Below are 72,089 nucleotides of genomic sequence, written 5' to 3'. Positions count from 1 at the left end.
ATCATGAACCTGAGAGGAATCAATGAGAGGTGCCCGTCATGAAGCTGAGAAGAATCAATGAGAGGTGCCCATCGTGGAGCTGAGAGGAATCAATGAGAGGTGCTCATCATGAACCTGAGAGGAATCAATGAGAGGTGCCTGCCATGAAGCTGAGAGGAATCAATGAGAGATGCCTGTCATGAACCTGAGAGGAATCAATGAGTGGTCCCTATCATGAGGCTGAGAGGAGTCAATGAGACGTCCCGTCACGAAGCTGAAAGGAATCAATGAGAGGTGCCCGTCATGAAGCTGAGAGGAATCAATGAGAGATGCCCGTCATGAGGCTGAGAGGAATCAATGAGAATTGCCTGTCATGACCCTGAGAGGAATCAAAGGGAGGTGCTTGTCATGAAGCTGAGAGGAACCAATGAGAGGTGATTATCATGAAGCTGAGAGGAATCAATAAGAGGTGCCCGTCATGAAGCTGAGAGGAATCAATAAGAGGTGTATGTCATGAACCTGAGAGGAATCAATAAGAGGTGCCCGTCATGAAGGCGAAAGGAATCAATAAGAGCTGTCTGTCATGAACCTGAGAGGAATCAATGAGAGGTGCCCGTCATGAAGCTGAGAAGAAGCAATGAGAGGTGCCCATTCTGGAGCTGAGAAGAATCAATGAGGGGTGCCCATCATGAACCTGAGTTTAATCCATGAGAGGTGCCTATCATGAAGCTGAGAGGAATCCATAAGAGGTGCCTATCATGAAGATGAGAAAAATCAATAATAGGTGCCGATCATGAAGCTGAGAGGAATCAATATGAGGTGCCCATCATGAACCTGAGAGGAATCAATGAGAGGTGCCTGTCATGAAGCTGAAAAGAATCAATAAGAGGTGCCTATCATGAACCTGAGAGGAATCAATAAGAGGTTCCCGTAATGAAGCTGAAAGGAATCAATAAGAGGTGTCTGTCATGAACCTGAGAGGAATCAATGAGAGGTGCCCGTCATGAAGTTGAGAAGAATTAATGAGAGGTGCCCATCGTGGAGCTGAGAGGAATCAATGAGGGTTGCCCATCATGAACCTGAGGCGAATCCATGAGAGGTGCCCATCATGAAGCTGAGAGGAATCCATAAGAGGTGCCTATCATGAAGCTGAGAAAAATCAATAAGAGGTGCCCATCATGAAGCTGAGAAGAATCAATGAGAGGTGCCCGTCATGAACCTGAGAGGAATCAATGAGAGTTGCCTGTCATGAAGCTGAGAAGAATCAATGAGAGGTGCCTGTCATGAACCAGAGAAGAATCAATGAGAGGTGCCTGTCATGAAGTTGAAAGGAATCAATAAGAGGTGCCTGTCATGAAGCTGAGAGGAATCAATGAAAGGTGCTTATCATGATGAGAGGAATCAATGAGAGGTGCCTGTCAGGAAGCTGAGAGGAATCAATGAGGTGTTTGTCATGTTGAGAGGAATCAATGAGAGGTGCCCGTTATGAAGCCTAGAGGAATCAACGAGAGGTGACTGTCATGAACTTAAATGGAATCAATGAGAGGTGCCTGTCGTGAAGCTGAGAGGAATCAATGAGAGGTGCCCATCATGAACCTGAGAGGAATCAATGGGAGTTGCCTGTCATTAACCTGAGAGGGATCGATGAGAGTTGCCTGTCATGAACCTGAGAGGAATCAAAGAGAGGTGCTTGTCATGAAGCTGAGAGGAACCAATGAGAGGTGCCTATCATGAAGCGAGAGGAATCAATAAGAGGTGCCTGTCATGAAGCTCAGAGGAATCAATAAGAGTTGCTTGTCATGAACCTGACAGGAATCAATGAGAGGTGCCTGTCATGAAGCTGAGAAGAATCAATGAGAGGTGCACGTCATGGGGCTGAGAGGAATCAATGAGAGATGCCTGTCATGAACCTGAGAGGAATCAATGAGAGGTGCCTATCATGAAGCTGAGAGGAATCAATGAGACGTCCCGTCATGAAGCTGAAAGGAATCAATGAGAGGTGCCCGTCATGAAGCTGAGCGGAATCAATGAGAGATGCCCGTCATGAGGCTGAGAGGAATCAATGAGAGTTGCCTGTCATGAACCTGAGAGGAATCAAAGAGAGGTGCTTGTCATGAAGCTGAGAGGAACCAATGAGAGGTGACTATCATGAAGCTGAGAGGAATCAATAAGAGGTGCCCATTGTGGAGCTGAGAGGAATCAATGAGAGGTGCTCATCATGAACCTGAGAGGAATCAATGAGACGTGCCTATCATGAAGCTGAGAGGAATCAATAAGAGTTGCCTGTCATGAACCTGACAGGAATCAATGAGAGGTGCCTGTCATGAAGCTGAGAAGAATCAATCAGAGGTGCACGTCATGGGGCTGAGAGGAATCAATGAGAGATGCCTGTCATGAACCTGAGAGGAATCAATGAGAGGTGCCTATAATGAAGCTGAGAGGAATCAATGAGACGTCCCGTCATGAAGCTGAAAGGAATTAATGAGAGGTGCCCGTCATGAAGCTGAGCGGAATCAATGAGAGATGCCCGTCATGAGGCTGAGAGGAATCAATGAGAGTTGCCTGTCATGAACCTGAGAGGAATCAAAGAGAGGTGCTTGTCATGAAGCTGAGAGGAACCAATGAGAGGTGACTATCATGAAGCTGAGAGGAATCAATAAGAGGTGCTCGTCATGAAGCTGAGAGGAGTCAATGAGAGGTGTCTGCCATGAACCTGAGAGGAATCAATAAGAGGTGCCCGTCATGAAGGTGAAAGGAATCAATAAGAGGTGTCTGTCATAAACCTGAGAGGAATCAATGAGAGGTGCCCGTCATGAAGCTGAGAAAAAGCAATGAGAGGTGCTCATCGTGGAGCTGAGAGGAATCAATGAGGGGGGCCCATCATGAACCTGAGATGAATCCATGGAAGGTGCCTATCATGAAGCTGAGAGGAATCCATAAGAGGTGCCTATCATGAAGATGAGAAAAATCAATAAGAGGTGCCGATCATGAAGCTGAGGGAAATCAATATGAGCTGCCCATCAAGAACCTGAGATGAATCAATGAGAGGTGCCTATCATGAACCTGACAAAAATCAATGAGAGGTTCCTGTCATGAAGGTGAGAGGAATCAATAAGAGGTGCATGTCATGAAGCTGAGATGAATCAATGAGAGGTGCTTATCATGATGAGAGGAATCAATGAGAGGGGTCTGTCATGAAGCTGAGAGGAATCAATGAGAGGTGCTTGTCATGTTGAGAGGAATCAATGAGAGGTGCCCGTTATGAAGCCTAGAGGAATCAATGAGAGGTGTCAGTAATGCACTTGAGAGGAATCAATGAGAGGTGCCTGTCATGAAGCTGAGAGGAATCAATGAGAGGTGCTTGTCATGTTGAGAAGAATCAATGAGAGGTGCCCGTTATGAAGCCTAGAGGAATAAATGAGAGGTGCCTGTCATGAACTTGAGAGGAATCAATGAGAGGTCCCTGTCATGAAGCTGAGAGGAATCAATGAGAGGTGCCCGTCATGAAGCTGAGAGGAATCAATGAGAGGTGCCCGTCATGAAGCTGAGAGGAATCAATGAAAGGTGCCTGTCATGAAGCTGAAAGGAATCAATGAGAGATGCCCGTCATGAACCTGAGAGGGATCAATGAGAGTTGCCTTTCATGAACCTGAGAGGAATCAAAGAGAGGTGCTTGTCATGAAGCTGAGAGGAACCAATGAGTGGTGCCTATCATGAAACTCAGAGGAATCAATGAGAGTTGCCTGTCATGAACCTGAGAGGAATCAAAGAGAGGTGCTTGTCATGAAGCTGAGAGGAATCCATAAGAGGTGCCTATCATGAAGCTGAGAAAAATCAATAAGAGGTGCCCATCATGAAGCTGAGAAGAATCAATGAGAGGTGCCCGTCATGAACCTGAGAGGAATCAATGATAGGTCCCGGTCATGAAGCTGAGAGGAATCAATGAGAGGTGCCAGTCATGTAGCTGAGAGGAATCAATAAGAGATGGCTGTCATGAACCTGAGAGGAATCAATGAGAGGTGCCCGTCATGAAGCTGAGAAGAATCAATGAGAGGCGCCCATCGTGGAGCTGAGAGGAATCAATGAGAAGTGCTCATCATGAACCTAAGAGGAATCAATGAGAGGTGCCTATCAGGAAGCTGAGAGGAATCAATAAGAGTTGCCTGTCATGAACCTGAGAGGAATCAATGAGAGGTGCCTGTCATGAAGCTGAGAAGAATCAATGAGAGGTGCACGTCATGGGTCTGAGAGGAATCAATAAGAGGTGCCCGTCATGAAGCTGAGAGGTATCAATAAGAGGTGTCTGTCATGAACCTGAGAGGAATCAATAAGAGGTGCCCGTCATGAAGGTGAAAGGAATCAATAAAAGGTGTCTGTTATGAACCTGAGAGGAATCAATGAGAGGTGCCCGTCATGAAGCTGAGAAGAATCAATGAGAGGTGCCCATCGTGGAGCTGAGAGGAATCAATGAGGGGTGCCCATCATGAACCTGAGATGAATCCATGAGAGGTGCCTATCATGAAGCTGCGAGAAATCAATAAGAGGTGCCGATCATGAAGCTGAGAGGAATCAATATGAGGTGCCCATCATGAACCTGAGAGGAATCAATGAGAGGTGCCTGTCATGAAGCTGAGAAGAATCAATGAGAGGTGCCTGTCATGAACCTGAGAAGTATCAATGAGAGGTGCTTATCATGATGAGAGGAATCAATGAGAGGGGCCTGTCATGAAGCTGAGAGGAACCAATGAGAGGTGCTTGTCATGTTGAGAGGAATCAATGAGAGGTGCCAGTTATGAAGCCTAGAGGAATCAATGAGAGGTACCTGTAATGAACTTGAGAGGAATCAATGAGAGGTGCCTGTCATGAAGCTCATCATCATGAGAGGAATCAATGAGAGGTGCCTGTCATGAAGCTGAGAGGAACCAATGAGAGGTGCTTGTCATGTTGAGAGGAATCAATGAGAGGTGCCCGTTATGAAGCCGAGAGGAATAAATGAGAGGTGCCTGTCATGAACTTGAGAGGAATCAATGAGAGGTGCCTGTCATGAAACTGAGAGGAATCAATGAGAGGTGCCTGTCATGAAGCTGAGAGGAATCAATGAGAGGTGCCCGTCATGAAGCTGAGAGTAATAAATGAGAGGTGCCTGTCATGAAGCTGAAAGTAATCAATGAGAGATGCCCGTCATGAACCTGAGAGGGATCAATGAGAGTTGCCTGTCATGAACCTGAGAGGAATCAATGAGAGGTGCTCATCATGAACCTGAGGGGAATCAATGAGAGGTGCCTATCATGAAGCTGAGAGGAATCAATAAGAGTTGCCTGTCATGAACCTGACAGGAATCAATGAGAGGTGCATGTCATGGAGCTGAGAAGAATCAATGAGAGGTGCACATCATGGGGCTGAGAGGAATCAATGAGAGATGCCTGTCATGAACCTGAGAGGAATCAATGAGAGGTGCCTATCATGAAGCTGAGAGGAATCAATGAGACGTCCCGTCATGAAGCTGAAAGGAATCAATGAGAGGTGCCCGTCATGAAGCTGAGCGGAATCAATGAGAGATGCCCGTCATGAGGCTGAGAGGAATCAATGAGAGTTGCCTGTCGTGAACCTGAGAGGAATCAAAGAGAGGTGCTTGTCATGAAGCTGAGAGGAACCAATGAGAGGTGACTATCATGAAGCTGAGAGGAATCAATAAGAGGTGCCCGTCATGAAGCTGAGAGGAGTCAATGAGAGGTGTCTGTCATGAACCTGAGAGGAATCAATAAGAGGTGCCCGTCATGAAGGTGAAAGGAATCAATAAGAGGTGTCTGTCATGAACCTGAGAGGAATCAATGAGAGGTGCCCGTCATGAAGCTGAGAAAAAGCAATGAGGGGTGCTCATCGTGGAGCTGAGAGGAATCAATGAGGGGTGCCCATCATGAACCTGAGATGAATCCATGGGAGGTGCCTATCATGAAGCTGAGAGGAATCAATAAGAGGTGCCGATCATGAAGCTCAGGGAAATCAATAAGAGGTGCCGATCATGAAGCTGAGGGAAATCAATATGAGCTGCCCATCAAGAACCTGAGATGAATCAGTGAGAGGTGCCTATCATGAACCTGACAAAAATCAATGAGAGGTTCCTGTCATGAAGGTGAGAGGAATCAATAAGAGGTGCATGTCATGAAGCTGAGATGAATCAATGAGAGGTGCTTATCATGATAAGAGTAATCAATGAGAGGGGTCTGTCATGAAGCTGAGAGGAATCAATGAGAGGTGCTTGTCATGTTGAGAGGAATCAATGAGAGGTGCCCGTTATGAAGCCTAGAGGAATCAATGAGAGGTGTCAGTAATGCACTTGAGAGGAATCAATGAAAGGTGCCTGTCATGAAGCTGAGAGCAATCAATGAGAGGTGCTTGTCATGTTGAGAAGAATCAATGAGAGGTGCCCGTTATGAAGCCTAGAGGAATAAATGAGAGGTGCCTGTCATGAACTTGAGAGGAATCAATGAGAGGTCCCTGTCATGAAGCTGAGAGGAATCAATGAGAGGTGCCCGTCATGAAGATGAGAGGAATCAATGAGAGGTGCCCGTCATGAAGCTGAGAGGAATCAATGAGAGGTGCCTGTCATGAAGCTGAAAGGAATCAATGAGAGATGCCCGTCATGAACCTGAGAGGGATCAATGAGAGTTGCCTTTCATGAACCTGAGAGGAATCAAAGAGAGGTGCTTGTCATGAAGCTGAGAGGAACCAATGAGTGGTGCCTATCATGAAACTCAGAGGAATCAATGAGAGTTGCCTGTCATGAACCTGAGAGGAATCAAAGAGAGGTGCTTGCCATGAAGCTGAGAGGAATCCATAAGAGGTGCCTATCATGAAGCTGAGAAAAATCAATAAGAGGTGCCCATCATGAAGCTGAGAAGAATCATTGAGAGGTGCCCGTCATGAACCTGAGAGGAATCAATGAGAGGTCCCGGTCATGAAGCTGAGAGGAATCAATAAGAGGTGCCCATCATGAAGCTGAGAAGAATCAATGAGAGATGCCCGTCATGAGGCTGAGAGGAATCAAAGAGAGGTGCTTGTAATGAAGCTGAGAGGAACCAATGAGAGGTGACTATCATGAAGCTGAGAGGAATCAATAAGAGGTGCCCGTCATGAAGCTGAGAGGAGTCAATGAGAGGTGTCTGCCATGAACCTGAGAGGAATCAATAAGAGGTGCCCGTCATGAAGGTGAAAGGAATCAATAAGAGGTGTCTGTCATGAACCTGAGAGGAATCAATGAGAGGTGCCCGTCATGAAGCTGAGAAAAAGCAATGAGAGGTGCTCATCGTGGAGCTGAGAGGAATCAATGAGGGGTGCCCATCATGAACCTGAGATGAATCCATGGGAGGTGCCTATCATGAAGCTGAGAGGAATCCATAAGAGGTGCCTATCATGAAGATGAGAAAAATCAATAAGAGGTGCCGATCATGAAGCTGAGGGAAATCAATATGAGCTGCCCATCAAGAACCTGAGATGAATCAATGAGAGGTGCCTATCATGAACCTGACAAAAATCAATGAGAGGTTCCTGTCATGAAGGTAAGAGGAATCAATAAGAGGTGCATGTCATGAAGCTGAGATAAATCAATGAGAGGTGCTTATCATGATGAGAGGAATCAATGAGAGGGGTCTGTCATGAAGCTGAGAGGAATCAATGAGAGGTGCTTGTCATGTTGAGAGGAATCAATTAGAGGTGCCAGTTATGAAGCCTAGAGGAATCAATGAGAGGTGTCAGTAATGCACTTGAGAGGAATCAATGAGAGGTGCCTGTTATGAAGCTGAGAGGAATCAATGAGAGGTGCTTGTCATGTTGAGAAGAATCAATGAGAGGTGCCCGTTATGAAGCCTAGAGGAATAAATGAGAGGTGCTTGTCATGAACTCGAGAGGAATCAATGAGAGGTCCCTGTCATGAAGCTGAGAGGAATCAATGAGAGGTGCCCGTCATGAAGCTGAGAGGAATCAATGAGAGGTGCCCGTCATGAAGCTGAGAGGAATCAATGAGAGGTGCCTGTCATGAAGCTGAAAGGAATCAATGAGAGATGCCTGTCATGAACCTGAGAGGGATCAATGAGAGTTGCCTTTCATGAACCTGAGAGGAATCAAAGAGAGGTGCTTGTCATGAAGCTGAGAGGAACCAATGAGTGGTGCCTATCATGAAACTCAGAGGAATCAATGAGAGTTGCCTGTCATGAACCTGAGAGGAATCAAAGAGAGGTGCTTGCCATGAAGCTGAGAGGAATCCATAAGAGGTGCCTATCATGAAGCTGAGAAAAATCAATAAGAGGTGCCCATCATGAAGCTGAGAAGAATCATTGAGAGGTGCCCGTCATGAACCTGAGAGGAATCAATGAGAGGTCCCGGTCATGAAGCTGAGAGGAATCAATGAGAGGTGCCAGTCATGTAGCTGAGAGGAATCAATAAGAGATGGCTGTCATGAACCTGAGAGGAATCAATGAGAGGTGCCCGTCATGAAGCTGAGAAGAATCAATGAGAGGCGCCCATCGTGGAGCTGAGAGGAATCAATGAGCGGTGCTCATCATGAACCTAAGAGGAATCAATGAGAGGTGCCTATCATGAAGCTGAGAGGAATCAATAAGAGTTGCCTGTCATGAACCTGAGAGGAATCAATGAGAGGTGCCTGTCATGAAGCTGAGAAGAATCAATGAGAGGTGCACGTCATGGGTCTGAGAGGAATCAATAAGAGGTGCCCGTCATGAAGCTGAGAGGTATCAATAAGAGGTGTCTGTCATGAACCTGAGATGAATCAATAAGAGGTGCCCGTCATGAAGGTGAAAGGAATCAATAAAAGGTGTCTGTTATGAACCTGAGAGGAATCAATGAGAGGTGCCCGTCATGAAGCTGAGAAGAATCAATGAGAGGTGCCCATCGTGGAGCTGAGAGGAATCAATGAGGGGTGCCCATCATGAACCTGAGATGAATCCATGAGAGGTGCCTATCATGAAGCTGAGAGAAATCAATAAGAGGTGCCGATCATGAAGCTGAGAGGAATCAATATGAGGTGCCCATCATGAACCTGAGAGGAATCAATGAGAGGTGCCTGTCATGAAGCTGAGAAGAATCAATGAGAGGTGCCTGTCATGAACCTGAGAAGTATCAATGAGAGGTGCTTATCATGATGAGAGGAATCAATGAGAGGGGCCTGTCATGAAGCTGAGAGGAACCAATGAGAGGTGCTTGTCATGTTGAGAGAAATCAATGAGAGGTGCCAGTTATGAAGACTAGAGGAATCAATGAGAGGTACCTGTAATGAACTTGAGAGGAATCAATGAGAGGTACCTGTCATGAAGCTCATCATCATGAGAGGAATCAATGAGAGGTGCCTGTCATGAAGCTGAGAGGAATCAATGAGAGGTGCCCGTTATGAAGCCTAGAGGAATAAATGAGAGGTGCCTGTCATGAACTTGAGAGGAATCAATGAGAGGTGCCTGTCATGAAACTGAGAGGAATCAATGAGAGGTGCCTGTCATGAAGCTGAGAGGAATCAATGAGAGGTGCCCGTCATGAAGCTGAGAGGAATAAATGAGAGGTGCCTGTCATGAAGCTGAAAGTAATCAATGAGAGATGCCCGTCATGAACCTGAGAGGGATCAATGAGAGTTGCCTGTCATGAACCTGAGAGGAATCAATGAGAGGTGCTCATCATGAACCTGAGGGGAATCAATGAGAGGTGCCTATCATGAAGCTGAGAGGAATCAATAAGAGTTGCCTGTCATGAACCTGACAGGAATCAATGAGAGGTGCCTGTCATGAAGCTGAGAAGAATCAATGAGAGGTGCACGTCATGAGGCTGAGAGGAATCAATGAGAGATGCCTGTCATGAACCTGAGAGGAATCAATGAGAGGTGCCTATCATGAAGCTGAGAGGAATCAATGAGACGTCCCGTCATGAAGCTGAAAGGAATCAATGAGAGGCGCCCGTCAAGAAGCTGAGCGGAATCAATGAGAGATGCCCGTCATGAGGCTGAGAGGAATCAATGAGAGTTGCCTGTCATGAACCTGAGAGGAATCAAAGAGAGGTGCTTGTCATGAAGCTGAGAGGAACCAATGAGAGGTGACTATCATGAAGCTGAGAGGAATCAATAAGAGGTGCCCGTCATGAAGCTGAGAGGAGTCAATGAGAGGTGTCTGTCATGAACCTGAGAGGAATCAATAAGAGGTGCCCGTCATGAAGGTGAAAGGAATCATTAAGAGGTGTCTGTCATGAACCTGAAAGGAATCAATGAGAGGTGCCCTTCATGAAGCTGAGAAAAAGCAATGAGAGGTGCTCATCGTGGAGCTGAGAGGAATCAATGAGGGGTGCCCATCATGAACCTGAGATGAATCCATGGGAGGTGCCTATCATGAAGCTGAGAGGAATCCATAAGAGGTGCCTATCATGAAGATGAGAAAAAAATCAATAAGAGGTGCCGATCATGAAGCTGAGGGAAATTAATATGAGCTGCCCATCAAGAACCTGAGATGAATCAATGAGAGGTGCCTATCATGAACCTGACAAAAATCAATGAGAGGTTCCTGTCATGAAAGTGAGAGGAATCAATAAGAGGTGCATGTCATGAAGCTGAGATGAATCAATGAGAGGTGCTTATCATAATAAGAGGAATCAATGAGAGGGGTCTGTCATGAAGCTGAGAGGAATCAATGAGAGGTGCTTGTCATGTTAAGAGGAATCAATGAGAGGTGCCCGTTATGAAGCCTAGAGGAATCAATGAGAGGTGTCAGTAATGCACTTGAGAGGAATCAATGAAAGGTGCCTGTCATGAAGCTGAGAGGAATTAATGAGAGGTGCTTGTCATGTTGAGAAGAATCAATGAGAGGTGCCCGTTATGAAGCCTAGATGAATAAATGAGAGGTGCCTGTCATGAACTTGAGAGGAATCAATGAGAGGTCCCTGTCATGAAGCTGAGAGGAATCAATGAGAGGTGCCCGTCATGAAGATGAGAGGAATCAATGAGAGGTGCCCGTCATGAAGCTGAGAGGAATCAATGAGAGGTGCCTGTCATGAAGCTGAAAGGAATCAATGAGAGATGCCTGTCATGAACCTGAGAGGGATCAATGAGAGTTGCCTTTCATGAACCTGAGAGGAATCAAAGAGAGGTGCTTGTCATGAAGCTGAGAGGAACCAATGAGTGGTGCCTATCATGAAACTCAGAGGAATCAATGAGAGTTGCCTGTCATGAACCTGAGAGGAATCAATGAGAGGTGCCCATCATGAAGCTGAGAAGAATCAATGAGAGGTACCCATCGTGGAGCTGAGAGGAATCAATGAGGGGTGCCCATCATGAACCTGAGATGAATCCATGAGAGGTGCCTATCATGAAGCTGAGAGAAATCAATGAGAGGTGCCTGTCATGAAGCTGAGAAGAATCAATGAGAGGTGCCTGTCATGAACCTGAGAAGTATCAATGAGAGGTTCCTGTCATGAAGATGAGAGGAATCAATAAGAGGTGCCTGTCATGAAGCTGAGATGAATCAATGAGAGGTGCTTATCATGATGAGAGGAATCAATGAGAGGGGCCTGTCATGAAGCTGAGAGGAACCAATGAGAGGTGCTTGTCATGTTGAGAGGAATCAATGAGAGGTGCCAGTTATGAAGCCTAGAGGAATCAATGAGAGGTGCCTGTAATGAACTTGAGAGGAATCAATGAGAGGTGCCTGTCATGATCTCATCATCATGAGAGGAATCAATGAGAGGTGCCTGTCATGAAGCTGAGAGGAATCAATGAGAGGTGCTTGTCACGTTGAGAGGAATCAATGAGAGGTGCCCGTTATGAAGCCTAGAGGAATAAATGAGAGGTGCCTGTCATGAACTTGAGAGGAATCAATGAGAGGTGCCTGTCATGAAACTGAGAGGAATCAATGAGAGGTGCCTGTCATGAAGCTGAGAGGAATCAATGAGAGGTGCCCGTCATGAAGCTGAGAGGAATAAATGAGAGGTGCCTGTCATGAAGCTGAAAGTAATCAATGAGAGATGCCCGTCATAAACCTGAGAGGGATCAATGAGAGTTGCCTGTCATGAACCTGAGAGGAATCAAAGAGAGGTGCTTGTCATGAAGCTGGGAGGAACCAATGAGAGGTGCCTATCATGAAGCTGAGAGGAATCAATGAGAGTTGCCTGTCATGAACCTGAGAGGAATCAAAGAGAGGTGCTTGTCATGAAGCTGAGAGGAACCAATGAGAGGTGCCCGTCATGAAGCTGAGAGGAATCAATAAGAGGTGTCTGTCATGAACCTGAGAGGAATCAATGAGAGGTGCCCGTCATGAAGCTGAGAAGAATCAATGAGAGGTGCCCATCGTGGAGTAGAGAGGAATCAATGAGAGGTGCTCATCATGAACCTGAGAGGAATCAATGAGAGGTGCCAATCCTAAAGCTGAGAGGAATCAATAAGAGTTGCCTGTCATGAACCTGAGAGGAATCAATGAGAGGACCCTCTCATGAAGCTGAGAAGAATCAATGAGAGGTGCCTGTCATGAAGCTGAAAGGAATCAATGAGAGATGCCCGTCATTAACCTGAGAGGGATCAATGAGAGTTGCCTTTCATGAACCTGAGAGGAATCAAAGAGAGGTGCTTGTCATGAAGCTGAGAGGAACCAATGAGTGGTGCCTATCATGAAACTCAGAGGAATCAATGAGAGTTGCCTGTCATGAACCTGAGAGGAATCAAAGAGAGGTGCTTGTCATGAAGCTGAGAGGAATCCATAAGAGGTGCCTATCATGAAGCTGAGAAAAATCAATAAGAGGTGCCCATCATGAAGCTGAGAAGAATCAATGAGAGGTGCCCGTCATGAACCTGAGAGGAATCAATGAGAGGTCCCGGTCATGAAGCTGAGAGGAATCAATGAGAGGTGCCAGTCATGTAGCTGAGAGGAATCAATAAGAGATGGCTGTCATGAACCTGAGAGGAATCAATGAGAGGTGCCCGTCATGAAGCTGAGAAGAATCAATGAGAGGCGCCCATCGTGGAGCTGAGAGGAATCAATGAGAGGTGCTCATCATGAACCTAAGAGGAATCAATGAGAGGTGCCTATCATGAAGCTGAGAGGAATCAATAAGAGTTGCCTGTCATGAACCTGAGAAGAATCAATGAGAGGTGCACGTCATGAGTCTGAGAGGAATCAATAAGAGGTGCCCGTCATGAAGCTGAGAGGTATCAATAAGAGGTGTCTGCCATGAACCTGAGAGGAATCAATAAGAGGTGCCCGTCATGAAGGTGAAAGGAATCAATAAGAGGTGTATGTTATGAACCTGAGAGGAATCAATGAGAGGTGCCCGTCATGAAGCTGAGAAGAATCAATGAGAGGTGCCCATCGTGGAGCTGAGAGGAATCAATGAGGGGTGCCCATCATGAACCTGAGATGAATCCATGAGAGGTGCCTATCATGAAGCTGAGAGAAATCAATAAGAGGTGCCGATCATGAAGCTGAGAGGAATCAATATGAGGTGCCCATCATGAACCTGAGAGGAATCAAAGAGAGGTGCCTGTCATGAAGCTGAGAAGAATCAATGAGAGGTGCCTGTCATGAACCTGAGAAGTATCAATGAGAGGTTCCTGTCATGAAGATGAGAGGAATCAATAAGAGGTGCCTGTCATGAAGCTGAGATGAATCAATGAGAGGGGCTTATCATGATGAGAGGAATCAATGAGAGGGGCCTGTCATGAAGCTGAGAGGAACCAATGAGAGGTGATTGTCATGTTGAGAGGAATCAATGAGAGGTGCCAGTTATGAAGCCTAGAGGAATCAATGAGAGGTGCCTGTAATGAACTTGAGAGGAATCAATGAGAGGTGCCTGTCATGAAGCTCATCATCATGAGAGGAATCAATGAGAGGTGCCTGTCATGAAGCTGAGAGGAATCAATGAGAGGTGCTTGTCATGTTGAGAGGAATCAATGAGAGGTGCCCGTTATGAAGCCTAGAGGAATAAATGAGAGGTGCCTGTCATGAACTTGAGAGGAATCAATGAGAGGTGCCTGTCATGAAACTGAGAGGAATCAATGAGAGGTGCCTGTCATGAAGCTGAGAGGAATCAATGAGAGGTGCCCGTCATGAAGCTGAGAGGAATAAATGAGAGGTGCCTGTCATGAAGCTGAAAGTAATCAATGAGAGATGCCCGTCATGAACCTGAGAGGGATCAATGAGAGTTGCCTGTCATGAACCTGAGAGGAATCAAAGAGAGGTGCTTGTCATGAAGCTGAGAGGAACCAATGAGAGGTGCCTATCATGAAGCTGAGAGGAATCAATGAGAGTTGCCTGTCAGGAACCTGAGAGGAATCAAAGAGAGGTGCTTGTCATGAAGCTGAGAGGAACCAATGAGAGGTGCCCGTCATGAAGCTGAGTGGAATCAATAAGAGGTGCGCGTCATGAAGCTGAGAGGAATCAATAAGAGGTGCCTATCATGAACCTGAGAGGAATCAATAAGAGGTGCCCGTCATGAAGCTGAAAGGAATCAATAAGAGGTATCTGTCATGAACATGAGAGGAATCAATGAGAGGTGCCCGTCATGAAGCTGAGAAGAATCAATGAGAGGTGCCCATCGTGGAGCTGAGGGGAATCAATGAGGGGTGCCCATCATGAACCTGAGACAAATCCATGAGAGGTGCCTATCATGAAGCTGAGAGGAATCCATAAGAGGTGCCTATCATGAAGATGAGAAAAATCAATAAGAGGTGCCCATTATGAAGCCTAGAGGAATCAATGAGAGGTGCCTGTCATGAACTTGAGAGGAATCAATAAGAGTTGCCTGTCATGAAGCTGAGAGGAATCAATGAGAGGTGCCCGTCATGAAGCTGAGAGGAATCAATGAGAGGTGCCCTTCATGAAGCTGAGAGGAATCAATGAGAGGTGCCTGTCATGAATCTGAAAGGAATCAATGAGAGATGCAGGTCATGAACCTGAGAGGGATCAATGAGAGTTGCCTGTCATGAACCTGAGAGGAATCAAAGAGAGGTGCTTGTCATGAAGCTGAGAGGAACCAATGAGAGGTGCCTATCATGAAGCTGAGAGGAATCAATGAGAGTTGCCTGTCATGAACCTGAGAGGAATCAAACAGAGTTGCTTGTAATGAAGCTGAGAGGAACCAATGAGAGGTGCCCGTCATGAAGCTGAGAGGAATCAATAAGAGGTGTCTGTCATGAACCTGAGAGGAATCAATGAGAGGTGCCCGTCATGAAGCTGAGAGGAATCAATGAGAGGTGCTTGTCATGTTGAGAAGAAACAATGAGAGGTGCCCGTTATGAAGCCTAGAGGAATAAATGAGAGGTGCCTGTCATGAACTTGAGAGGAATCAATGAGAGGTCCCTGTCATGAAGCTGAGAGGAATCAATGAGAGGTGCCCGTCATGAAGCTGAGAGGAATCAATGAGAGGTGCCCGTCATGAAGCTGAGAGGAATCAATGAGAGGTGCCTGTCATGAAGCTGAGAGGAATCAATGAGAGTTGCCTGTCATGAACCTGAGAGGAATCAAAGAGAGGTGCTTGTCATGAAGCTGAGAGGAACCAATGAGAGGTGCCCGTCATGAAGCTGAGAGGAATCAATAAGAGGTGTCTGTCATGAACCTGAGAGGAATCAAAGAGAGGTGCTTGTCATGAAGCTGAGAGGAACCAATGAGAGGTGCCCGTCATGAAGCTGAGAGGAATCAATAAGAGGTGTCTGTTATGAACCTGAGAGGAATCAATGAGAGGTGCCCGTCATGAAGCTGAGAAGAATCAATGAGAGGTGCCCATCGTGGAGCTGAGAGGAATCAATGAGAGGTGCTCATCATGAACCTGAGAGGAATCAATGAGAGGTGCCTATTCTGAAGCTGAGAGGAATCAATAAGGGTTGCCTGTCATGAACCTGAGAGGAATCAATGAGAGGTGCCTGTCATGAAGCTGAGAAAGAATCAATGAGAGGTGCCTGTCATGAAGCTGAGAAAGAATCAATGAGAGGTACCCGTCATGGGGCTGAGAGGAATCAATGAGACTTGCCTGTCATGAGGCTGAGAGGAATCAATGAGAGGTGCCCGTCATGAAGCTGAGTGGAATCAATGAGAGGTGCCTGTCATGAAGCTGAAAGGAATCAATGAGAGGTGCCCGTCATGAATCTGAGAGGGATCAATGAGAGGTGCCCGTCATGAAGCTGAGAGGAATCAATGAGAGGTGCACGTCATGAACCTGAGAGGAATCAAAGAGAGGTGCTTGTCATGAAGCTGAGAGGAACCAATGAGAGGTGCCCGTCATGAAGCTGAGAGGAATCAATAAGAGGTGTCTGTTATGAACCTGAGAGGAATCAATGAGAGGTGCCCGTCATGAAGCTGAGAAGAATCAATGAGAGGTGCCCATCGTGGAGCTGAGAGGAATCAATGAGAGGTGCTCATCATGAACCTGAGAGGAATCAATGAGAGGTGCCTATTCTGAAGCTGAGAGGAATCAATAAGGGTTGCCTGTCATGAACCTGAGAGGAATCAATGAGAGGTGCCTGTCATGAAGCTGAGAAAGAATCAATGAGAGGTACCCGTCATGGGGCTGAGAGGAATCAATGAGACTTGCCTGTCATGAGGCTGAGAGGAATCAATGAGAGGTGCCCGTCATGAAGCTGAGTGGAATCAATGAGAGGTGCCTGTCATGAAGCTGAAAGGAATCAATGAGAGGTGCCCGTCATGAATCTGAGAGGGATCAATGAGAGGTGCCCGTCATGAAGCTGAGAGGAATCAATGAGAGGTGCACGTCATGAAGCTGAGAGGAATCAATGAGAGGTGCCCGTCATGAAGCTGAGAGGAATCAATGAGAGATGCCCGCCAAGAACCTGAGAGGGATCAATGAGAGTTGCCTGTCATGAACCTGAGAAGAATCAAAGAGAGGTGCTTGTCATGAAGCTTATAGGAACCAATGGGAGGTGCCCGTCATGAAGCTTAGAGGAATCAATAAGAGGTGTCTGTCATGAACCTGAGAGGAATCAATGAGAGGAGCCCGTCATGAAGCTGAGACGAATCAATGAGAGGTGCCCATCGTGGAGCTGAGAGGAATCAATGAGAGGTGCTCATCATGAACCTGAGAGGAATCAATGAGAGGTGCCTATTCTGAAGCTGAGAGGAATCAATAAGAGTTGCCTGTCATGAACCTGAAAGGAATCAATGAGAGGTGCCTTTCATGAAGCTGAGAAGAATCAATGAGAGGTACCCATCATGGGGCTGAGAGGAATCAATGAGAGGTACCCGTCATGGGGCTGAGAGGAATCAATGAGACTTGCCTGTCATGAAGCTGAGAGGAATCAATGAGAGGTGCCCGTCATGAAGCTGAATGGAATCAATGAGAGGTGCCTGTCATGAACCTGAAAGGAATCAATGAGAGGTGCCTATCATGAAGCTGAGAGGAATCAATGAGAGGTCCCGTCATGAAGCTGAAAGGAATCAATTAGAGGTGCCCGTCATGAAGCTCAGAGGAATCAATGAGAGATGTCCGTCATGAGGCTGAGAGGAATCAATGAGAGTTGCCTGTCTTGAACCTGAGGGGAATCAAAGAGAGGTGCTTGTCATGAAGCTAAGAGGAACCAATGAGAGCTAACTATCATGAAGCTGAGTGGAATCAATAAGAGGTGCCCGTCATGAAGCTGAGAGGAATGCAAAAGAGGTGTCTGTCATGAACCTGAGAGGAATCAATGAGAAGTGCCCGTCATGAAGCTGAGAAGAATCAATGAGAGGTGCCCATCGTGGAGCTGAGAAGAATCAATGAGAGGGGCCCATAGTAGAGCTGAGAGGAATCAATGAGGAGTGCCCATCATGAACCTGAGACGAATCCATAAGAGGTGCATATCATGAAGATGAGAAAAACCAATAAGAGGTGCCCATCATGAAGCTGAGAGGAATCAATATGAGGTACTCATCATGAACCTGAGAGGAATCAATGAGAGGTGCCTGTCATGAAGCTGAGAAGAATCAGTGAGAGGTGCCTATCATGAACCTGAGAAGAATCAATGAGAGGTGCCTATCATGAAGTTGAGAGGAATCAATAAGAGGCGCCTGTCATGAAGCTGAGATGAATCAATGAGAGGTGCTTATCATGATGAGAGGAATCAATGAGAGGGGCCTGCCTTAGAGCTGAGAGGAGTCAATGAGAGGTGCTTGTCATGTTGAGAGAAATCAATGAGAGGTACCCGTTATGAAGCCTAGAAGAATCAATGAGAGGTGCCTGTCATGAAGCTGAGAGGAATCAATGAGAGGTGCCCCTCATGAACTTGAGAGGAATCAATGAGAGGTGCCTGTCATGAAACTGAGGGGAATCAATGAGAGGTGCCCGTCATGAAGCTGAGAAGAATCAATGAGAGGTGCCCATCATGGAGCTGAGAGGAATCAATGAGGAGTGCCCATCATGAACCTGAGATGAATCCATGAGAGGTGCCTATCATGAAGCTGAGAGGAATCCATAAGAGGTGCCTATCATGAAGATGAGAAAAATCAATAAGAGGTGCCGATCATGAAGCTGAGAGGAATCAATGAGAGGTGCTCATCATGAACCTGAGAGGAATCAATGAGAGGTGCCTATTCTGAAGCTGAGAGGAATCAATAAGAGTTGCCTGTCATGAACCTGAAAGGAATCAATGAGAGGTGCCTTTCATGAAGCTGAGAAGAATCAATGAGAGGTACCCATCATGGGGCTGAGAGGAATCAATGAGAGGTTCCTGTCATGAACCTGAGAGGAATCAATGAGAGGTGCCTATCATGAAGCTGAGAGGAATCAATGAGAGGTCCCGTCATGAAGCTGAAAGGAATCAATTAGAGGTGCCCGTCATGAAGCTCAGAGGAAGCAATGAGAGATGTCCGTCATGAGGCTGAGAGGAATCAATGAGAGTTGCCTGTCTTGAACCTGAGGGGAATCAAAGAGAGGTGCTTGTCATGAAGCTAAGAGGAACCAATGAGAGCTAACTATCATGAAGCTGAGTGGAATCAATAAGAGGTGCCCGTCAAGAAGCTGAGAGGGATGCAAAAGAGGTGTCTGTCATGAAACTGAGAGGACTCAATAAGAGGTGTCTGTCATGAACCTGAGAGGAATCAATGAGAAGTGCCCGTCATGAAGCTGAGAAGAATCAATGAGAGGTGCCTGTCATGAAGCAGAAAGGAATCAATGAGAGATGCCTGTCATGAACCTGAGAGGGATCAATGAGAGTTGCCTGTCATGAACCTGAGAGGAATCAAAGAGAGGTGCTTGTAATGAAGCTCAGAAGAATCAATGAGAGGTACCCGTCATGGGGCTGAGAGGAATCAATGAGACTTGCCTGTCATGAAGCTGAGAGGAATCAATGAGAGGTGCCCGTCATGAAGCTGAGTGGAATCAATGAGAGGTGCCTGTCATGTAGCTGAAAGGAATCAATGAGAGGTGCCCGTCATGAACCTGAGAGGGATCAATGAGAGGTGCCCGTCATGAAGCTGAGAGGAATCAATGAGAGGTGCACGTCATGAAGCTGAGAGGAATCAATGAGAGGTACCCGTCATAAAGCTGAGAGGAATCAATGAGAGGTGCCTGTCATGAAGCTGAAAGGAATCAATGAGAGATGCCCGCCAAGAACCTGAGAGGGATCAATGAGAGTTGCCTGTCATGAACCTGAGAGGAATCAAAGAGAGGTGCTTGTCATGAAGCTGAGAGGAACCAATGAGAGGTGCCTATCATGAAGCTTAGAGGAATCAATGAGAGTTGCCTGTCATGAACCTGAGAGGAATCAAAGAGAGGTGCTTGTCATGAAGCTGATAGGAACCAATGGGAGGTGCCCGTCATGAAGCTTAGAGGAATCAATAAGAGGTGTCTGTCATGAACCTGAGAGGAATCAATGAGAGGTGCCCGTCATGAAGCTGAGAAGAATCAATGAGAGGTGCCCATCGTGGAGCTGAGAGGAATCAATGAGTGGTGCTCATAATGAACCTGAGAGGAATCAATAAGAGTTGCTGTCATGAAAGGAATCAATGAGAGGTGCCTTTCATGAAGTTGAGAGGAATCAATAAGAGGCGCCTGTCATGAACCTGAGAGGAATCAATGAGAGGTGCCCGTCATGAAGCTGAGAAGAATCAATGAGAGGTGCCCATCGTGGAGCTGAGAGGAATCAATGAGTGGTGCTCATAACGAACCTGAGAGGAATCAATGAGAGGTGCCTATTCTGAAGCTGAGAGGAATCAATAAGAGTTGCCTGTCATGAACTTGAAAGGAATCAATGAGAGGTGCCTTTCGTGAACCTGAGAGGGATCAATGAGAGTTGCCTGTCATGAACCTGAGAGGAATCAAAGAGAGGTGCTTGTAATGAAGCTGAGAAGAATCAATGAGAGGTACCCGTCATGGGGCTGAGAGGAATCAATGACACTTGCCTGTCATGAAGCTGAGAGGAATCAATGAGAGGTATCCGTCATGAAGCTGAGTGGAATCAATGAGAGGTGCCTGTCATGAAGCTGAAAGGAATCAATGAGAGGTGCCCGTCATGAACCTGAGAGGGATCAATGAGAGGTGCCCGTCATGAAGCTGAGAGGAATCAATGAGAGGTGCACGTCATGAAGCTGAGAGGAATCAATGAGAGGTACCCATCATAAAGCTGAGAGGAATCAATGAGAGGTGCCTGTCATGAAGCTGAAAGGAATCAATGAGAGATGCCCGCCAAGAACCTGAGAGGGATCAATGAGAGTTGCCTGTCATGAACCTGAGAGGAATCAAAGAGAGGTGCTTGTCATGAAGCTGAGAGGAACCAATGAGAGGTGCCTATCATGAAGCTGAGAGGAATCAATGAGAGTTGCCTGTCATGAACCTGAGAGGAATCAAAGAGAGGTGCTTGTCATGAAGCTGATAGGAACCAACGGGAGGTGCTCGTCATGAAGCTTAGAAGAATCAATAAGAGGTGTCTGTCATGAACCTGAGAGGAATCAATGAGAGGTGCCCGTCATGAAGCTGAGAAGAATCAATGAGAGGTGCCCATCGTGGAGCTGAGAGGAATCAATGAGTGGTGCTCATAATGAACCTGAGAGGAATCAATCAGAGGTGCCTATTCTGAAGCTGAGAGGAATCAATAAGAGTTGCCTGTCATGAACCTGAAAGGAATCAATGAGAGGTGCCTTTCATGAAGCTGAGAAGAATCAATGAGAGGTACCCATCTTGGGGCTGAGAGGAATCAATGAGAGGTTCCTGTCATGAACCTGAGAGGAATCAATGAGAGGTGCCCATCATGAAGCTGAGAGGAATCAATGAGAGGTCCCGTCATGAAGCTGAAAGGAATCAATTAGAGGTGCCCGTCATGAAGCTCAGAGGAATCAATGAGAGATGTCCGTCATGAGGCTGAGAGGAATCAATGAGAGTTGCCTGTCTTGAACCTGAGGGGAATCAAAGAGAGGTGCTTGTCATGAAGCTAAGAGGAACCAATGAGAGCTAACTATCATGAAGCTGAGTGGAATCAATAAGAGGTGCCCGTCATGAAGCTGAGAGGGATGCAAAAGAGGTGTCTGTCATGAAACTGAGAGGAATCAATAAGAGGTGTCTGTCATGAACCTGAGAGGAATCAATGAGAAGTGCCCGTCATGAAGCTGAGAAGAATCAATGAGAGGTGCCCGTCATGAAGCTGAGAGGAATCAATGAGAGGTGCCCGTCATGAAGCTGAGTGGAATCAATGAGAGGTGCCTGTCATGAAGCTGAAAGGAATCAATGAGAGGTGCCCGTCATGAAGCTGAGAAGAATCAATGAGAGGTGCCTGTCATGAAGCAGAAAGGAATCAATGAGAGATGCCTGTCATGAACCTGAGAGGGATCAATGAGAGTTGCCTGTCATGAACCTGAGAGGAATCAAAGAGAGGTGCTTGTAATGAAGCTCAGAAGAATCAATGAGAGGTACCCGTCATGGGGCTGAGAGGAATCAATGAGACTTGCCTGTCATGAAGCTGAGAGGAATCAATGAGAGGTGCCCGTCATGAAGCTGAGTGGAATCAATGAGAGGTGCCTGTCATGTAGCTGAAAGGAATCAATGAGAGGTGCCCGTCATGAACCTGAGAGGGATCAATGAGAGGTGCCCGTCATGAAGCTGAGAGGAATCAATGAGAGGTGCACGTCATGAAGCTGAGAGGAATCAATGAGAGGTACCCGTCATAAAGCTGAGAGGAATCAATGAGAGGTGCCTGTCATGAAGCTGAAAGGAATCAATGAGAGATGCCCGCCAAGAACCTGAGAGGGATCAATGAGAGTTGCCTGTCATGAACCTGAGAGGAATCAAAGAGAGGTGCTTGTCATGAAGCTGAGAGGAACCAATGAGAGGTGCCTATCATGAAGCTTAGAGGAATCAATGAGAGTTGCCTGTCATGAACCTGAGAGGAATCAAAGAGAGGTGCTTGTCATGAAGCTGATAGGAACCAATGGGAGGTGCCCGTCATGAAGCTTAGAGGAATCAATAAGAGGTGTCTGTCATGAACCTGAGAGGAATCAATGAGAGGTGCCCGTCATGAAGCTGAGAAGAATCAATGAGAGGTGCCCATCGTGGAGCTGAGAGGAATCAATGAGTGGTGCTCATAATGAACCTGAGAGGAATCAATAAGAGTTGCTGTCATGAAAGGAATCAATGAGAGGTGCCTTTCATGAAGTTGAGAGGAATCAATAAGAGGCGCCTGTCATGAACCTGAGAGGAATCAATGAGAGGTGCCCGTCATGAAGCTGAGAAGAATCAATGAGAGGTGCCCATCGTGGAGCTGAGAGGAATCAATGAGTGGTGCTCATAACGAACCTGAGAGGAATCAATGAGAGGTGCCTATTCTGAAGCTGAGAGGAATCAATAAGAGTTGCCTGTCATGAACTTGAAAGGAATCAATGAGAGGTGCCTTTCGTGAACCTGAGAGGGATCAATGAGAGTTGCCTGTCATGAACCTGAGAGGAATCAAAGAGAGGTGCTTGTAATGAAGCTGAGAAGAATCAATGAGAGGTACCCGTCATGGGGCTGAGAGGAATCAATGACACTTGCCTGTCATGAAGCTGAGAGGAATCAATGAGAGGTACCCGTCATGAAGCTGAGTGGAATCAATGAGAGGTGCCTGTCATGAAGCTGAAAGGAATCAATGAGAGGTGCCCGTCATGAACCTGAGAGGGATCAATGAGAGGTGCCCGTCATGAAGCTGAGAGGAATCAATGAGAGGTGCACGTCATGAAGCTGAGAGGAATCAATGAGAGGTACCCGTCATAAAGCTGAGAGGAATCAATGAGAGGTGCCTGTCATGAAGCTGAAAGGAATCAATGAGAGATGCCCGCCAAGAACCTGAGAGGGATCAATGAGAGTTGCCTGTCATGAACCTGAGAGGAATCAAAGAGAGGTGCTTGTCATGAAGCTGAGAGGAACCAATGAGAGGTGCCTATCATGAAGCTGAGAGGAATCAATGAGAGTTGCCTGTCATGAACCTGAGAGGAATCAAAGAGAGGTGCTTGTCATGAAGCTGATAGGAACCAACGGGAGGTGCTCGTCATGAAGCTTAGAAGAATCAATAAGAGGTGTCTGTCATGAACCTGAGAGGAATCAATGAGAGGTGCCCGTCATGAAGCTGAGAAGAATCAATGAGAGGTGCCCATCGTGGAGCTGAGAGGAATCAATGAGTGGTGCTCATAATGAACCTGAGAGGAATCAATCAGAGGTGCCTATTCTGAAGCTGAGAGGAATCAATAAGAGTTGCCTGTCATGAACCTGAAAGGAATCAATGAGAGGTGCCTTTCATGAAGCTGAGAAGAATCAATGAGAGGTACCCATCTTGGGGCTGAGAGGAATCAATGAGAGGTTCCTGTCATGAACCTGAGAGGAATCAATGAGAGGTGCCCATCATGAAGCTGAGAGGAATCAATGAGAGGTCCCGTCATGAAGCTGAAAGGAATCAATTAGAGGTGCCCGTCATGAAGCTCAGAGGAATCAATGAGAGATGTCCGTCATGAGGCTGAGAGGAATCAATGAGAGTTGCCTGTCTTGAACCTGAGGGGAATCAAAGAGAGGTGCTTGTCATGAAGCTAAGAGGGATGCAAAAGAGGTGTCTGTCATGAAACTGAGAGGAATCAATAAGAGGTGTCTGTCATGAACCTGAGAGGAATCAATGAGAAGTGCCCGTCATGAAGCTGAGAAGAATCAATGAGAGGTGCCCGTCATGAAGCTGAGAGGAATCAATGAGAGGTGCCCGTCATGAAGCTGAGTGGAATCAATGAGAGGTGCCTGTCATGAAGCTGAAAGGAATCAATGAGAGGTGCCCGTCATGAACCTGAGAGGGATCAATGAGAGGTGCCCGTCATGAAGCTGAGAGGAATCAATGAGAGGTGCACGTCATGAAGTTGAGAGGAATCAATGAGAGTTACCCGTCATAAAGCTGAGAGGAATCAATGAGAGGTGCCTGTCATGAAGCTGAAAGGAATCAATGAGAGATGCCCGCCAAGAACCTGAGAGGGATCAATGAGAGTTGCCTGTCATGAACCTGAGAGGAATCAAAGAGAGGTGCTTGTCATGAAGCTGAGAGGAACCAATGAGAGGTGCCTATCATGAAGCTGAGAGGAATCAATGAGAGTTGCCTGTCATGAACCTGAGAGGAATCAAAGAGAGGTGCTTGTCATGAAGCTGATAGGAACCAATGGGAGGTGCCCGTCATGAAGCTTAGAGGAATCAATAAGAGGTGTCTGTCATGAACCTGAGAGGAATCAATGAGAGGTGCCCGTCATGAAGCTGAGAAGAATCAATGAGAGGTGCCCATCGTGGAGCTGAGAGGAATCAATGAGTGGTGCTCATAATAAACCTGAGAGGAATCAATGAGATGTGCCTATTCTGAAGCTGAGAGGAATCAATAAGAGTTGCCTGTCATGAACCTGAAAGGAATCAATGAGAGGTGCCTTTCATGAAGTTGAGAGGAATCAATAAGAGGCGCCTGTCATGAACCTGAGAGGAATCGATGAGAGGTGCCCGTCATGAAGCTGAGAAGAATCAATGAGAGGTGCCCATCGTGGAGCTGAGAGGAATCAATGAGTGGTGCTCATAACGAACCTGAGAGGAATCAATGAGAGGTGCCTATTCTGAAGCTGAGAGGAATCAATAAGAGTTGCCTGTCATGAACCTGAAAGGAATCAATGAGAGGTGCCTTTCATGAACCTGAGAGGGATCAATGAGAGTTGCCTGTCATGAACCTGAGAGGAATCAAAGAGAGGTGCTTGTAATGAAGCTGAGAAGAATCAATGAGAGGTACCCGTCATGGGGCTGAGAGGAATCAATGAGACTTGCCTGTCATGAAGCTGAGAGGAATCAATGAGAGGTGCCCGTCATGAAGCTGAGTGGAATCAATGAGAGGTGCCTGTCATGAAGCTGAAAGGAATCAATGAGAGGTGCCCGTCATGAACCTGAGAGGGATCAATGAGAGGTGCCCGTCATGAAGCTGAGAGGAATCAATGAGAGGTGCACGTCATGAAGCTGAGAGGAATCAATGAGAGGTACCCGTCATAAAGCTGAGAGGAATCAATGAGAGGTGCCTGTCATGAAGCTGAAAGGAATCAATGAGAGATGCCCGCCAAGAACCTGAGAGGGATCAATGAGAGTTGCCTGTCATGAACCTGAGAGGAATCAAAGAGAGGTGCTTGTCATGAAGCTGAGAGGAACCAATGAGAGGTGCCTATCATGAAGCTTAGAGGAATCAATAAGAGGTGTCTGTCATGAACCTGAGAGGAATCAATGAGAGGTGCCCGTCATGAAGCTGAGAAGAATCAATGAGAGACGCCCATCGTGGAGCTGAGAGGAATCAATGAGTGGTGCTCATAATAAACCTGAGAGGAATCAATGAGAGGTTCCTATTCTGAAGCTGAGAGGAATCAATAAGAGTTGCCTGTCATGAACCTGAAAGGAATCAATGAGAGGTGCCTTTCATGAAGCTGAGAAGAATCAATGAGAGGTACCCATCTTGGGGCTGAGAGGAATCAATGAGAGGTTCCTGTCATGAACCTGAGAGGAATCAATGAGAGGTGCCCATCATGAAGCTGAGAGGAATCAATGATAGGTCCCGTCATGAAGCTGAAAGGAATCAATTAGAGGTGCCCGTCATGAAGCTCAGAGGAATCAATGAGAGATGTCCGTCATGAGGCTGAGAGGAATCAATGAGAGTTGCCTGTCTTGAACCTGAGGAGAATCAAAGAGAGGTGCTTGTCATGAAGCTAAGAGGAACCAATGAGAGCTATTTATCATGAAGCTGAGTGGAATCAATAAGAGGTGCCCGTCATGAAGCTGAGAGGAATGCAAAAGAGGTGTCTGTCATGAACCTGAGAGGAATCAATGAGAAGTGCCCATCATGAAGCTGAGAAGAATCAATGAGAGGTGCCCATCGTGGAGCTGAGAAGAATCAATGAGAGGTGCCCATAGTGGAGCTGAGAGGAATCAATGAGGAGTGCCCATCATGAACCTGAGACGAATCCATAAGAGGTGCATATCATGAAGATGAGAAAAACCAATAAGAGGTGCCCATCATGAAGCTGAGAGGAATCAATATGAGGTACTCATCATGAACCTGAGAGGAATCAATGAGAGGTGCCTGTCATGAAGCTGAGAAGAATCAGTGAGAGGTGCCTATCATGAACCTGAGAAGAATCAATGAGAGGTGCCTATCATGAAGTTGAGAGGAATCAATGAGAGGTGCCTGTCATGAAGCTGAGATGAATCAATGAGAGGTGCTTATCATGATGAGAGGAATCAATGAGAGGGCCTGTCATAGAGCTGAGAGGAGTCAATGAGAGGTGCTTGTCATGAAGCTGAGAGGAATCAATGAGAGGTTCCCCTCATGAACTTGAGAGGAATCAATGAGAGGTGCCTGTCATGAAACTGAGAGGAATCAATGAGAGGTGCCCGTCATGAAGCTGAGAAGAATCAATGAGAGGTGCCCATCATGGAGCTGAGAGGAATCAATGAAGGGTGCCCATCATGAACCTGAGATGAATCCATGAGAGGTGCCTATCATGAAGCTGAGAGGAATCCATAAGAGGTGCCTATCATGAAGATGAGAAAAATCAATAAGAGGTGCCGATCATGAAGCTGAGAGGAATCAATGAGAGGTGCTCATCATGAACCTGAGAGGAATCAATGAAAGGTGCCTATTCTGAAGCTGAGAGGAATCAATAAGAGTTGCCTGTCATGAACCTGAAAGGAATCAATGAGAGGTGCCTTTCATGAAGCTGAGAAGAATCAATGAGAGGTACCCATCATGGGGCTGAGAGGAATCAATGAGAGGTTCCTGTCATGAACCTGAGAGGAATCAATGAGAGGTGCCTATCATGAAGCTGAGAGGAATCAATGAGAGGTCCCGTCATGAAGCTGAAAGGAATCAATTAGAGGTGCCCGTCATGAAGCTCAGAGGAATCAATGAGAGATGTCCGTCATGAGGCTGAGAGGAATCAATGAGAGTTGCCTGTCTTGAACCTGAGGGGAATCAAAGAGAGGTGCTTGTCATGAAGCTAAGAGGAACCAATGAGAGCTAACTATCATGAAGCTGAGTGGAATCAATAAGAGGTGCCCGTCATGAAGCTGAGAGGAATGCAAAAGAGGTGTCTGTCATGAACCTGAGAGGAATCAATAAGAGGCGCCCGTCATGAAGCTGAAAGCACTCAATAAGAGGTGTCTGTCATGAACCTGAGAGGAATCAATGAGAAGTGCCCGTCATGAAGCTGAGAAGAATCAATGAGAGGTGCCCATCGTGGAGCTGAGAAGAATCAATGAGAGGTGCCCATAGTGGAGCTGAGAGGAATCAATGAGGAGTGCCCATCATGAACCTGAGACAAATCCATAAGAGGTGCATATCATGAAGATGAGAAAAACCAATAAGAGGTGTCCATCATGAAGCTGAGAGGAATCAATATGAGGTACTCATCATGAACCTGAGAGGAATCAATGAGAGGTGCCTGTCATGAAGCTGAGAAGAATCAGTGAGAGGTGCCTATCATGAACCTGAGAAGAATCAATGAGAGGTGCCTGTCATGAAGCTGAGATGAATCAATGAGAGGTGCTTATCATGATGAGAGGAATCAATGAGAGGGGCCTGTCATAGAGCTGAGAGGAGTCAATGAGAGGTGCTTGTCATGTTGAGAGGAATCAGTGAGAGGTACCCGTTATGAAGCCTAGAAGAATCAATGAGAGGTGCCTGTCATGAAGCTGAGAGGAATCAATGAGAGGTGCCCCTCATGAACTTGAGAGGAATCAATGAGAGGTGCCTGTCATGAAACTGAGAGGAATCAATGAGAGGTGCCCGTCATGAAGCTGAGAGGAATCAATGAGAGGTGCCTGTCATGAAGCTGAGAAGAATCAATGAGAGGTGCCTATCATGAACCTGAGAAGTATCAATGAGAGGTGCCTATCATGAAGCTGAGAGGAATCCATAAGAGGTGCCTATCATGAAGATGAGAAAAATCAATAAGAGGTGCCGATCATGAAGCTGAGAGGAATCAATATGAGGTGCCCATCATGAACCTGTGATGTATCAATGAGAGGTGCCTGTCATGAAGCTGAGAAGAATCAATGAGAGGTGCCTATCATGAACACGAGAAGTATCAATGAGAGGTTCCTGTCATGAAGGTGAGAGGAATCAATAAGAGGTGCCTGTCATGAAGCTGAGAGGAACCAATGAGAGGTGCTTGTCATGTTGAGAGGAATCAATGAGAGGTGCCCGTTATGAAGCCTACACGAATCAATGAGAGGTGCCTGTAATGAACTTGAGAGGAATCAATGAGAGGTGCCTGTAATGAAGCTTATCATCATGAGAGGAATCAATGAGAGGTGCCTGTCATGAAGCTGAGGGGAATCAATGAGAGGTGCTTGTCATGTTGAGAGGAATCAATGAGAGGTGCCCGTTATGTAACCTAGAGGAATAAATGAGAGGTGCCTGTCATGAACTTGAGAGGAATCAATGAGAGGTGCCCATCATGAAGCTGAGAAGAATCAATGAGAGGTGCCCATCGTGGAGCTGAGAAGAATCAATGAGAGGTGCCCATAGTGGAGCTGAGAGGAATCAATGAGGAGTGCCCATCATGAACCTGAGACAAATCCATAAGTGGTGCATATCATGAAGATGAGAAAAACCAATAAGAGGTGCCCATCATGAAGCTGAGAGGAATCAATATGAGGTACTCATCATGAACCTGAGAGGAATCAATGAGAGGTGCCTGTCATGAAGCTGAGAAGAATCAGTGAGAGGTGCCTATCATGAACCTGAGAAGAATCAATGAGAGGTGCCTGTCATGAAGCTGAGATGAATCAATGAGAGGTACCCATCATGGGGCTGAGAGGAATCAATGAGAGGTACCTGTCATGGGGCTGAGAGGAATCAATGAGACTTGCCTGTCATGAAGCTGAGAGGAATCAATGAGAGGTGCCCGTCATGAAGCTGAGTGGAATCAATGAGAGGTGCCTGTCATGAACCTGAAAGGAATCAATGAGAGGTGCCTATCATGAAGCTGAGAGGAATCAATGAGAGGTCCCGTCATGAAGCTGAAAGGAATCAATTAGAGGTGCCCGTCATGAAGCTCAGAGGAATCAATGAGAGATGTCCGTCATGAGGCTGAGAGGAATCAATGAGAGTTGCCTGTCTTGAACCTGAGGGGAATCAAAGAGAGGTGCTTGTCATGAAGCTAAGAGGAACCAATGAGAGCTAACTATCATGAAGCTGAGTGGAATCAATAAGAGGTGCCCGTCATGAAGCTGAGAGGAATGCAAAAGAGGTGTCTGTCATGAACCTGAGAGGAATCAATGAGAAGTGCCCGTCATGAAGCTGAGAAGAATCAATGAGAGGTGCCCATCGTGGAGCTGAGAAGAATCAATGAGAGGGGCCCATAGTAGAGCTGAGAGGAATCAATGAGGAGTGCCCATCATGAACCTGAGACGAATCCATAAGAGGTGCATATCATGAAGATGAGAAAAACCAATAAGAGGTGCCCATCATGAAGCTGAGAGGAATCAATATGAGGTACTCATCATGAACCTGAGAGGAATCAATGAGAGGTGCCTGTCATGAAGCTGAGAAGAATCAGTGAGAGGTGCCTATCATGAACCTGAGAAGAATCAATGAGAGGTGCCTATCATGAAGTTGAGAGGAATCAATAAGAGGCGCCTGTCATGAAGCTGAGATGAATCAATGAGAGGTGCTTATCATGATGAGAGGAATCAATGAGAGGGGCCTGTCTTAGAGCTGAGAGGAGTCAATGAGAGGTGCTTGTCATGTTGAGAGAAATCAATGAGAGGTACCCGTTATGAAGCCTAGAAGAATCAATGAGAGGTGCCTGTCATGAAGCTGAGAGGAATCAATGAGAGGTGCCCCTCATGAACTTGAGAGGAATCAATGAGAGGTGCCTGTCATGAAACTGAGGGGAATCAATGAGAGGTGCCCGTCATGAAGCTGAGAAGAATCAATGAGAGGTGCCCATCATGGAGCTGAGAGGAATCCATGAGAGGTGCCTATCATGAAGCTGAGAGGAATCCATAAGAGGTGCCTATCATGAAGATGAGAAAAATCAATAAGAGGTGCCGATCATGAAGCTGAGAGGAATCAATGAGAGGTGCTCATCATGAACCTGAGAGGAATCAATGAGAGGTGCCTATTCTGAAGCTGAGAGGAATCAATAAGAGTTGCCTGTCATGAACCTGAAAGGAATCAATGAGAGGTGCCTTTCATGAAGCTGAGAAGAATCAATGAGAGGTACCCATCATGGGGCTGAGAGGAATCAATGAGAGGTTCCTGTCATGAACCTGAGAGGAATCAATGAGAGGTGCCTATCATGAAGCTGAGAGGAATCAATGAGAGGTCCCGTCATGAAGCTGAAAGGAATCAATTAGAGGTGCCCGTCATGAAGCTCAGAGGAATCAATGAGAGATGTCCGTCATGAGGCTGAGAGGAATCAATGAGAGTTGCCTGTCTTGAACCTGAGGGTAATCAAAGAGAGGTGCTTGTCATGAAGCTAAGAGGAACCAATGAGAGCTAACTATCATGAAGCTGAGTGGAATCAATAAGAGGTGCCCGTCATGAAGCTGAGAGGGATGCAAAAGAGGTGTCTGTCATGAAACTGAGAGGAATCAATAAGAGGTGTCTGTCATGAACCTGAGAGGAATCAATGAGAAGTGCCCGTCATGAAGCTGAGAAGAATCAATGAGAGGTGCCTGTCATGAAGCAGAAAGGAATCAATGAGAGATGCCCGTCATGAACCTGAGAGGGATCAATGAGAGTTGCCTGTCATGAACCTGAGAGGAATCAAAGAGAGGTGCTTGTAATGAAGCTGAGAAGAATCAATGAGAGGTACCCGTCATGGGGCTGAGAGGAATCAATGAGACTTGCCTGTCATGAAGCTGAGAGGAATCAATGAGAGGTGCCCGTCATGAAGCTGAGTGGAATCAATGAGAGGTGCCTGTCATGTAGCTGAAAGGAATCAATGAGAGGTGCCCGTCATGAACCTGAGAGGGATCAATGAGAGGTGCCCGTCATGAAGCTGAGAGGAATCAATGAGAGGTGCACGTCATGAAGCTGAGAGGAATCAATGAGAGGTACCCGTCATAAAGCTGAGAGGAATCAATGAGAGGTGCCTGTCATGAAGCTGAAAGGAATCAATGAGAGATGCCCGCCAAGAACCTGAGAGGGATCAATGAGAGTTGCCTGTCATGAACCTGAGAGGAATCAAAGAGAGGTGCTTGTCATGAAGCTGAGAGGAACCAATGAGAGGTGCCTATCATGAAGCTGAGAGGAATCAATGAGAGTTGCCTGTCATGAACCTGAGAGGAATCAAAGAGAGGTGCTTGTCATGAAGCTGATAGGAACCAATGGGAGGTGCCCGTCATGAAGCTTAGAGGAATCAATAAGAGGTGTCTGTCATGAACCTGAGAGGAATCAATGAGAGGTGCCCGTCATGAAGCTGAGAAGAATCAATGAGAGGTGCCCATCGTGGAGCTGAGAGGAATCAATGAGTGGTGCTCATAATGAACCTGAGAGGAATCAATAAGAATTGCTGTCATGAACCTGAAAGGAATCAATGAGAGGTGCCTTTCATGAAGTTGAGAGGAATCAATAAGAGGCGCCTGTCATGAACCTGAGAGGAATCAATGAGAGGTGCCCGTCATGAAGCTGAGAAGAATCAATGAGAGGTGCCCATCGTGGAGCTGAGAGGAATCAATGAGTGGTGCTCATAACGAACCTGAGAGGAATCAATGAGAGGTGCCTATTCTGAAGCTGAGAGGAATCAATAAGAGTTGCCTGTCATGAACTTGAAAGGAATCAATGAGAGGTGCCTTTCATGAACCTGAGAGGGATCAATGAGAGTTGCCTGTCATGAACCTGAGAGGAATCAAAGAGAGGTGCTTGTAATGAAGCTGAGAAGAATCAATGAGAGGTACCCGTCATGGGGCTGAGAGGAATCAATGACACTTGCCTGTCATGAAGCTGAGAGGAATCAATGAGAGGTGCCCGTCATGAAGCTGAGTGGAATCAATGAGAGGTGCCTGTCATGAAGCTGAAAGGAATCAATGAGAGGTGCCCGTCATGAACCTGAGAGGGATCAATGAGAGGTGCCCGTCATGAAGCTGAGAGGAATCAATGAGAGGTGCACGTCATGAAGCTGAGAGGAATCAATGAGAGGTACCCGTCATAAAGCTGAGAGGAATCAATGAGAGGTGCCTGTCATGAAGCTGAAAGGAATCAATGAGAGATGCCCGCCAAGAACCTGAGAGGGATCAATGAGAGCTGCCTGTCATGAACCTGAGAGGAATCAAAGAGAGGTGCTTGTCATGAAGCTGAGAGGAACCAATGAGAGGTGCCTATCATGAAGCTGAGAGGAATCAATGAGAGTTGCCTGTCATGAACCTGAGAGGAATCAAAGAGAGGTGCTTGTCATGAAGCTGATAGGAACCAACGGGAGGTGCTCGTCATGAAGCTTAGAGGAATCAATAAGAGGTGTCTGTCATGAACCTGAGAGGAATCAATGAGAGGTGCCCGTCATGAAGCTGAGAAGAATCAATGAGAGGTGCCCATCGTGGAGCTGAGAGGAATCAATGAGTGGTGCTCATAATGAACCTGAGAGGAATCAATGAGAGGTGCCTATTCTGAAGCTGAGAGGAATCAATAAGAGTTGCCTGTCATGAACCTGAAAGGAATCAATGAGAGGTGCCTTTCATGAAGCTGAGAAGAATCAATGAGAGGTACCCATCTTGGGGCTGAGAGGAATCAATGAGAGGTTCCTGTCATGAACCTGAGAGGAATCAATGAGAGGTGCCCATCATGAAGCTGAGAGGAATCAATGAGAGGTCCCGTCATGAAGCTGAAAGGAATCAATTAGAGGTGCCCGTCATGAAGCTCAGAGGAATCAATGAGAGATGTCCGTCATGAGGCTGAGAGGAATCAATGAGAGTTGCCTGTCTTGAACCTGAGGGGAATCAAAGAGAGGTGCTTGTCATGAAGCTAAGAGGAACCAATGAGAGCTAACCATCATGAAGCTGAGTGGAATCAATAAGAGGTGCCCGTCATGAAGATGAGAGGGATGCAAAAGAGGTGTCTGTCATGAAACTGAGAGGATCAATAAGAGGTGTCTGTCATGAACCTGAGAGGAATCAATGAGAAGTGCCCGTCATGAAGCTGAGAAGAATCAATGAGAGGTGCCCGTCATGAAGCTGAGAGGAATCAATGAGAGGTGCCCGTCATGAAGCTGAGTGGAATCAATGAGAGGTGCCTGTCATGAAGCTGAAAGGAATCAATGAGAGGTACCCGTCATGAACCTGAGAGGGATCAATGAGAGGTGCCCGTCATGAAGCTGAGAGGAATCAATGAGAGGTGCACGTCATGAAGCTGAGAGGAATCAATGAGAGTTACCCGTCATAAAGCTGAGAGGAATCAATGAGAGGTGCCTGTCATGAAGCTGAAAGGAATCAATGAGAGATGCCCGCCAAGAACCTGAGAGGGATCAATGAGAGTTGCCTGTCATGAACCTGAGAGGAATCAAAGAGAGGTGCGTGTCATGAAGCTGAGAGGAACCAATGAGAGGTGCCTATCATGAAGCTGAGAGGAATCAATGAGAGTTGCCTGTCATGAACCTGAGAGGAATCAAAGAGAGGTGCTTGTCATGAAGCTGATAGGAACCAATGGGAGGTGCCCGTCATGAAGCTTAGAGGAATCAATAAGAGGTGTCTGTCATGAACCTGAGAGGAATCAATGAGAGGTGCCCGTCATGAAGCTGAGAAGAATCAATGAGAGGTGCCCATCGTGGAGCTGAGAGGAATCAATGAGTGGTGCTCATAATAAACCTGAGAGGAATCAATGAGATGTGCCTATTCTGAAGCTGAGAGGAATCAATAAGAGTTGCCTGTCATGAACCTGAAAGGAATCAATGAGAGGTGCCTTTCATGAAGTTGAGAGGAATCAATAAGAGGCGCCTGTCATGAACCTGAGAGGAATCGATGAGAGGTGCCCGTCATGAAGCTGAGAAGAATCAATGAGAGGTGCCCATCGTGGAGCTGAGAGGAATCAATGAGTGGTGCTCATAACGAACCTGAGAGGAATCAATGAGAGGTGCCTATTCTGAAGCTGAGAGGAATCAATAAGAGTTGCCTGTCATGAACCTGAAAGGAATCAATGAGAGGTGCCTTTCATGAACCTGAGAGGGATCAATGAGAGTTGCCTGTCATGAACCTGAGAGGAATCAAAGAGAGGTGCTTGTAATGAAGCTGAGAAGAATCAATGAGAGGTACCCGTCATGGGGCTGAGAGGAATCAATGAGACTTGCCTGTCATGAAGCTGAGAGGAATCAATGAGATGTGCCCGTCATGAAGCTGAGTGGAATCAATGAGAGGTGCCTGTCATGAAGCTGAAAGGAATCAATGAGAGGTGCCCGTCATGAACCTGAGAGGGATCAATGAGAGGTGCCCGTCATGAAGCTGAAAGGAATCAATGAGAGGTGCACGTCATGAAGCTGAGAGGAATCAATGAGAGGTACCCGTCATAAAGCTGAGAGGAATCAATGAGAGGTGCCTGTCATGAAGCTGAAAGGAATCAATGAGAGATGCCCGCCAAGAACCTGAGAGGGATCAATGAGAGTTGCCTGTCATGAACCTGAGAGGAATCAAAGAGAGGTGCTTGTCATGAAGCTGAGAGGAACCAATGAGAGGTGCCTATCATGAAGCTTAGAGGAATCAATAAGAGGTGTCTGTCATGAACCTGAGAGGAATCAATGAGAGGTGCCCGTCATGAAGCTGAGAAGAATCAATGAGAGACGCCCATCGTGGAGCTGAGAGGAATCAATGAGTGGTGCTCATAATGAACCTGAGAGGAATCAATGAGAGGTGCCTATTCTGAAGCTGAGAGGAATCAATAAGAGTTGCCTGTCATGAACCTGAAAGGAATCAATGAGAGGTGCCTTTCATGAAGCTGAGAAGAATCAATGAGAGGTACCCATCTTGGGGCTGAGAGGAATCAATGAGAGGTTCCTGTCATGAACCTGAGAGGAATCAATGAGAGGTGCCCATCATGAAGCTGAGAGGAATCAATGATAGGTCCCGTCATGAAGCTGAAAGGAATCAATTAGAGGTGCCCGTCATGAAGCTCAGAGGAATCAATGAGAGATGTCCGTCATGAGGCTGAGAGGAATCAATGAGAGTTGCCTGTCTTGAACCTGAGGAGAATCAAAGAGAGGTGCTTGTCATGAAGCTAAGAGGAACCAATGAGAGCTATTTATCATGAAGCTGAGTGGAATCAATAAGAGGTGCCCGTCATGAAGCTGAGAGGAATGCAAAAGAGGTGTCTGTCATGAACCTGAGAGGAATCAATGAGAAGTGCCCATCATGAAGCTGAGAAGAATCAATGAGAGGTGCCCATCGTGGAGCTGAGAAGAATCAATGAGAGGTGCCCATAGTGGAGCTGAGAGGAATCAATGAGGAGTGCCCATCATGAACCTGAGACGAATCCATAAGAGGTGCATATCATGAAGATGAGAAAAACCAATAAGAGGTGCCCATCATGAAGCTGAGAGGAATCAATATGAGGTACTCATCATGAACCTGAGAGGAATCAATGAGAGGTGCCTGTCATGAAGCTGAGAAGAATCAGTGAGAGGTGCCTATCATGAACCTGAGAAGAATCAATGAGAGGTGCCTATCATGAAGTTGAGAGGAATCAATAAGAGGTGCCTGTCATGAAGCTGAGATGAATCAATGAGAGGTGCTTATCATGATGAGAGGAATCAATGAGAGGGCCTGTCATAGGGCTGAGAGGAGTCAATGAGAGGTGCTTGTCATGTTGAGAGGAATCAATGAGAGGTATCCATTATGAAGCCTAGAAGAATCAATGAGAGGTGCCTGTCATGAAGCTGAGAGGAATCAATGAGAGGTTCCCCTCATGAACTTGAGAGGAATCAATGAGAGGTGCCTGTCATGAAACTGAGAGGAATCAATGAGAGGTGCCCGTCATGAAGCTGAGAAGAATCAATGAGAGGTGCCCATCATGGAGCTGAGAGGAATCAATGAAGGGTGCCCATCATGAACCTGAGATGAATCCATGAGAGGTGCCTATCATGAAGCTGAGAGGAATCCATAAGAGGTGCCTATCATGAAGATGAGAAAAATCAATAAGAGGTGCCGATCATGAAGCTGAGAGGAATCAATGAAAGGTGCCTATTCTGAAGCTGAGAGGAATCAATAAGAGTTGCCTGTCATGAACCTGAAAGGAATCAATGAGAGGTGCCTTTCATGAAGCTGAGAAGAATCAATGAGAGGTACCCATCATGGGGCTGAGAGGAATCAATGAGAGGTTCCTGTCATGAACCTGAGAGGAATCAATGAGAGGTGCCTATCATGAAGCTGAGAGGAATCAATGAGAGGTCCCGTCATGAAGCTGAAAGGAATCAATTAGAGGTGCCCGTCATGAAGCTCAGAGGAATCAATGAGAGATGTCCGTCATGAGGCTGAGAGGAATCAATGAGAGTTGCCTGTCTTGAACCTGAGGGGAATCAAAGAGAGGTGCTTGTCATGAAGCTAAGAGGAACCAATGAGAGCTAACTATCATGAAGCTGAGTGGAATCAATAAGAGGTGCCCGTCATGAAGCTGAGAGGAATGCAAAAGAGGTGTCTGTCATGAACCTGAGAGGAATCAATAAGAGGCGCCCGTCATGAAGCTGAAAGGACTCAATAAGAGGTGTCTGTCATGAACCTGAGAGGAATCAATGAGAAGTGCCCGTCATGAAGCTGAGAAGAATCAATGAGAGGTGCCCTTCGTGGAGCTGAGAAGAATCAATGAGAGGTGCCCATAGTGGAGCTGAGAGGAATCAATGAGGAGTGCCCATCATGAACCTGAGACGAATCCATAAGAGGTGCATATCATGAAGATGAGAAAAACCAATAAGAGGTGTCCATCATGAAGCTGAGAGGAATCAATATGAGGTACTCATCATGAACCTGAGAGGAATCAATGAGAGGTGCCTGTCATGAAGCTGAGAAGAATCAGTGAGAGGTGCCTATCATGAACCTGAGAAGAATCAATGAGAGGTGCCTGTCATGAAGCTGAGATGAATCAATGAGAGGTGTTATCATGATGAGAGGAATCAATGAGAGGGGCCTGTCATAGAGCTGAGAGGAGTCAATGAGAGGTGCTTGTCATGTTGAGAGGAATCAGTGAGAGGTACCCGTTATGAAGCCTAGAAGAATCAATGAGAGGTGCCTGTCATGAAGCTGAGAGGAATCAATGAGAGGTGCCCCTCATGAACTTGAGAGGAATCAATGAGAGGTGCCTGTCATGAAACTGAGAGGAATCAATGAGAGGTGCCCGTCATGAAGCTGAGAGGAATCAATGAGAGGTGCCTGTCATGAAGCTGAGAAGAATCAATGAGAGGTGCCTATCATGAACCTGAGAAGTATCAATGAGAGGTGCCTATCATGAAGCTGAGAGGAATCCATAAGAGGTGCCTATCATGAAGATGAGAAAAATCAATAAGAGGTGCCGATCATGAAGCTGAGAGGAATCAATATGAGGTGCCCATCATGAACCTGTGATGAATCAATGAGAGGTGCCTGTCATGAAGCTGAGAAGAATCAATGAGAGGTGCCTATCATGAACACGAGAAGTATCAATGAGAGGTTCCTGTCATGAAGGTGAGAGGAATCAATAAGAGGTGCCTGTCATGAAGCTGAGAGGAACCAATGAGAGGTGCTTGTCATGTTGAGAGGAATCAATGAGAGGTGCCCGTTATGAAGCCTACACGAATCAATGAGAGGTGCCTGTAATGAACTTGAGAGGAATCAATGAGAGGTGCCTGTAATGAAGCTTATCATCATGAGAGGAATCAATGAGAGGTGCCTGTCATGAAGCTGAGGGGAATCAATGAGAGGTGCTTGTCATGTTGAGAGGAATCAATGAGAGGTGCCCGTTATGAAACCTAGAGGAATAAATGAGAGGTGCCTGTCATGAACTTGAGAGGAATCAATGAGAGGTGCCCATCATGAAGCTGAGAAGAATCAATGAGAGGTGCCCATCGTGGAGCTGAGAAGAATCAATGAGAGGTGCCCATAGTGGAGCTGAGAGGAATCAATGAGGAGTGCCCATCATGAACCTGAGACAAATCCATAAGTGGTGCATATCATGAAGATGAGAAAAACCAATAAGAGGTGCCCATCATGAAGCTGAGAGGAATCAATATGAGGTACTCATCATGAACCTGAGAGGAATCAATGAGAGGTGCCTGTCATGAAGCTGAGAAGAATCAGTGAGAGGTGCCTATCATGAACCTGAGAAGAATCAATGAGAGGTGCCTGTCATGAAGCTGAGATGAATCAATGAGAGGTGCTTATCATGATGAGAGGAATCAATGAGAGGAGCCTGTCATAGAGCTGAGAGGAATCAATGAGAGGTGCTTGTCATGTTGAGAGGAATCAATGAGAGGTACCCGTTATGAAGCCTAGAAGAATCAATGAGAGGTGCCTGTCATGAAGCTGAGAGGAATCAATGAGAGGTGCCCCTCATGAACTTAAGAGGAATCAATGAGAGGTGCCTGTCATGAAACTGAGAGGAATCAATGAGAGGTGCCCGTCATGAAGCTGAGAAGAATCAATAAGAGGTGCCCATCGTGGAGCTGAGAGGAATCAATGAGGGGTGCCCATGATGAACCTGAGATGAATACATGAGAGGTGCCTATCATGAAGCTGAGAGGAATCAATATGAGGTGCCCATCATGAACCTGAGAGGAATCAATGAGAGGTGCCTGTCATGAAGCTGAGAAGAATCAATGAGAGGTGCCTTTCATGAACCTGAGAAGTATCAATGAGAGGTTCATGTCATGAAGGTGAGAGGAATCAATAAGAGGTGCCTGTCATGAAGCTGAGATGAATCAATGAGAGGTGCTTATCATGATGAGAGGAATCAATGAGAGGGGCCTGTCATGAAGCTGAGAGGAACCAATGAGAGGTGCTTGTCATGTTGAGAGGAATCAATGAGAGGTGCCTGTTATGAAGCCTAGAGGAATCAATGAGAGGTGCCTGTAATGAATCAATGAGAGGTGCCTGTCATGAAGCTTATCATCATGAGAGGAATCAATGAGAGGTGCCTGTCATGAAGCTGAGAGGAATCAATGCGAGGTGCTTGTCATGTTGAGAGGAATCAATGAGAGGTGCCCGTTATGTAGCCTAGAGGAATAAATGAGAGGTGCCTGTCATGAACTTGAGAGGAATCAATGAGAGGTGCCTGTCATGAAACTGAGAGGAATCAATGAGAGGTGCCTGTCATGAAGCTGAGAGGAATCAATGAGAGATGCCCGTCATGAACCTGCGAGGGATCAATGAGAGCTGCCTGTCATGAACCTGAGAGGAATCAAAGAGAGGTGCTTGTCATGAAGCTGAGATGAACCAATGAGAGGTGCCTATCATGAAGCTGAAAAGAATCAATAAGAGGTGTCTGTCATGAACCTGAGAGGAATCAATAAAAGGTTCTCGTCATGAAGCTGAAAGTAATCAATAAGAGGTGTCTGTCATGAACCTGAGAGGAATCAATGAGAGGTGCCCGTCATGAAGCTGAGAAGAATCAATGAGAGGTGCCCATCGTGGAACTGAGAGGAATCAATGAGGGTTGCCCATCATGAACCTGAGACGAATCCATGAGAGGTGCCTATCATGAAGCTGAGAGGAATCCATAAGAGGTGCCTATCATGAAGCTGAGAAAAATCAATAAGAGGTGCCCATCATGAAGCTGAGAGGAATCAATGAGAGGTGCCCGTCATGAACCTGAGAGGAATCAATGAGAGTTGCCTGTCATGAAGTTGAGAAGAATCAGTGAGAGGTGCCTATCATGAACCTGAGAAGAATCAATGAGAGGTGCCTGTCATGAAGTTGAGAGGAATCAATAAGAGGTGCCTGTCATGAAGCTGAGAGGAATCAATGAAAGGTGCTTATCATGATGAGAGGAATCAATGAGAGGTGCCTGTCATGAAGCTGAGAGGAATCAATGAGAGGTGTTTGTCATGTTGAGAGGAATCAATATGAGGTACTCATCATGAACCTGAGAGGAATCAATGAGAGGTGCCTGTCATGAAGCTGAGAAGAATCACTGAGAGGTGCCTATCATGAACCTGAGAAGAATCAATGAGAGGTGCCTATCATGAAGTTGAGAGGAATCAATAAGATGTGCCTGTCATGAAGCTGAGATGAATCAATGAGAGGTGCTTATCATGATGAGAGGAATCAATGAGAGGGGCCTGTCATAGAGCTGAGAGGAGTCAATGAGAGGTGCTTGTCATGTTGAGAGGAATCAATGAGAGGTACCCGTTATGAAGCCTAGAAGAATCAATGAGAGATGCCTGTCATGAAGCTGAGAGGAATCAATGAGAGGTGCCCCTCATGAACTGGAGAGGAATCAATGAGAGGTGCCTGTCATGAAACTGAGAGCAATCAATGAGAGGTGCCCGTCATGAAGCTGAGAATAATCAATGAGAGGTGCCCATCGTGGAGCTGAGAGGAATCAATGAGGGGTGCCCATCATGAACCTGAGATGAATCCATGAGAGGTGCCTATCATGAAGCTGAGAGGAATCCATAAGAGGTGCCTATCATGAAGATGAGAAAAATCAATAAGAGGTGCCGATCATGAAGCTGAGAGGAATCAATATGAGGTGCCCATCATGAACCTGAGAGGAATCAATGAAAGGTGCCTGTCATGAAGCTGAGAAGAATCAATGAGAGGTGACTATCATGAACCTGAGAAGTATCAATGAGAGGTTCCTGTCATGAAGGTTAGAGGAATCAATAAGAGGTGCCTGTCATGAAGCTGAGATGAATCATTGAGAGGTGCTTATCATGATGAGAGGAATCAATGAGAGGGGCCTGTCATGAAGCTGAGAGGAACTAATGAGAGGTGCTAGTCATGTTGAGAGGAATCAATGAGAGGTGCCCGTTCTGAAGCCTAGAGGAATTAATGAGAGGTGCCTGTAATGAACTTGAGAGGAATCAATGAGAGGTGCCTGTCATGAAGCTTATCATCATGAGAGGAATCAATGAGAGGTGCCTGTCATGAAGCTGAGAGGAATCAATGAGAGGTGCTTGTCATTTTGAGAGGAATCAATGAGAGGTGCCCGTTATGAAACCTAGAGGAATAAATGAGAGGTGCCTGTCATGAACTTGAGAGGAATCAATGAGAGGTGCCCGTCATGAAGCTGAGAAGAATCAATGAGAGGTGCCCATCGTGGAGCTGAGAAGAATCAATGAGAGGTGCCCATAGTGGAGCTGAGAGGAATCAATGAGGAGTGCCCATCATGAACCTGAGACAAATCCATAAGAGGTGCATATCATGAAGATGAGAAAAACCAATAAGAGGTGCCCATCATGAAGCTGAGAGGAATCAATATGAGGTACTCATCATGAACCTGAGAGGAATCAATGAGAGGTGCCTGTCATGAAGCTGAGAAGAATCAGTGAGAGGTGCCTATCATGAACCTGAGAAGAATCAATGAGAGGTGCCTATCATGAAGTTGAGAGGAATCAATAAGAGGTGCCTGTCATGAAGCTGAGATGAATCAATGAGAGGTGATTATCATGATGAGAGGAATCAATGAGAGGGGCCTGTCATAGAGCTGAGAGGAATCAATGAGAGGTGCTTGTCATGTTGAGAGGAATCAATGAGAGGTACCCGTTATGAAGCCTAGAAGAATCAATGAGAGGTGCCTGTCATGAAGCTGAGATGAATCAATGAGAGGTGCTTATCATGATGAGAGTAATCAATGAGAGGAGCCTGTCATAGAGCTGAGAGGAATCAATGAGAGGTGCTTGTCATGTTGAGATGAATCAATGAGAGGTACCCGTTATGAAGCCTAGAAGAATCAATGAGAGGTGCCTGTCATGAAGCTGAGAGGAATCAATGAAAGGTGCCCCTCATGAACTTGAGAGGAATCAATGAGAGGTGCCTGTCATGAAACTGAGAGGAATCAATGAGAGGTGCCCGTCATGAAGCTGAGAAGAATCAATGAGAGGTGCCCATCGTGGAGCTGAGAGGAATCAATGAGGGGTGCCCATGATGAACCTGAGATGAATCCATGAGAGGTGCCTATCATGAAGCTGAGAGGAATCCATAAGAGGTGCCTATCATGAAGATGAGAAAAATCAATAAGAGGTGCCGATCATGAAGCTGAGAGGAATCAATATGAGGTGCCCATCATGAACCTGAGAGGAATCAATGAGAGGTGCCTGTCATGAAGCTGAGAAGAATCAATGAGAGGTGCCTATCATGAACCTGAGAAGTATCAATGAGAGGTTCCTGTCATGAAGGTGAGAGGAATCAATAAGAGGTGCCTGTCATGAAGCTGAGATGAATCAATGAGAGGTGCTTATCATGATAAGAGGAATCAATGAGAGGGGCCTGTCATGAAGCTGAGAGGAACCAATGAGAGGTGCTTGTCATGTTGAGAGGAATCAATGAGAGGTGCCCGTTATGAAGCCTAGAGGAATCAATGAGAGGTGCCTGTAATGAACTTGAGAGCAATCAATGAGAGGTGCCTGTCATGAAGCATATCATCATGAGAGGAATCAATGAGAGGTGCCTGTCATGAAGCTGAGAGGAATCAATGCAAGGTGCTTATCATGTTGAGAGGAATCAATGAGAGGTGCCCGTTATGAAGCCTAGAGCAATAAATGAGAGGTGCCTGTCATGAACTTGAGAGGAATCAATGAGAGGTGCCTGTCATGAAACTGATAGGAATCAATGAGAGGTGCCTGTCATGAAGCTGAGAGGAATCAATGAGAGGTGCCCGTCATGAAGCTGAGAGGAATAAATGAGAGGTGCCTGTCATGAAGCTGAAAGGACTAAATGAGAGATGCCCGTCATGAACCTGCGAGGGATCAATGAGAGTTGCCTGTCATGAACCTGAGAGGAATCAAAGAGAGGTGCTTGTCATGAAGCTGAGAGGAACCAATGAGAGGTGCCTATCATGAAGCTGAAAAGAATCAATAAGAGGTGTCTGTCATGAACCTGAGAGGAATCAATAAAAGGTTCCCGTCATGAAGCTGAAAGGAATGAATAAGAGGTGTCTGTCATGAACCTGAGAGGAATCAATGAGAGGTGCCCGTCATGAAGCTGAGAAGAATCAATGAGAGGTGCCCATCGTGGAGCTGAGAGGAATCCATAAGAGGTGCCTATCATGAAGCTGAGAAAAATCAATAAGAGGTGCCCATCATGAAGCTGAGAGGAATCAATGATAGTTGCATGTCATGAAGTTGAGAAGAATCAATGAGAGGTGCCTATCATGAACCTGAGAAGAATCAATGAGAGGTGCCTGTCATGAAGTTGAGAGGAATCAATAAGAGGTGCCTGTCATGAAGCTGAGAGGAATCAATGAAAGGTGCTTATCATGATGAGAGGAATCAATGAGAGGTGCCTGTCATGAAGCTGAGAGGAATCAATGAGAGGTGTTTGTCATGTTGAGAGGAATCAATGAGAGGTGCCCGTTATGAAGCCTAGAGGAATCAATGAGAGGTGACTGTCATGAACTTGAGTGGAATCAATGAGAGGTGCCTGTCATGAAGCTGAGAGGAATCAATGAGAGGTGCCATCATGAACCTGAGAGGAATCAATGGGAGTTGCCTGTCATTAACCTGAGAAGAATCAATTAGAGGTGCCTGCCATGAAGTTGAGAAGAATCAATAAGAGGTGCCTGTCATGAAGGTGAGAGGAATCAATGAGAGGTGATTATCATGATGAGAGGAATCAATGAATGGTGCCTGTCATGAAGCTGAGAGGAATCAATGAGAGGTGCTTGTCATTTTGAGATGAATCAATGAGGGGTGCCTGTTATGAAGCCTAGAGGAATCAATGAGAGGTGGCTGTCATGAACTTGAGAGGAATCAATGAGAGGTGCCTGTCATGAAGCTGAGAGGAATCAATGAGAGGCCCGTCATGAAGCTGAGAGGAATCAATGAGAGGTGCCCATCATGAAGCTGAGAGGAATCAATGAGAGGTGCCCGTCATGAAGCAGAAAGGAATCATTGAGAGGTGCCCGTCATGAACCTGAGAGGGATCAATGAGATTTGCCTGTCATGAACCTGAGAGGAATCAAAGAGAGGGGCTTGTCATGAAGCTGAGAGGAACCAATGAGAGGTGCCTATCATGAAGCGAGAGGAATCAATAAGAGGTGCCCGTCATGAAGCTGAGAGGAATCAATAAGAGGTGCCCGTCATGAAGCTGAGAAGAATCAATGAGAGGTGCCCATCGTGGAGCTGAGAGGAATCAATGAGAGGTGCTCATCATGAACCTGAGAGGAATCAATGAGAGGTGCATATCATGAAGCTGAGAGGAATCAATAAGAGTTGCCTGTCATGAACCTGAGTGGAATCAATGAGAGGTGCCTGTCATGAAGCTGAGAAGAATCAATGAGAGGTGCACGTCATGGGGCTGAGAGGAATCAATGAGAGATACCTGTCATGAACCTGAGAGGAATCAATGAGAGGTGCCTATCATGAAGCTGAGAGGAATCAATGCGACGTCCCGTCATGAAGCTGAAAGGAATCAATGAGAGGTGCCCGTCATGAAGCTGAGAGGAATCAATGAGAGATGCCCGTCATGAGGCTGAGAGGAATCAATGAGAGTTGCCTGTCATGAACCTGAGAGGAATCAAAGAGAGGTGCTTGTCATGAAGCTGAGAGGAACCAATGAGAGGTGACTATCATGAAGCTGAGAGGAATCAATAAGAGGTGCCCGTCATGAAGCTGAGAGGAATCAATAAGAGGTGTCTGTCATGAACCTGAGAGGAATCACTAAGAGGTGCCCGTCATGAAGGTGAAAGGAATCAATAAGAGGTGTCTGTCATGAACCTGAGAGGAATCAATGAGAGGTGCCCGTCATGAAGCTGAGAAAAAGCAATGAGAGGTGCCCATCGTGGAGCTGAGAGGAATCAATGAGGGGTGCCCATCATGAACCTGAGATGAATCCATGAGAGGTGCCTATCATGAAGTTGAGAGGAATCCATAAGAGGTGCCTATCATGAAGATGAGAAAAATCAATAAGAGGTGCCGATCATGAAGCTGAGGGAAATCAATATGAGCTGCCCATTAAGAACCTGAGAGCAATCAATGAGAGGTGCCTATCATGAACCTGATAAGAATCAATGAGAGGTTCCTGTCATGAAGGTGAGAGGACTCAATAAGAGGTGCCTGTCATGAAGCTGAGAGGAATCAATGAGAGGTGTACGTTATGAAGCCTAGAGGAATCAATGAGAGGTGTAAGTAATGCACTTGAGAGGAATCAATGAGAGGTGCCTGTCATGAAGCTGAGAGCAATCAATGAGAGGTGCTTGTCATGTTGAGAGGAATCAATGAGAGGTACCCGTTATGAAGCCTAGAGGAATAAATGAGAGGTGCCTGTCATGAACTTGAGAGGAATCAATGAGAGGTGCCTGTCATGAAGCTGAGAATAATCAATGAGAGGTGCCCGTCATGAAGCTGAGAGGAATCAATGAGAGGTGCCCGACATGAAGCTGAGAGGAATCAATGAGAGGTGCCTGTCATGAAGCTGAAAGGAATCAATGAGAGATGCCCGTCATGAACCTGAGAGGAATCAATGAGAGTTGCCTTTCATGAACCTGAGAGGAATCAAAGAGAGGTGCTTGTCATGAGGCTAAGAAGAACCAATGAGAGGTGACCGTCATGTAGCTGAGAGGAATCAATAAGAGATGGCTGTCATGAACATGAGAGGAATCAATGAGAGGTGCCCGTCATGAAGCTGAGAAGAATCAATGAGAGGTGCCCATCGTGGAGCTGAGAGGAATCAATAAGAGGTGCTCATCATGAACCTGAGAGGAATCAATGAGAGGTGCCTATCATGAAGCTGAGAGGAATCAATAAGAGTTGCCTGTCATGAACCTGAGAGGAATCAATGAGAGGTGCCTGTCATGAAGCTGAGAAGAATCAATGAGAGGTGCCCGTCATGGGTCTGAGAGGAATCAATAAGAGGTGCCCGTCATGAAGCTGAGAGGTATCAATAAGAGGTGTCTGTCATGAACCTGAGAGGAATCAATAAGAGGTGCCCGTCATGAAGGTGAAAGGAATCAATAAGAGGTGTCTGTCATGAACCTGAGAGGAATCAATGGGAGGTGCCAGTCATGAAGCTGAGAAGAATCCATGAGAGGTGCCTATCATGAAGCTGAGAGGAATCCATAAGAGGTGCCTATCATGAAGATGAGAAAAATCAATAAGAGGTGCCGATCATGAAGCTGAGAGGAATCAATATGAGGTGCCCATCATGAACCTGAGAGGAATCAATGAGAGGTGCCTGTCATGAAGCTGAGAAGAATCAATGAGAGGTGCCTATCATGAACCTGAGAAGTATCAATGAGAGGTTCCTGTCATGAAGATGAGAGGAATCAATAAGAGGTGCCTGTCATGAAGCTGAGATGAATCAATGAGAGGTGCTTATCATGTTGAGAGGAATCAATGAGAGGTGCCCGTTATGAAGCCTAGAGGAATAAATGAGAGGTGTCTGTCATGAAGCTTATCATTATGAGAGGAATCAATGAGAGGTGCCTGTCATGAAGCTGAGAGGAATCAATGAGAGGTGCTTGTCATGTTGAGAGGAATCAATGAGAGGTGCCCGTTATGAAGCCTAGAGGAATAAATGAGAGGTGCCTGTCATGAACTTGAGAGGAATCAATGAGAGGCGCCTGTCATGAAACTGAGAGGAATCAATGAGAGGTGCCTGTCATGAAGCTGAGAGGAATCAATGAGAGGTGCCCGTCATGAAGCTGAGAGGAATAAATGAGAGGTGCCTGTCATGAAGCTGAAAGGAATCAATGAGAGATGCCCCTCATGAACCTGGGAGGGATCAATGAGAGTTGCCTGTCATGAACCTGAGAGGAATCAAAGAGAGGTGCTTGTCATGAAGCTGATAGGAACCAATGAGAGGTGCCTATCATGAAGCTGAGAGGAATCAATGAGAGTTGCCTGTCATGAACCTGAGAGGAATCAAAGAGAGGTGCTTGTCATGAAGCTGAGAGGAACCAATGAGAGGTGCCCGTCATGAAGCTGAGAGGAATCAATAAGAGGTGTCTGTCATGAACCTGAGAGGAATCAATGAGAGGACCCTCTCATGAAGCTGAGAAGAATCAATGACAGGTGCCCGTCTTGGGGCTGAGAGGAATCAATGAGAGGTGCCTGTCATGAGGCTGAGAGGAATCAATGAGAATTGCCTGTCATGAGCCTGAGAGGAATCAAAGAGAGGTGCTTGTCATGAAGCTAAGAGGAACCAATGAGAGCTGACTATCATGAAGCTGAGTGGAATCAATAAGAGGTGCCCGTCATGAAGCTGAGAGGAATCAATAAGAGGTGTCTGTCATGAACCTGAGAGGAATCAATAAGAGGTGCCCGTCATGAAGCTGAAAGGAATCAATAAGAGGTGCCTGTCATGAACCTGAGAGGAATCAATGAGAGGTGCCCATCATGAAGCTGAGAAGAATCAATGAGAGGTGCCCATCGTGGAGCTGAGAGGAATCAATGAGGGGTGCCCATCATGAACCTGAGACAAATCCATGAGAGGTGCCTATCATGAAGCTGAGAGGAATCCAAAAGAGGTGCCTATCATAAAGATGAGAAAAATCAATGAGAGGTACCTGTCATGAACTTGAGAGGAATCAATGAGAGGTGTCTGTCATGAAGCTGAGAGGAATCAATGAGAGGTGCCTGTCATGAAGCTGAGACAAATCAATGAGAGGTGCCGTCATGAAGCTGAGAGGAATCAATGAGAGGTGCCCTTCATGAAGCTGAGAGGAATCAATGAGAGGTGCCTGTCATGAAGCTGAAAGGAATCAATGAGAGATGCCCGTCATGAACCTGAGAGGGATCAATGAGAGTTGCCTGTCATGAACCTGAGAGGAATCAAAGAGAGGTGCTTGTCATGAAGCTGAGAGGAACCAATGAAAGGTGCCTATCATGAAGCCGAGAGGAATCAATGAGAGTTGCCTGTCATGAATCTGAGAGGAATCAAACAGAGTTGCTTGTCATGAAGCTGAGAGGAACCAATGAGAGGTGCCCGTCATGAAGCTGAGAGGAATCAATAAGAGGTGTCTGTCATGAACCTGAGAGGAATCAATGAGAGGTGCCTGTCATGAAGCTGAGAGGAATCAATGAGAGGTGCTCATCATTAACCTGAGAGGAATCAATGAGAGGTGCCTATCATGAACTTGAGAGGAACCAATAAGAGTTCCCTGTCTTGAACCTGAGAGGAATCAATGAGAGGTACCTATCATGAAGCTGAGAAGAATCAATGAGAGGTGCCCGTCATGGGGCTGAGAGGAATCAATGAGAGGTGCCTGTCATGAACCTGAGAGGAATCAATGAGAGGCGCCTATCATGAAGCTGAGAGGAATCAATGAGAGGTCCCGTCATGAAGCTGAAAGGAATCAATGAGAGGTGTCCGTCATGAAGCTGAGAGGAATCAATGAGAGAGGCCCGTCATGAGGCTGAGAGGAATCAATGAGAGTTCCCTGTCATGAACCTGAGAGGAATCAAAGAGAGGTGCTTGTCATGAAGCTAAGAGGAACCAATGAGAGCTGACTATCATGAAGCTGAGTGGAATCAATAAGAGGTGCCCGTCATGAAGCTGAGAGGCATCAATAAGAGGTGTCTTTCCTGAACCTGAGATAAATCAATAAGAGGTTCCCTTCATGAAGCTGAAAGGAATCAATGAGAGATGCCCGTCATGAACCTGAGAGGGATCAATGAGAGTTGCCTGTCATGAACCTGAGAGGAATCAAAGAGAGGTGCTTGTCATGAAGCTGAGAGGAACCAATGAAAGGTGCCTATCATGAAGCCGAGAGGAATCAATGAGAGTTGCCTGTCATGAACCTGAGAGGAATCAAACAGATTTGCTTGTCATGAAGCTAAGAGGAACCAATGAGAGGTGCCCGTCATGAAGCTGAGAGGAATCAATAAGAGGTGTCTGTCATGAACCTGAGAGGAATCAATGAGAGGTGCCCTTCATGAAGCCGAGAGGAATCAATGAGAGGTGCTCATCATTAACCTGAGAGGAATCAATGAGAGGTGCCTATCATGAAGCTGAGAGGAACCAATAAGAGTTGCCTGTCTTGAACCTGAGAGGAATCAATGAGAGGTGCCTATCATGAAGCTGAGAAGAATCAATGAGAGGTGCCCGTCATGGGGCTGAGAGGAATCAATGAGAGGTGCCTGTCATGAACCTGAGAGGAATCAATGAGAGGCGCCTATCATGAAGCTGAGAGGAATCAATGAGAGGTCCCGTCATGAAGCTGAAAGGAATCAATGAGAGGTGCCCGTCATAAAGCTGAGAGGAATCAATGAGAGATGCCCGTCATGAGGCTGAGAGGAATCAATGAGAGTTCCCTGTCATGAACCTGAGAGGAATCAAAGAGAGGTGCTTGTCATGAAGCTAAGAGGAACCAATGAGAGCTGACTATCATGAAGCTGAGTGGAATCAATAAGAGGTGCCCGTCATGAAGCTGAGAGGAATCAATAAGAGGTGTCTTTCCTGAACCTGAGATAAATCAATAAGAGGTTCCCGTCATGAAGCTGAAAGGAATCAATAAGAAGTGTCTGTCATGAACCTGAGAGGAATCAATGAGAGGTGCCCGTCATGAAGCTGAGAAGAATCAATGAGAGGTGCCCATCGTGGAGCTGAGAAGAATCAATGAGGGGTGCCCATCATGAACCTGAGACGAATCCATGAGATTTGCCTATCATGAAGCTGAGAGGAATCCATAAGAGGTGCCTATCATGAAGATGAGAAAAATCAATAAGAGGTGCCCATCATGAAGCTGAGAGGAATCAATATGAGGTGCCCATCATGAACCTGAGAGGAATCAATGATAGGTGCCTGTTCTGAAGCTGAAAAGAATCAATGAGAGGTGCCTATCATGAACCTGAGAAGCATCAATGAGAGGTGCCTATCATGAAGTTGAGAGGAATCAATAAGAGGTGCCTGTCATGAAGCTGAGATGAATCAATGAGAGATGCTTATCATGATGAGAGGAATCAATGAGAGCGGCCTGTCATGAAGCTGAGAGGAATCAATGAGAGGTGCTTGTCATGTTGAGGGAAATCAATGAGAGGTACCCGTTATGAAGCCTAGAGGAATCAATGAGAGGTGCCTATCATGAAGCTGAGAGGAATCAATGAGAGGTGCCCGTCATGAACCTGAGAGGAATCAATGAGAGTTGCCTGTCATGAACCCGAGAAGAATCAATGTGCAGTGCCTGTCATGAAGTTGAAAAGAATCAATGAGAGGTGCCTATCATGAACCTGAGAAGCATCAATGAGAGGTGCCTATCATGAAGTTGAGAGGAATCAATAAGAGGTGCCTGTCATGAAGCTGAGATGAATCAATGAGAGATGCTTATCATGATGAGAGGAATCAATGAGAGGTGCCTGTCATGAACCTCAGAGGAATCAATGAGAGGTGCTTGTCATGTTCAGAGGAATCAATGAGAGGTGCCCATTATGAAGCCTAGAGGAATCAATGAGAGGTGCCTGTCATGAAGCTGAGAGGAATCAATGAGAGGTGCCCGTCATGAAGCGCAAAGGAATCAATGAGAGGTGCCCGTCATGAACCTGACAGGGATCAATGAGAGGTGCCCGTCATAAAGCTGAGAGGAATCAATGAGAGGTGCCCGTCATGAAGCTGAGAGGAATCAATGAGAGGTGCCTGTCATGAAGCTGAAAGGAATCAATGAGAGATGCCCGTCATGAACCTGAGAGGGATCAATGAGAGTTGCCTGTCATGAACCTGAGAGGAATCAAAGAGAGGTGCTTGTCATGAAGCTGAGAGGAATCAAAGAAAGGTGCCTGTCATGAAGCTGAAAGGAATCAATAAGAGGTGTCTGTCATGAACCTGAGAGGAATCAATGAGAGGTGCCCGTCATGAAGCTGAGAAGAATCAAAGAGAGGTGCCCATCGTGGAGCTGAGAGGAATCAATGAGAGGTGCTCATCATGAACCTGAGAAGAATCAATGAGAGGTGCCTATTCTGAAGCTGAGAGAAATCTATAAGAGTTGCCTGTCATGAACCTGAGAGGACTCAATGAGAGGTGCCTGTCATGAAGCTGAGAGGAATCAATGAGAGGTGCCCGTCATGAAGCTGAGAGGAATCAATGAGTGGTGCCTGTCATGAAGCTGAAAGGAATCAATGAGAGGTGCCTGCCATGAACCTGAGAGGGATCAATGAGAGGTGCCCGTCATGAAGCTGAGAGGAATCAATGAGAGGTGCACGTCATGAAGCTGAGAGGAAGCTATGAGAGGTACCCGTCATAAAGCTGAGAGGAATCAATGAGAGGTGCCTGTCATGAAGCTGAAAGGAATCAATGAGAGATGTCTGCCATGAACCTGAGAAGGATCAATGAGAGTTGCCTGTCATGAACCTGAGAGGAATCAAACAGATTTGCTTGTCATGAAGCTAAGAGGAACCAATGAGAGGTGCCCGTCATGAAGCTGAGAGGAATCAATAAGAGGTGTCTGTCATGAACCTGAGAGGAATCAATGAGAGGTGCCCTTCATGAAGCCGAGAGGAATCAATGAGAGGTGCTCATCATTAACCTGAGAGGAATCAATGAGAGGTGCCTATCATGAAGCTGAGAGGAACCAATAAGAGTTGCCTGTCTTGAACCTGAGAGGAATCAATGAGAGGTGCCTATCATGAAGCTGAGAAGAATCAATGAGAGCTGCCCGTCATGGGGCTGAGAGGAATCAATGAGAGGTGCCTGTCATGAACCTGAGAGGAATCAATGAGAGGCGCCTATCATGAAGCTGAGAGGAATCAATGAGAGGTCCCGTCATGAAGCTGAAAGGAATCAATGAGAGGTGCCCGTCATAAAGCTGAGAGGAATCAATGAGAGATGCCCGTCATGAGGCTGAGAGGAATCAATGAGAGTTCCCTGTCATGAACCTGAGAGGAATCAAAGAGAGGTGCTTGTCATGAAGCTAAGAGGAACCAATGAGAGCTGACTATCATGAAGCTGAGTGGAATCAATAAGAGGTGCCCGTCATGAAGCTGAGAGGAATCAATAAGAGGTGTCTTTCCTGAACCTGAGATAAATCAATAAGAGGTTCCCGTCATGAAGCTGAAAGGAATCAATAAGAAGTGTCTGTCATGAACCTGAGAGGAATCAATGAGAGGTGCCCGTCATGAAGCTGAGAAGAATCAATGAGAGGTGCCCATCGTGGAGCTGAGAAGAATCAATGAGGGGTGCCCATCATGAACCTGAGACGAATCCATGAGATTTGCCTATCATGAAGCTGAGAGGAATCCATAAGAGGTGCCTATCATGAAGATGAGAAAAATCAATAAGAGGTGCCCATCATGAAGCTGAGAGGAATCAATATGAGGTGCCCATCATGAACCTGAGGGGAATCAATGATAAGTGCCTGTTCTGAAGCTGAAAAGAATCAATGAGAGGTGCCTATCATGAACCTGAGAAGCATCAATGAGAGGTGCCTATCATGAAGTTGAGAGGAATCAATAAGAGGTGCCTGTCATGAAGCTGAGATGAATCAATGAGAGATGCTTATCATGATGAGAGGAATCAATGAGAGCGGCCTGTCATGAAGCTGAGAGGAATCAATGAGAGGTGCTTGTCATGTTGAGGGAAATCAATGAGAGGTACCCGTTATGAAGCCTAGAGGAATCAATGAGAGGTGCCTATCATGAAGCTGAGAGGAATCAATGAGAGGTGCCCGTCATGAACCTGAGAGGAATCAATGAGAGTTGCCTGTCATGAACCCGAGAAGAATCAATGTGCAGTGCCTGTCATGAAGTTGAAAAGAATCAATGAGAGGTGCCTATCATGAACCTGAGAAGCATCAATAAGAGGTGCCTATCATGAAGTTGAGAGGAATCAATAAGAGGTGCCTGTCATGAAGCTGAGATGAATCAATGAGAGATGCTTATCATGATGAGAGGAATCAATGAGAGGTGCCTGTCATGAACCTCAGAGGAATCAATGAGAGGTGCTTGTCATGTTCAGAGGAATCAATGAGAGGTGCCCATTATGAAGCCTAGAGGAATCAATGAGAGGTGCCTGTCATGAAGCTGAGAGGAATCAATGAGAGGTGCCCGTCATGAAGCGCAAAGGAATCAATGAGAGGTGCCCGTCATGAACCTGACAGGGATCAATGAGAGGTGCCCGTCATAAAGCTGAGAGGAATCAATGAGAGGTGCCCGTCATGAAGCTGAGAGGAATCAATGAGAGGTGCCTGTCATGAAGCTGAAAGGAATCAATGAGAGATGCCCGTCATGAACCTGAGAGGGATCAATGAGAGTTGCCTGTCATGAACCTGAGAGGAATCAAAGAGAGGTGCTTGTCATGAAGCTGAGAGGAATCAAAGAAAGGTGCCTGTCATGAAGCTGAAAGGAATCAATAAGAGGTGTCTGTCATGAACCTGAGAGGAATCAATGAGAGGTGCCCGTCATGAAGCTGAGAAGAATCAAAGAGAGGTGCCCATCGTGGAGCTGAGAGGAATCAATGAGAGGTGCTCATCATGAACCTGAGAAGAATCAATGAGAGGTGCCTATTCTGAAGCTGAGAGAAATCTATAAGAGTTGCCTGTCATGAACCTGAGAGGACTCAATGAGAGGTGCCTGTCATGAAGCTGAGAGGAATCAATGAGAGGTGCCCGTCATGAAGCTGAGAGGAATCAATGAGTGGTGCCTGTCATGAAGCTGAAAGGAATCAATGAGAGGTGCCTGCCATGAACCTGAGAGGGATCAATGAGAGGTGCCCGTCATGAAGCTGAGAGGAATCAATGAGAGGTGCACGTCATGAAGCTGAGAGGAAGCTATGAGAGGTACCCGTCATAAAGCTGAGAGGAATCAATGAGAGGTGCCTGTCATGAAGCTGAAAGGAATCAATGAGAGATGTCCGCCATGAACCTGAGAAGGATCAATGAGAGTTGCCTGTCATGAACCTGAGAGGAATCAAAGAGAGGTGCTTGTCATGAAGCTGAGAGGAACCAACGAGAGGTGCCTGTCATGAAGCTGAGAGGAATCAATGAGAGTTGCCTGTCATGAACCTGAGAGGAATCAAAGAGAGGTGCTTGTCATGAAGCTGAGAGGAACCAATGGGAGGTGCCCGTCATGAAGCTTAGAGGAATCAATAATAGGTGTCTGTCATGAACCTGAGAGGAATCAATGAGAGGTGCCCATCATGAAGCTGAGAAGAATCAATGAGAGGTGCCCATCGTGGAGCTGAGAGGAATCATGAAGCTTATCATCATGAGAGGAATCAATGAGAGGTGCCTGTCATGAAGCTGAGAGGAATCAATGAGAGGTGCTTGTCATGTTGAGAGGAATCAATGAGAGGTGCCCGTTATGAAGCCTAGAGGAATAAATGAGAGGTGCCTGTCATGAACCTGGGAGGGATCAATGAGAGTTGCTTGTCATGAACCTGAGAGGAATCAAAGAGAGGTGCTTGTCATGAAGCTGATAGGAACCAATGAGAGGTGCCTATCATGAAGCTGAGAGGAATCAATGAGAGTTGCCTGTCATGAACCTGAGAGGAATCAAAGAGAGGTGCTTGTCATGAAGCTGAGAGGAACCAATGAGAGGTGCCCGTCATGAAGCTGAGAGGAATCAATAAGAGGTGTCTGTCATGAACCTGAGAGGAATCAATGAGAGGACCCTCTCATGAAGCTGAGAAGAATCAATGACAGGTGCCCGTCTTGGGGCTGAGAGGAATCAATGAGAGGTGCCTGTCATGAGGCTGAGAGGAATCAATGAGAATTGCCTGTCATGAGCCTGAGAGGAATCAAAGAGAGGTGCTTGTCATGAAGCTAAGAGGAACCAATGAGAGCTGACTATCATGAAGCTGAGTGGAATCAATAAGAGGTGCCCGTCATGAAGCTGAGAGGAATCAATAAGAGGTGTCTGTCATGAACCTGAGAGGAATCAATAAGAGGTGCCCGTCATGAAGCTGAAAGGAATCAATAAGAGGTGCCTGTCATGAACCTGAGAGGAATCAATGAGAGGTGCCCATCATGAAGCTGAGAAGAATCAATGAGAGGTGCCCATCGTGGAGCTGAGAGGAATCAATGAGGGGTGCCCATCATGAACCTGAGACAAATCCATGAGAGGTGCCTATCATGAAGCTGAGAGGAATCCAAAAGAGGTGCCTATCATAAAGATGAGAAAAATCAATGAGAGGTACCTGTCATGAACTTGAGAGGAATCAATGAGAGGTGTCTGTCCTGAAGCTGAGAGGAATCAATGAGAGGTGCCTGTCATGAAGCTGAGACAAATCAATGAGAGGTGCCGTCATGAAGCTGAGAGGAATCAATGAGAGGTGCCCTTCATGAAGCTGAGAGGAATCAATAAGAGGTGCCTGTCATGAAGCTGAAAGGAATCAATGAGAGATGCTCGTCATGAACCTGAGAGGGATCAATGAGAGTTGCCTGTCATGAACCTGAGAGGAATCAAAGAGAGGTGCTTGTCATGAAGCTGAGAGGAACCAATGAAAGGTGCCTATCATGAAGCCGAGAGGAATCAATGAGAGTTGCCTGTCATGAATCTGAGAGGAATCAAACAGAGTTGCTTGTCATGAAGCTGAGAGGAACCAATGAGAGGTGCCCGTCATGAAGCTGAGAGGAATCAATAAGAGGTGTCTGTCATGAACCTGAGAGGAATCAATGAGAGGTGCCTGTCATGAAGCTGAGAGGAATCAATGAGAGGTGCTCATCATTAACCTGAGAGGAATCAATGAGAGGTGCCTATCATGAACTTGAGAGGAACCAATAAGAGTTCCCTGTCTTGAACCTGAGAGGAATCAATGAGAGGTACCTATCATGAAGCTGAGAAGAATCAATGAGAGGTGCCCGTCATGGGGCTGAGAGGAATCAATGAGAGGTGCCTGTCATGAACCTGAGAGGAATCAATGAGAGGCGCCTATCATGAAGCTGAGAGGAATCAATGAGAGGTCCCGTCATGAAGCTGAAAGGAATCAATGAGAGGTGTCCGTCATGAAGCTGAGAGGAATCAATGAGAGATGCCCGTCATGAGGCTGAGAGGAATCAATGAGAGTTCCCTGTCATGAACCTGAGAGGAATCAAAGAGAGGTGCTTGTCATGAAGCTAAGAGGAACCAATAAGAGCTGACTATCATGAAGCTGAGTGGAATCAATAAGAGGTGCCCGTCATGAAGCTGAGAGGCATCAATAAGAGGTGTCTTTCCTGAACCTGAGATAAATCAATAAGAGGTTCCCTTCATGAAGCTGAAAGGAATCAATGAGAGATGCCCGTCATGAACCTGAGAGGGATCAATGAGAGTTGCCTGTCATGAACCTGAGAGGAATCAAAGAGAGGTGCTTGTCATGAAGCTGAGAGGAACCAATGAAAGGTGCCTATCATGAAGCCGAGAGGAATCAATGAGAGTTGCCTGTCATGAACCTGAGAGGAATCAAACAGATTTGCTTGTCATGAAGCTGAGAGGAACCAATGAGAGGTGCCCGTCATGAAGCTGAGAGGAATCAATAAGAGGTGTCTGTCATGAACCTGAGAGGAATCAATGAGAGGTGCCCGTCATGAAGCTGAGAGGAATCAATGAGAGGTGCTCATCATTAACCTGAGAGGAATCAATGAGAGGTGCCTATCATGAAGCTGAGAGGAACCAATAAGAGTTGCCTGTCTTGAACCTGAGAGGAATCAATGAGAGGTGCCTATCATGAAGCTGAGAAGAATCAATGAGAGGTGCCTGTCATGGGGCTGAGAGGAATCAATGAGAGGTGCCTGTCATGAACCTGAGAGGAATCAATGAGAGGCGCCTATCATGAAGCTGAGAGGAATCAATGAGAGGTCCCGTCATGAAGCTGAAAGGAATCAATAATAATAATAATAATAATAATTTGCCACTTATATAGCGCTACGAACCCTCAGGTATCTGAGCGCTGCTTATTATTACCCACGGTGTGTGGTGCTCATTTATCGACCTCGGAAGGATGAAAGGCTGAGTTTGGCCCTGCCGGTATTCGAACCCCCGTTAGCAGGCTCTGCACGGATGTCAAAGCGAGCGCTCTACTCGCTGTGCCACTTGACCGGCATGAGACTCAATGAGAGGTGCCCGTCATAAAGCTGAGAGGAATCAATGAGAGATGCCCGTCATGAGGCTGAGAGGAATCAATGAGAGTTCCCTGTCATGAACCTGAGAGGAATCAAAGAGAGATGCTTGTCATGAAGCTAAGAGGAACCAATGAGAGCTGACTATCACGAAGCTGAGTGGAATCAATAAGAGGTGCCCGTCATGAAGCTGAGAGGAATCAATAAGAGGTGTCTGTCTTGAACCTGAGAGGAATCAATGAGAGGTGCCCGTCATGAAGCTGAGAGGAATCAATGAGAGGTGCTCATCATGAACCTGACAGGGATCAATGAGAGGTGCCCATCATAAAGCTGAGAGGAATCAATGAGAGGTGCCCGTCATGAAGCTGAGAGGAATCAATGAGAGGTGCCTGTCATGAAGCTGAAAGGAATCAATGAGAGATGCCCGTCATGAACCTGAGAGGGATCAATGAGAGTTGCCTGTCATGAACCTGAGAGGAATCAAAGAGAGGTGCTTGTCATGAAGCTGAGAGGAATCAAAGAAAGGTGCCTGTCATGAAGCTGAAAGGAATCAATAAGAGGTGTCTGTCATGAACCTGAGAGGAATCAATGAGAGGTGCCCGTCATGAAGCTGAGAAGAATCAAAGAGAGGTGCCCATCGTGGAGCTGAGAGGAATCAATGAGAGGTGCTCATCATGAACCTGAGAAGAATCAATGAGAGGTGCCTATTCTGAAGCTGAGAGAAATCTATAAGAGTTGCCTGTCATGAACCTGAGAGGACTCAATGAGAGGTGCCTGTCATGAAGCTGAGAGGAATCAATGAGAGGTGCCCGTCATGAAGCTGAGAGGAATCAATGAGTGGTGCCTGTCATGAAGCTGAAAGGAATCAATGAGAGGTGCCTGCCATGAACCTGAGAGGGATCAATGAGAGGTGCCCGTCATGAAGCTGAGAGGAATCAATGAGAGGTGCACGTCATGAAGCTGAGAGGAAGCTATGAGAGGTACCCGTCATAAAGCTGAGAGGAATCAATGAGAGGTGCCTGTCATGAAGCTGAAAGGAATCAATGAGAGATGTGCGCCATGAACCTGAGAAGGATCAATGAGAGTTGCCTGTCATGAACCTGAGAGGAATCAAAGAGAGGTGCTTGTCATGAAGCTGATAGGAACCAACGAGAGGTGCCTGTCATGAAGCTGAGAGGAATCAATGAGAGTTGCCTGTCATGAACCTGAGAGGAATCAAAGAGAGGTGCTTGTCATGAAGCTGAGAGGAACCAATGGGAGGTGCCCGTCATGAAGCTTAGAGGAATCAATAATAGGTGTCTGTCATGAACCTGAGAGGAATCAATGAGAGGTGCCCATCATGAAGCTGATAAGAATCAATGAGAGGTGCCCATCGTGGAGCTGAGAGGAATCATGAAGCTTATCATCATGAGAGGAATCAATGAGAGGTGCCTGTCATGAAGCTGAGAGGAATCAATGAGAGGTGCTTGTCATGTTGAGAGGAATCAATGAGAGGTGCCCGTTATGAAGCCTAGAGGAATAAATGAGAGGTGCCTGTCATGAACCTGGGAGGGATCAATGAGAGTTGCCTGTCATGAACCTGAGAGGAATCAAAGAGAGGGTCTTGTCATGAAGCTGATAGGAACCAATGAGAGGTGCCTATCATGAAGCTGAGAGGAATCAATGAGAGTTGCCTGTCATGAACCTGAGAGGAATCAAAGAGAGGTGCTTGTCATGAAGCTGAGAGGAACCAATGAGAGGTGCCCGTCATGAAGCTGAGAGGAATCAATAAGAGGTGTCTGTCATGAACCTGAGAGGAATCAATGAGAGGACCCTCTCATGAAGCTGAGAAGAATGAATGACAGGTGCCCGTCTTGGGGCTGAGAGGAATCAATGAGAGGTGCCTGTCATGAGGCTGAGAGGAATCAATGAGAATTGCCTGTCATGAGCCTGAGAGGAATCAAAGAGAGGTGCTTGTCATGAAGCTAATAGGAACCAATGAGAGCTGACTATCATGAAGCTGAGTGGAATCAATAAGAGGTGCCCGTCATGAAGCTGAGAGCAATCAATAAGAGGTGTCTGTCATGAACCTGAGAGGAATCAATGAGTGGTGCCTGTCATGAAGCTGAAAGGAATCAATGAGAGGTGCCTGCCATGAACCTGAGAGGGATCAATGAGAGGTGCCCGTCATGAAGCTGAGAGGAATCAATGAGAGGTGCACGTCATGAAGCTGAGAGGAAGCTATGCGAGGTACCCGTCATAAAGCTGAGAGGAATCAATGAGAGGTGCCTGTCATGAAGCTGAAAGGAATCAATGAGAGATGTCCGCCATGAACCTGAGAAGGATCAATGAGAGTTGCCTGTCATGAACCTGAGAGGAATCAAAGAGAGGTGCTTGTCATGAAGCTGAGAGGAACCAACGAGAGGTGCCTGTCATAAAGCTGAGAGGAATCAATGAGAGTTGCCTGTCATGAACCTGAGAGGAATCAAAGAGAGGTGCTTGTCATGAAGCTGAGAGGAACCAATGGGAGGTGCCCGTCATGAAGCTTAGAGGAATCAATAATAGGTGTCTGTCATGAACCTGAGAGGAATCAATGAGAGGTGCCCATCATGAAGCTGAGAGGAACCAATGAGAGGTGCCCGTCATGAAGCTGAGAGGAATCAATAAGAGGTGTCTGTCATGAACCTGAGAGGAATCAATGAGAGGACCCTCTCATGAAGCTGAGAAGAATCAATAAGAGTTGCCTGTCTTGAACCTGAGAGGAATCAATGAGAGGTGCCTATCATGAAGCTGAGAAGAATCAATGAAAGGTGCCCGTCATGGGGCTGAGAGGAATCAATGAGAGGTGCCTGTCATGAACCTGAGAGGAATCAATGAGAGGCGCCTATCATGAAGCTGAGAGGAACCAATAAGAGTTGCCTGTCTTGAACCTGAGAGGAATCAATGAGAGGTGCCTATCATGAAGCTGAGAAGAATCAATGAGAGGTGCCCGTCATGGGGCTGAGAGGAATCAATGAGAGGTGCCTGTCATGAACCTGAGAGGAATCAATGAGAGGCGCCTATCATGAAGCTGAGAGGAATCAATGAGAGGTCCCGTCATGAAGCTGAAAGGAATCAATGAGAGGTGTCCGTCATGAAGCTGAGAGGAATCAATGAGAGATGCCCGTCATGAGGCTGAGAGGAATCAATGAGAGTTCCCTGTCATGAACCTGAGAGGAATCAAAGAGAGGTGCTTGTCATGAAGCTAAGAGGAACCAATAAGAGCTGACTATCATGAAGCTGAGTGGAATCAATAAGAGGTGCCCGTCATGAAGCTGAGAGGCATCAATAAGAGGTGTCTTTCCTGAACCTGAGATAAATCAATAAGAGGTTCCCTTCATGAAGCTGAAAGGAATCAATGAGAGATGCCCGTCATGAACCTGAGAGGGATCAATGAGAGTTGCCTGTCATGAACCTGAGAGGAATCAAAGAGAGGTGCTTGTCATGAAGCTGAGAGGAACCAATGAAAGGTGCCTATCATGAAGCCGAGAGGAATCAATGAGAGTTGCCTGTCATGAACCTGAGAGGAATCAAACAGATTTGCTTGTCATGAAGCTGAGAGGAACCAATGAGAGGTGCCCGTCATGAAGCTGAGAGGAATCAATAAGAGGTGTCTGTCATGAACCTGAGAGGAATCAATGAGAGGTGCCCGTCATGAAGCTGAGAGGAATCAATGAGAGGTGCTCATCATTAACCTGAGAGGAATCAATGAGAGGTGCCTATCATGAAGCTGAGAGGAACCAATAAGAGTTGCCTGTCTTGAACCTGAGAGGAATCAATGAGAGGTGCCTATCATGAAGCTGAGAAGAATCAATGAGAGGTGCCTGTCATGGGGCTGAGAGGAATCAATGAGAGGTGCCTGTCATGAACCTGAGAGGAATCAATGAGAGGCGCCTATCATGAAGCTGAGAGGAATCAATGAGAGGTCCCGTCATGAAGCTGAAAGGAATCAATGAGAGGTGTCCGTCATGAAGCTGAGAGGAATCAATGAGAGATGCCCGTCATGAGGCTGAGAGGAATCAATGAGAGTTCCCTGTCATGAACCTGAGAGGAATCAAAGAGAGGTGCTTGTCATGAAGCTAAGAGGAACCAATAAGAGCTGACTATCATGAAGCTGAGTGGAATCAATAAGAGGTGCCCGTCATGAAGCTGAGAGGCATCAATAAGAGGTGTCTTTCCTGAACCTGAGATAAATCAATAAGAGGTTCCCTTCATGAAGCTGAAAGGAATCAATGAGAGATGCCCGTCATGAACCTGAGAGGGATCAATGAGAGTTGCCTGTCATGAACCTGAGAGGAATCAAAGAGAGGTGCTTGTCATGAAGCTGAGAGGAACCAATGAAAGGTGCCTATCATGAAGCCGAGAGGAATCAATGAGAGTTGCCTGTCATGAACCTGAGAGGAATCAAACAGATTTGCTTGTCATGAAGCTGAGAGGAACCAATGAGAGGTGCCCGTCATGAAGCTGAGAGGAATCAATAAGAGGTGTCTGTCATGAACCTGAGAGGAATCAATGAGAGGTGCCCGTCATGAAGCTGAGAGGAATCAATGAGAGGTGCTCATCATTAACCTGAGAGGAATCAATGAGAGGTGCCTATCATGAAGCTGAGAGGAACCAATAAGAGTTGCCTGTCTTGAACCTGAGAGGAATCAATGAGAGGTGCCTATCATGAAGCTGAGAAGAATCAATGAGAGGTGCCTGTCATGGGGCTGAGAGGAATCAATGAGAGGTGCCTGTCATGAACCTGAGAGGAATCAATGAGAGGCGCCTATCATGAAGCTGAGAGGAATCAATGAGAGGTCCCGTCATGAAGCTGAAAGGAATCAATAATAATAATAATAATAATAATTTGCCACTTATATAGCGCTACGAACCCTCAGGTATCTGAGCGCTGCTTATTATTACCCACGGTGTGTGGTGCTCATTTATCGACCTCGGAAGGATGAAAGGCTGAGTTTGGCCCTGCCGGTATTCGAACCCCCGTTAGCAGGCTCTGCACGGATGTCAAAGCGAGCGCTCTACTCGCTGTGCCACTTGACCGGCATGAGACTCAATGAGAGGTGCCCGTCATAAAGCTGAGAGGAATCAATGAGAGATGCCCGTCATGAGGCTGAGAGGAATCAATGAGAGTTCCCTGTCATGAACCTGAGAGGAATCAAAGAGAGATGCTTGTCATGAAGCTAAGAGGAACCAATGAGAGCTGACTATCACGAAGCTGAGTGGAATCAATAAGAGGTGCCCGTCATGAAGCTGAGAGGAATCAATAAGAGGTGTCTGTCTTGAACCTGAGAGGAATCAATGAGAGGTGCCCGTCATGAAGCTGAGAGGAATCAATGAGAGGTGCTCATCATGAACCTGACAGGGATCAATGAGAGGTGCCCATCATAAAGCTGAGAGGAATCAATGAGAGGTGCCCGTCATGAAGCTGAGAGGAATCAATGAGAGGTGCCTGTCATGAAGCTGAAAGGAATCAATGAGAGATGCCCGTCATGAACCTGAGAGGGATCAATGAGAGTTGACTGTCATGAACCTGAGAGGAATCAAAGAGAGGTGCTTGTCATGAAGCTGAGAGGAATCAAAGAAAGGTGCCTGTCATGAAGCTGAAAGGAATCAATAAGAGGTGTCTGTCATGAACCTGAGAGGAATCAATGAGAGGTGCCCGTCATGAAGCTGAGAAGAATCAAAGAGAGGTGCCCATCGTGGAGCTGAGAGGAATCAATGAGAGGTGCTCATCATGAACCTGAGAAGAATCAATGAGAGGTGCCTATTCTGAAGCTGAGAGAAATCTATAAGAGTTGCCTGTCATGAACCTGAGAGGACTCAATGAGAGGTGCCTGTCATGAAGCTGAGAGGAATCAATGAGAGGTGCCCGTCATGAAGCTGAGAGGAATCAATGAGTGGTGCCTGTCATGAAGCTGAAAGGAATCAATGAGAGGTGCCTGCCATGAACCTGAGAGGGATCAATGAGAGGTGCCCGTCATGAAGCTGAGAGGAATCAATGAGAGGTGCACGTCATGAAGCTGAGAGGAAGCTATGAGAGGTACCCGTCATAAAGCTGAGAGGAATCAATGAGAGGTGCCTGTCATGAAGCTGAAAGGAATCAATGAGAGATGTGCGCCATGAACCTGAGAAGGATCAATGAGAGTTGCCTGTCATGAACCTGAGAGGAATCAAAGAGAGGTGCTTGTCATGAAGCTGATAGGAACCAACGAGAGGTGCCTGTCATGAAGCTGAGAGGAATCAATGAGAGTTGCCTGTCATGAACCTGAGAGGAATCAAAGAGAGGTGCTTGTCATGAAGCTGAGAGGAACCAATGGGAGGTGCCCGTCATGAAGCTTAGAGGAATCAATAATAGGTGTCTGTCATGAACCTGAGAGGAATCAATGAGAGGTGCCCATCATGAAGCTGATAAGAATCAATGAGAGGTGCCCATCGTGGAGCTGAGAGGAATCATGAAGCTTATCATCATGAGAGGAATCAATGAGAGGTGCCTGTCATGAAGCTGAGAGGAATCAATGAGAGGTGCTTGTCATGTTGAGAGGAATCAATGAGAGGTGCCCGTTATGAAGCCTAGAGGAATAAATGAGAGGTGCCTGTCATGAACCTGGGAGGGATCAATGAGAGTTGCCTGTCATGAACCTGAGAGGAATCAAAGAGAGGGTCTTGTCATGAAGCTGATAGGAACCAATGAGAGGTGCCTATCATGAAGCTGAGAGGAATCAATGAGAGTTGCCTGTCATGAACCTGAGAGGAATCAAAGAGAGGTGCTTGTCATGAAGCTGAGAGGAACCAATGAGAGGTGCCCGTCATGAAGCTGAGAGGAATCAATAAGAGGTGTCTGTCATGAACCTGAGAGGAATCAATGAGAGGACCCTCTCATGAAGCTGAGAAGAATGAATGACAGGTGCCCGTCTTGGGGCTGAGAGGAATCAATGAGAGGTGCCTGTCATGAGGCTGAGAGGAATCAATGAGAATTGCCTGTCATGAGCCTGAGAGGAATCAAAGAGAGGTGCTTGTCATGAAGCTAATAGGAACCAATGAGAGCTGACTATCATGAAGCTGAGTGGAATCAATAAGAGGTGCCCGTCATGAAGCTGAGAGCAATCAATAAGAGGTGTCTGTCATGAACCTGAGAGGAATCAATGAGTGGTGCCTGTCATGAAGCTGAAAGGAATCAATGAGAGGTGCCTGCCATGAACCTGAGAGGGATCAATGAGAGGTGCCCGTCATGAAGCTGAGAGGAATCAATGAGAGGTGCACGTCATGAAGCTGAGAGGAAGCTATGCGAGGTACCCGTCATAAAGCTGAGAGGAATCAATGAGAGGTGCCTGTCATGAAGCTGAAAGGAATCAATGAGAGATGTCCGCCATGAACCTGAGAAGGATCAATGAGAGTTGCCTGTCATGAACCTGAGAGGAATCAAAGAGAGGTGCTTGTCATGAAGCTGAGAGGAACCAACGAGAGGTGCCTGTCATAAAGCTGAGAGGAATCAATGAGAGTTGCCTGTCATGAACCTGAGAGGAATCAAAGAGAGGTGCTTGTCATGAAGCTGAGAGGAACCAATGGGAGGTGCCCGTCATGAAGCTTAGAGGAATCAATAATAGGTGTCTGTCATGAACCTGAGAGGAATCAATGAGAGGTGCCCATCATGAAGCTGAGAGGAACCAATGAGAGGTGCCCGTCATGAAGCTGAGAGGAATCAATAAGAGGTGTCTGTCATGAACCTGAGAGGAATCAATGAGAGGACCCTCTCATGAAGCTGAGAAGAATCAATAAGAGTTGCCTGTCTTGAACCTGAGAGGAATCAATGAGAGGTGCCTATCATGAAGCTGAGAAGAATCAATGAGAGGTGCCCGTCATGGGGCTGAGAGGAATCAATGAGAGGTGCCTGTCATGAACCTGAGAGGAATCAATGAGAGGCGCCTATCATGAAGCTGAGAGGAATCAATGAGAGGTCCCGTCATGAAGCTGAAAGGAATCAATGAGAGGTGCCCGTCATAAAGCTGAGAGGAATCAATGAGAGATGCCCGTCATGAGGCTGAGAGGAATCAATGAGAGTTCCCTGTCATGAACCTGAGAGGAATCAAAGAGAGGTGCTTGTCATGAAGCTAAGAGGAACCAATGAGAGCTGACTATCATGAAGCTGAGTGGAATCAATAAGAGGTGCCCGTCATGAAGCTGAGAGGAATCAATAAGAGGTGTCTTTCCTGAACCTGAGATAAATCAATAAGAGGTTCCCGTCATGAAGCTGAAAGGAATCAATAAGAAGTGTCTGTCATGAACCTGAGAGGAATCAATGAGAGGTGCCCGTCATGAAGCTGAGAAGAATCAATGAGAGGTGCCCATCGTGGAGCTGAGAAGAATCAATGAGGGGTGCCCATCATGAACCTGAGACAAATCCATGAGAGGTGCCTATCATGAAGCTGAGAGGAATCCAAAAGAGGTGCCTATCATAAAGATGAGAAAAATCAATGAGAGGTACCTGTCATGAACTTGAGAGGAATCAATGAGAGGTGTCTGTCATGAAGCTGAGAGGAATCAATGAGAGGTGCCTGTCATGAAGCTGAGACAAATCAATGAGAGGTGCCGTCATGAAGCTGAGAGGAATCAATGAGAGGTGCCCTTCATGAAGCTGAGAGGAATCAATGAGAGGTGCCTTTCATGAAGCTGAAAGGAATCAATGAGAGATGCCCGTCATGAACCTGAGAGGGATCAATGAGAGTTGCCTGTCATGAACCTGAGAGGAATCAAAGAGAGGTGCTTGTCATGAAGCTGAGAGGAACCAATGAAAGGTGCCTATCATGAAGCCGAGAGGAATCAATGAGAGTTGCCTGTCATGAATCTGAGAGGAATCAAACAGAGTTGCTTGTCATGAAGCTGAGAGGAACCAATGAGAGGTGCCCGTCATGAAGCTGAAAGGAATCAATGAGAGGTGTCCGTCATGAAGCTGAGAGGAATCAATGAGAGATGCCCGTCATGAGGCTGAGAGGAATCAATGAGAGTTCCCTGTCATGAACCTGAGAGGAATCAAAGAGAGGTGCTTGTCATGAAGCTAAGAGAAACCAATGAGAGCTGACTATCATGAAGCTGAGTGGAATCAATAAGAGGTGCCCGTCATGAAGCTGAGAGGCATCAATAAGAGGTGTCTTTCCTGAACCTGAGATAAATCAATAAGAGGTTCCCTTCATGAAGCTGAAAGGAATCAATGAGAGATGCCCGTCATGAACCTGAGAGGGATCAATGAGAGTTGCCTGTCATGAACCTGAGAGGAATCAAAGAGAGGTGCTTGTCATGAAGCTGAGAGGAACCAATGAAAGGTGCCTATCATGAAGCCGAGAGGAATCAATGAGAGTTGCCTGTCATGAACCTGAGAGGAATCAAACAGATTTGCTTGTCATGAAGCTGAGAGGAACCAATGAGAGGTGCCCGTCATGAAGCTGAGAGGAATCAATAAGAGGTGTCTGTCATGAACCTGAGAGGAATCAATGAGAGGTGCCCGTCATGAAGCTGAGAGGAATCAATGAGAGGTGCTCATCATTAACCTGAGAGGAATCAATGAGAGGTGCCTATCATGAAGCTGAGAGGAACCAATAAGAGTTGCCTGTCTTGAACCTGAGAGGAATCAATGAGAGGTGCCTATCATGAAGCTGAGAAGAATCAATGAGAGGTGCCCGTCATGGGGCTGAGAGGAATCAATGAGAGGTGCCTGTCATGAACCTGAGAGGAATCAATGAGAGGCGCCTATCATGAAGCTGAGAGGAATCAATGAGAGGTCCCGTCATGAAGCTGAAAGGAATCAATGAGAGGTGCCCGTCATAAAGCTGAGAGGAATCAATGAGAGATGCCCGTCATGAGGCTGAGAGGAATCAATGAGAGTTCCCTGTCATGAACCTGAGAGGAATCAAAGAGAGGTGCTTGTCATGAAGCTAAGAGGAACCAATGAGAGCTGACTATCATGAAGCTGAGTGGAATCAATAAGAGGTGCCCGTCATGAAGCTGAGAGGAATCAATAAGAGGTGTCTTTCCTGAACCTGAGATAAATCAATAAGAGGTTCCCGTCATGAAGCTGAAAGGAATCAATAAGAAGTGTCTGTCATGAACCTGAGAGGAATCAATGAGAGGTGCCCGTCATGAAGCTGAGAAGAATCAATGAGAGGTGCCCATCGTGGAGCTGAGAAGAATCAATGAGGGGTGCCCATCATGAACCTGAGACGAATCCATGAGATTTGCCTATCATGAAGCTGAGAGGAATCCATAAGAGGTGCCTATCATGAAGATGAGAAAAATCAATAAGAGGTGCCCATCATGAAGCTGAGAGGAATCAATATGAGGTGCCCATCATGAACCTGAGAGGAATCAATGATAGGTGCCTGTCATGAAGCTGAAAAGAATCAATGAGAGGTGCCTATCATGAACCTGAGAAGCATCAATGAGAGGTGCCTATCATGAAGTTGAGAGGAATCAATAAGAGGTGCCTGTCATGAAGCTGAGATGAATCAATGAGAGATGCTTATCATGATGAGAGGAATCAATGAGAGCGGCCTGTCATGAAGCTGAGAGGAATCAATGAGAGGTGCTTGTCATGTTGAGGGAAATCAATGAGAGGTACCCGTTATGAAGCCTAGAGGAATCAATGAGAGGTGCCTATCATGAAGCTGAGAGGAATCAATGAGAGGTGCCCGTCATGAACCTGAGAGGAATCAATGAGAGTTGCCTGTCATGAACCCGAGAAGAAGGAATGTGCAGTGCCTGTCATGAAGTTGAAAAGAATCAATGAGAGGTGCCTATCATGAACCTGAGAAGCATCAATGAGAGGTGCCTATCATGAAGTTGAGAGGAATCAATAAGAGGTGCCTGTCATGAAGCTGAGATGAATCAATGAGAGATGCTTATCATGATGAGAGGAATCAATGAGAGGTGCCTGTCATGAAGCTCAGAGGAATCAATGAGAGGTGCTTGTCATGTTCAGAGGAATCAATGAGAGGTGCCCATTATGAAGCCTAGAGGAATCAATGAGAGGTGCCTGTCATGAAGCTGAGAGGAATCAATGAGAGGTGCCCGTCATGAAGCTGAGAGGAATCAATGAGAGGTGCCCGTCATGAAGCGCAAAGGAATCAATGAGAGGTGCCCGTCATGAACCTGACAGGGATCAATGAGAGGTGCCCGTCATAAACAGATTTGCTTGTCATGAAGCTGAGAGGAACCAATGAGAGGTGCCCGTCATGAAGCTGAGAGGAATCAATAAGAGGTGTCTGTCATGAACCTGAGAGGAATCAATGAGAGGTGCCCGTCATGAAGCTGAGAGGAATCAATGAGAGGTGCTCATCATTAACCTGAGAGGAATCAATGAGAGGTGCCTATCATGAAGCTGAGAGGAACCAATAAGAGTTGCCTGTCTTGAACCTGAGAGGAATCAATGAGAGGTGCCTATCATGAAGCTGAGAAGAATCAATGAGAGGTGCCCGTCATGGGGCTGAGAGGAATCAATGAGAGGTGCCTGTCATGAACCTGAGAGGAATCAATGAGAGGCGCCTATCATGAAGCTGAGAGGAATCAATGAGAGGTCCCGTCATGAAGCTGAAAGGAATCAATGAGAGGTGCCCGTCATAAAGCTGAGAGGAATCAATGAGAGATGCCCGTCATGAGGCTGAGAGGAATCAATGAGAGTTCCCTGTCATGAACCTGAGAGGAATCAAAGAGAGGTGCTTGTCATGAAGCTAAGAGGAACCAATGAGAGCTGACTATCATGAAGCTGAGTGGAATCAATAAGAGGTGCCCGTCATGAAGCTGAGAGGAATCAATAAGAGGTGTCTTTCCTGAACCTGAGATAAATCAATAAGAGGTTCCCGTCATGAAGCTGAAAGGAATCAATAAGAAGTGTCTGTCATGAACCTGAGAGGAATCAATGAGAGGTGCCCGTCATGAAGCTGAGAAGAATCAATGAGAGGTGCCCATCGTGGAGCTGAGAAGAATCAATGAGGGGTGCCCATCATGAACCTGAGACGAATCCATGAGATTTGCCTATCATGAAGCTGAGAGGAATCCATAAGAGGTGCCTATCATGAAGATGAGAAAAATCAATAAGAGGTGCCCATCATGAAGCTGAGAGGAATCAATATGAGGTGCCCATCATGAACCTGAGAGGAATCAATGATAGGTGCCTGTCATGAAGCTGAAAAGAATCAATGAGAGGTGCCTATCATGAACCTGAGAAGCATCAATGAGAGGTGCCTATCATGAAGTTGAGAGGAATCAATAAGAGGTGCCTGTCATGAAGCTGAGATGAATCAATGAGAGATGCTTATCATGATGAGAGGAATCAATGAGAGCGGCCTGTCATGAAGCTGAGAGGAATCAATGAGAGGTGCTTGTCATGTTGAGGGAAATCAATGAGAGGTACCCGTTATGAAGCCTAGAGGAATCAATGAGAGGTGCCTATCATGAAGCTGAGAGGAATCAATGAGAGGTGCCCGTCATGAACCTGAGAGGAATCAATGAGAGTTGCCTGTCATGAACCCGAGAAGAAGGAATGTGCAGTGCCTGTCATGAAGTTGAAAAGAATCAATGAGAGGTGCCTATCATGAACCTGAGAAGCATCAATGAGAGGTGCCTATCATGAAGTTGAGAGGAATCAATAAGAGGTGCCTGTCATGAAGCTGAGATGAATCAATGAGAGATGCTTATCATGATGAGAGGAATCAATGAGAGGTGCCTGTCATGAAGCTCAGAGGAATCAATGAGAGGTGCTTGTCATGTTCAGAGGAATCAATGAGAGGTGCCCATTATGAAGCCTAGAGGAATCAATGAGAGGTGCCTGTCATGAAGCTGAGAGGAATCAATGAGAGGTGCCCGTCATGAAGCTGAGAGGAATCAATGAGAGGTGCCCGTCATGAAGCGCAAAGGAATCAATGAGAGGTGCCCGTCATGAACCTGACAGGGATCAATGAGAGGTGCCCGTCATAAAGCTGAGAGGAATCAATGAGAGGTGCCCATCATGAAGCTGAGAGGAATCAATGAGAGGTGCCTGTCATGAAGCTGAAAGGAATCAATGAGAGATGCCCGTCATGAACCTGAGAGGGATCAATGAGAGTTGCCTGTCATGAACCTGAGAGGAATCAAAGAGAGGTGCTTGTCATGAAGCTGAGAGGAATCAAAGAAAGGTGCCTGTCATGAAGCTGAAAGGAATCAATAAGAGGTGTCTGTCATGAACCTGAGAGGAATCAATGAGAGGTGCCCGTCATGAAGCTGAGAAGAATCAAAGAGAGGTGCCCATCGTGGAGCTGAGAGGAATCAATGAGAGGTGCTCATCATGAACCTGAGAAGAATCAATGAGAGGTGCCTATTCTGAAGCTGAGAGAAATCTATAAGAGTTGCCTGTCATGAACCTGAGAGGAATCAATGAGAGGTGCCTGTCATGAAGCTGAGAGGAATCAATGAGAGGTTCCCGTCATGAAGCTGAGAGGAATCAATGAGTGGTGCCTGTCATGAAGCTGAAAGGAATCAATGAGAGGTGCCTGCCATGAACCTGAGAGGGATCAATGAGAGGTGCCCGTCATGAAGCTGAGAGGAATCAATGAGAGGTGCACGTCATGAAGCTGAGAGGAAGCTATGAGAGGTACCCGTCATAAAGCTGAGAGGAATAAATGAGAGGTGCCTGTCATGAAGCTGAAAGGAATCAATGAGAGATGTCCGCCATGAACCTGAGAAGGATCAATGAGAGTTGCCTGTCATGAACCTGAGAGGAATCAAAGAGAGGTGCTTGTCATGAAGCTGAGAGGAACCAACGAGAGGTGCCTGTCATGAAGCTGAGAGGAATCAATGAGAGTTGCCTGTCATGAACCTGAGAGGAATCAAAGAGAGGTGCTTGTCATGAAGCTGAGAGGAACCAATGGGAGGTGCCCGTCATGAAGCTTAGAGGAATCAATAATAGGTGTCTGTCATGAACCTGAGAGGAATCAATGAGAGGTGCCCATCATGAAGCTGAGAAGAATCAATGAGAGGTGCCCATCGTGGAGCTGAGAGGAATCAATGAGAGGTGCTCATCATGAACCTGAGAGGAATCAATGAGAGGTGCCTATTCTGAAGCTGAGAGGAATCAATAAGAGTTGCCTGTCATGAACCTGAAAGGAATCAATGAGAGGTGCCTTTCATGAAGCTGAGAAGAATCAATGAGAGGTAACCATCATGGGGCTGAGAGGAATCAATGAGAGGTTCCTGTCATGAACCTGAGAGGAATCAATGAGAGGTGCCTATCATGAAGCTGAGAGGAATCAATGAGAGGTCCCGTCATGAAGGTGAAAGGAATCAATTAGAGGTGCCCGTCATGAAGCTCAGAGGAATCAATGAGAGATGTCCGCCATGAGGCTGAGAGGAATCAATGAGAGTTGCCTGTCTTGAACCTGAGGGGAATCAAAGAGAGGTGCTTGTCATGAAGCTAAGAGGAACCAATGAGAGCTAACTATCATGAAGCTGAGTGGAATCAATAAGAGTTGCCCGTCATGAAGCTGAGAGGAATCAATAAGAGGTGTCTGTCATGAACCTGAGAGGA

The sequence above is a fragment of the Ambystoma mexicanum genome, chromosome 5q (genome assembly GCF_040938575.1).
Source record: "Ambystoma mexicanum isolate Mex_15411 chromosome 5q, UKY_AmexF1_1, whole genome shotgun sequence".
Lineage (NCBI taxonomy): Eukaryota > Metazoa > Chordata > Amphibia > Caudata > Ambystomatidae > Ambystoma > Ambystoma mexicanum.
The sequence above is the reverse complement of the archived record's forward strand: the minus strand, read 5'-3'. Positions refer to the sequence as shown.